Source organism: Peromyscus eremicus, chromosome 6, assembly GCF_949786415.1.
Source record: "Peromyscus eremicus chromosome 6, PerEre_H2_v1, whole genome shotgun sequence".
Classification (NCBI taxonomy): domain Eukaryota; kingdom Metazoa; phylum Chordata; class Mammalia; order Rodentia; family Cricetidae; genus Peromyscus; species Peromyscus eremicus.
In genome coordinates this window covers 67,747,135-67,818,516 of record NC_081421.1, presented here as the reverse complement: position 1 = coordinate 67,818,516, position 71,382 = coordinate 67,747,135, and the positions used below count along the sequence as shown (strand labels likewise).

Below are 71,382 nucleotides of genomic sequence, written 5' to 3'. Positions count from 1 at the left end.
GCCTCCTTCCTTAGTGCCACGCCCTGACCTATTATTTCTAGTATCCCTCTTCCTGCCTGCTCTTCTCAGCCAATTCAGCAAGTCCTTGGTCTTCCACCAGACTTTAAGCTTCAGTGTGAGCGCAGGGCCACCTTTGACCCTCTCTGTTCTTCCATCCCCCCACCTCCGCGGCCACTCCTCTGTGCTTTCACTCTACGTTAGCCACTTCTGGGCTAATACCCAGGCTCTTGCTGGTATTTCCTACAGGATGGGAGTTCTCTGAGCACCTCACACCCAACGCAGAGTGTATGCTCCACCTCTGTTCATATCTCTCTTCTCCTGTCTAGGAATGCCACCTGGGACCCCCAAGCCAGACAGCACCCCTTCACAGATGCACTCTATACAATTGGTGTACGTCCTGAACTTCTTCTACTCCCCAAAGCTCTCATATCTGTGGGTCTACCTTGTGCAGCCCCTACTGTCTTCAATTCAGAGCCTTGGAGGGGGTCTCCTACCCAATGCTCTGCCTTTGGTCTTCTCGAGACTTTCCTGCCCCCAGAGTCATCTTTATAAAAAACAGAACGTTATGCCACCCCTCCACCACCAGCCCCTTTAAGGCTCCTCTTGCCTACGAGGCAAAGTTCAGTCTCCAGGGTGAGGATTCTGAATCCTTCGTGGTCTGCACTGGCCCTACTGCAGTCTCTCAGTCTCCTGTCATTCAGTCCTTTGGGGTTCTTGAAATCCCCTGTGCTCTTTCATACACTGTGCCTCCACTCAGAGTTCCCTCTGCTTGGAAGACCTCACCTTCCCTCATACCAGTTGGTCCCACTTAACTTTTCCTTGCAGTGCTGGTCCTGGAACCCAGGTCTTATGCATGTTGGACAAGCATTGAACCACTGGGCTATGTTCCCAGCCCACCAACTGCTGGGGGATGTCTTTCTGTATGCTGTGAATATATGTTGTTCCCATTGGTTAATAAATAAGCTGCTTTGGCCTATGGCAAGGCAGCTTAGAGGCAGATGGGAAATCCAAGGAGAGAGACAGGAAAGAGAAAGGCAGAGTCTGGGGAGAGACGCCAGCCTGCTGCCCAAGGAACAACATGCCAGAAGACTGGCAAGCCACAGGACACGTGGCAAAACATAGATTAATAGAAGTGGATTAATTTAAGATATAAGAGCTAGCTAGCAAGAGGCCTGCCATCAACCATATAGTTTGTAAATAATATTAAGCCTCCGAGTGATTATTTTATAAGTGGTTGCAAGGACCTCGGGGCCAGGCAGGACTGGAGAAACCTTCTGACTACGACCAACGGTCTGTCTGTCTCTCTCTCTCTACACATGTGTGTGAGTGTGTAGGTCCAAGTGTGTATGTGTGGAGGCTGGGGTTCAACACTGGGCTGTGTGTGTCTTCTATCACTGTCTACCTTGGTTTTGAGACAGAGTCTCTGACTAAATCTGGAGCTCGCTATTTAGGCTAGACTGGCTGGCCCACAAGCCCCAGGAGATGCCCATCTCCACCCTCCTCCTGGCTGGGGTGGAGGTCCTTGTTGCTGCTCTCATTTCCCCCATGGGTTCTGAGGATCTAAACCCAGGTATGCATACAAGCACCTTACCACTGAGCCACCTCCCCAGCCCTGGACCTCACTACACAGCATAAGATGGCCCAGAGCTCAGGATTCCCCCCCACCACCATTTCACCCTTCCTCGTGCAGGAGTTATAGCCATGTGTCACCACACTACTTAACTTCTGAGTTTCATTCAGCTTAGGCAAAGCTTCTTCTAGATTTTCTTTTTGAGTTCATAGAGTTAAATGGACTTGGCTCTTTTTTCAGCACACTCAGCTCCTCTGACGGGAACCAGGGAAGGGTGGGATAATCTTGATATGGTGATATGTGCTACATCTCCAGGCCGGTGACCCTGACTTGCGTTACAGTGGACCAGACACCTCCTTTAGTGCCTGGCACTTGGCAGCAGCTCTGTGTCCCCTGTTGGTGCTGGTGGGAAGTGGGCACTGGAAGATTAAAAAAAAAAAACTTAACTAAAAAACTTTTAAAAATTAATTTATTTTATGTGTATGGGTGCTTGGTCTGCATGTAAGGTACCATATGCATGACTGGTACTTCATGGAGGCCAGACAATCCCCTGGGACAGGAGTTACAGATGCTTGTGATTATGTTGGTGCTGGGAATCAAAGAACAGCCAATGTTCTTAACTGCTGAGCCATCTCTGACCAGTGGACAATTTTGATTCCAATTACAGAAGGTTTTTGGGCTTATGATGGGGTGGTAAAAGTGCCTTCTCCCTCATCTGCCACCTGAGTCCTGGGGACCCTTATCTGTTAGGTGGTAGTCCCAGGTAGATTGAGTCATTACTGTCAACTCTGCTGAAGGCATAGTCATTTTTGCTGGGATGGCTCTTCTTCCAGCTGCAGCTGAAGGAAAACACCTGCAAGAAAAAAGTGATCTGAGTGCTGAGAGTCAGGACCAGGAGAGCGGGAGCATGGTGAGGCCATGGACCATTTGTTTCTGACTTCCCATCACCTGAAACTGTCCTGTGGTGCAGTTTTCATAATCCTCACTTAGGAAAACATTTTAATTTTGTTCTCAAAAGTTCTCTTCATCCATGTCTCTAGCAGGGACCCCATCCCACTCCTAAAAGGGCTAGACCCCAGCTTGGGACTAGATCATTAGCTGCTCTTCCCTCTCCTTTGATGTGGGTTGGGTTGTGGCAGGCCCAGCCTGAGGATGAGGATGTCTTTACCAGAGGACTTGGCATAGACAGTCTGCTTGTCTCTGCTCTGGGCGATGCAGGACATGTATAGCTTCTGGTCCTCAATCTTCTCTACTTGAATGTCCAGGACAGCCAGAGAGCCCACGGGGATCAGGCTGGAAGAGGAGGAAATTGGGTTCATTTCCTCACCGGCTCCCCACTCTCTCCTTTTCTCACCTCACCCAGCCTCCAGGACTCACAAGCAGCCCTAGGTTCAGGGACTGTTTGTTGGTTCCTGGTGTTGAATGGCAGAGGTTGATTTCTGACCCAGGACTAGAGAAATGCTTGGCTAGGAAAGGAGCCTCGCAGAGCTTACACAACCCCACGATAAAAAAGAATCCTGCCATCAGCCACCGCCCGCCCGAGGAGACACACTCACTTTTTAAACCTGATGTTGAGACTTAGTGTGAATAGTCCTTCTCCAGCCAGATAGGCAGTTTTAGAAAATGTTTCATCCATCATGGCTGCCAGTGACCCTCCGTGGGCAAACCTGGAGATCAGGATGGGAAGCAAGACTAGGGCTAGGGCTGCTAGACAGACCCCCTCCCTGGGCTGCTTCTCAGTACCCTGGGAGGTACCAAACCTCCCAAGCTTTTCTCTTTCTTCTGAGTCCCCCAAACGTGGATCCTCCATCTCAGGCAGCCAAACAGGAAAGGCACACGGAGATACGTCCTGTGGGCTTCATTACATCAAAAGTAACTGAGCTTCCCTCTGCTTTGCTTCAGCAAAATGTGTTAACCACTGATACAACTATTTTATTGTACCAAGGGAATTTTTTTTCTCACAAAATTAAGAGACCATTTTCTGACTCATCACCTAATTGCTGGCTGCAGTTGCCACATTTTAGAAGGCTGCATACATTCAAAGGAGTGGAAAAAAACCCTGAGCTTTTGGACTTAGTCTCTTGCGGTTTTGCTTTTTGAGACATGATCTTACTCTGAAGCCCAGGCTAGACTTGAACTCATGTATATCCTGCCTCAGCCTCCTGAGTTCTGAGATTGTAGGTGTGAACTACCACGTTTAGCTTGGTTTAGTCTTTGAAGCACATAAGCTTGGGCCATTTCTCACCCTACCATTCCCTCAGCCATTGCTGGACCCACAGTTTCAAGGCAGGTTAATTAACTTATGACTTATTAAAGGGCCAGCAAGGTAGGCTTCTGAGCAGCACCCTTTGGAAAACATCAGAGCCCACTTCCGTGTGGTAGCGCAGACATTTGGTTATGTCAAGTATGTCAAACCTCATTGTCATTTATGCAAACCGTACTTCACGACAAGGCTTTGTCACCTTGTTGGTTAAGCTAGGGGAGAATATGCAAACGACATAAAACAGATCTGGGCTCTGCACTGGAGAGGACCAGTGCACTTCCTCGTGGACCCAGGCCAGCTGTTCTTGCTGCTTCGCCAAGGCTGCAGTGGGATGCTCAGGCCCTCCCTCCCCTCCTGCTCTAGTGGCATCATACCAGCTGGCTGGACTCCTGGTTCTGCCACTCACTACCTATGTGTTCTTGAACAGCTTGCTGAACCATTCTGAGCCTTCACCCCCCCACCCCCAGGTATTGTGAATAAAAAGAACTACTATCTCATTGATTAAGTTCCCCAATCTCATGCACACTTCTGGGCACTTGCCTCCATTGCTGTGAAGAGAAAACGAGTTGGTGCCTAGACCTGCCCTTGCCTCTCTGTGTTCCTTGGCCCGACAAAAAATTCATTGGTAAAATGCTGATTCTGCAGAGCAGTTCTTAGCCAATGGCAATTCCTTCCCACTTGCATTGCCTGGGACTCAGTGATACTGTCTCTTCTCTGTACTCTCAGTCCACTGACTGGCCTCAGTGTTGGGTCCTCTGCTCTGCCTTGTTTTATAGCTTCCACACACCCCTGAATGAAATGCAGCTGCACTTCTCTCCACACTGTCTCCTTGGGGATTTCTTTTTCAGAAGGGAAGGAATCCTTGACCTCTTGGGCCTTTTATTTATGGAACATTCTGAGGCTTCAATAAGGGGGTTCTTCATATATGCACAGTGGAGCCTGGAGAAGACGCTAACTCAGATTGTTCTCACAGGCCTGGCACTGAGAAGATGAAACCTAGTTCCTTGCACCCCATTTTAGGTCTTTAGAGACTCCAGGCCTAGTGGGTGCTGGACCCACCCTGCTGAGCCAAGCCTGTGAGGAATCTACCCCGGCCTGTCTGAGGCCTTACCCTGGTGCTCCCTCCAGGTAGGGGCCTGGCTGGAAAAGACAGACTGACTTCTTCTCAGATGGGTGGAAAAAGATGACATATTCATAGCCTTGTCCTTCCAGTTGGATGCATCTGGTAAAGATGCGCCAGTCCTGTTTGTCTGGGGAGAGAGGACAGTTTTGAAGCAGAGATACCACAGGGTATGGGGACTTGTCAGGACACAGCATCATGAGCTTAACAGGGGGAGGAGGGAGGACCAGGCACCCCAGCTCTGTTGTTGGGGAGCCTTTTTACAGGGGAGGAGGGAACAAAACATGCTCCTTGTCCCTTGTCTTCTGAGAGCCTGTGCCCCGGGGAACAAATACTCATAAAGTGCATGACTAGGCAAGCATTCTACCAACTGAGCTGTCTCCTCAGTCTGGAAATAACGCAAAATGTTTTTTCTCAAGACACATTTTCTCTGTGTAGCTCTAGACTTGGAACTCACCCTGTACACCAGGCTGGCTTCGAACTTACACGATCCACCTGCCTCTGCTGGGACTAAGGGTATGCACCACTGTGCCTGGCTTGGTGCCTCTGCTTGGCCTGTACCATGAGTTCAAAGGTCACCTACTAGTTATGTTGTCCATTCCTTACTGAGGAGCAACCACATGTATGAATAAAAAAAAAAAAAAGAAAGCACAGATGGACAGACAGACACACAGAGACAGAGACAAAGAGTGGGGCAGGGTCAAGGGGGCAGCTCTGTCAATCAAATCTGCTGTGTGTCTCCGAGTGCCATCTCACCTAGCCAAGCAGAGGTGTCGCACTGAGGCCTGCGGGAGGTAAGGGATGCCCAAAGGTTGTCACAAGGCTGGGAAGGCAGGGCTGGGACAAAGCTCAGCAGAGGGAAGAGCCATTGGTGAGAAACCAGGAAGAGCAGGGTCCTGTACTGGCAGCCCTCCAGCTGGGCTGCAGCTGGGAGCAAAGGTACCACTTGGGTGTGCTCCCCTTCAGAGAGAAGTAAAGGAGCCAGGCTGACAAACCTGTCTGTGTAGACATGCTTCCCATCCACAGCTGGTCTGCAGGAGAGGGAAGGGGAGACAGCAGCGAGAGCCTCCAGTGTGTGGGGCTCCTGAATTTCCTTCCTGAATGTCTCAACGTTTTTTATTGTACCAATTCTTGGGGAATTTCATACAATTTATTTTGATAATGTTTACCCTCTTCCCTTTGGAGAAAAGTTCTTCCTATGTAGTCCTGGGTGGCTTTGCAGACCAGGCTGGCTTCGAATTCACCTCACATTCACCTGCCTCTGCCTTCTGAGTGCTGGAATTTGTGTGCCATGACTAGCCTTCCTGAATGTTTTCAAACCAGAGAAAGGCGGCAGGCTGAACTGACCGAGTGTTTCAGGCAGGGTCCCCCACTGTGGGTAGAGGAGTGTGTGTGTGTGTGTGTGTGTGTGTGTGTGTGTGTGTGTGTAGGTGTGTGTATATGTGCAGAGGAAGTGTGTGTATGGAGGGGTATGTGTGTGTGGAGGTGTGCATGTATGGGTGGAGTTGTGTGTATAGGTGTGTATGTGTGGGTGGGAGTGTGTGTGTGTGTGTGTGTGTGTGTGTGTGTGTGTGTGTGTGTGTGATGGGCAGAGGTGTGTGTGGGGTAATGATGGAGGTGTGTGGGCAGGTGAAGGTGTGTGTGTGTGTGTGTGTGTGTGTATGTGTGTAGGTGTGTGTATGTGTGCAGAGGAGTGTGTGTATGGAGGGGTTTGTGTGTGTGGAGGTGTGTACGTATGGGTGGAGTTGTGTGTATAGGTGAGTGTGTGTGGGTGGGAGTGTGTGTGTGTGTGTGTGGAATGGGCAGAGGTGTGTGGGGTAATGATGGAGATGTGTGGGCAGGTGAAGGTGTGTGTGTGTGTGTTCTGGACACTTTCAGACCTGGTCTTACCTGAGGCAGCTACCAGCCCGAATGGGAGCTTAAGCCCCCGGATATGTTCTCTGTTGGACTTGAAGGAGGGTAGTTTAATCCACCTGTCTGACTTGGTTTTCTCCAGAAATTCTTGGTACAGGCTCAGCATATCTGGATTCCAGCTGGCATTGGGAAGGGCATAATCCTTTAAATCTGTGTTCTCTGGACAGAATCTTGCAACCTAAGCAAGAAAAATCAGGATGGCATGATGACATCTTAGAAGGTGGGGATTGTTCTTGGGCTGTGGGACCATCATTTAGTCTGTTTCTGGGTTTGGGTCTTTTCAGTCCTGTCTGCTGGAGTGTTACCCAAAGAAAGAGCCCATCTTCCTCGTAAGGGGTTTGGAGACACCTGAGTATGAGTGGCCTAGGGGTGTTAAACAGCATAGAAGTGGGGATGTCGGGGATGGGATGGGGTGGGGACTAGCCATTCCAGCCTCATTGTGCAGAGGTGCAACGCTGTTATTGTGAGTAGTTCCTTGAAATGGAGGACTGCTACTATTAATCCCTTTGAACAGGTGGGGAAACTGGGGAATTATGATTAAGTTTATTACACTTGGGAGAGAGACAGACAGACAATGTTTCACTGAGGGGTAAGCCTGCAATTGGTGAGAGATGTTTATTAACCCCTCACTACAGGAGCTAGTGGCTTATGGGCCTGTCTGGTAGCTCCTTTGAAATGCTTTCAGGCCCCAAAGAAGTGTAATATCATGGTCAGGGGCAGGGGCAACATGGTCATCTGCCACATGTCAGTCATTAGTCACTTCTGTGGGTAATAAGCATCTGATTGCCAAACCCACGGAGGGGCTTTTGTCTGGGGATACCTTACTTAGCTGTTGCAGTGTGAACCCTGTAAGAGATTTGCCGGTGGCCACACAGGATTTGGACCAGGATTTGTCCTACTAGATTTAGTTTGGGATGTGGCTTAATAAGTACCCCAAAGCATTTTCCCTTTGCCAAACCAAACAGCTCTGTATCAGCCCAGAAATAAGGCAGGAAAACAGGATTTAGGGTGCTCGAGCCCCAGACCCTTAGAGAGGAAGGGAGCTCATCTGACTCTTTGGGAACTTACCAGGGAGTCTGTGGAGGATCCGAATGCTGAGGCCTGGTTGAGTCCGGGCAAGAGATGGGGGGTTCTCGGGAGAGCTTTGTGATGGGAAAGTCTTGCCACCCTCTGGAAGCCTGTCCTCATCATGGCTGCGTGCTGGGATCCTGGCTTTGCTTGGATAGATAGATACAGGCTGACTCCAGAGGACAAATGAGGATCAGACAGCCTTGCTGGGATGATGGTGAAACTACTTCCCTCCAGGTTCTCCTGACTCAGGCAGGCTTTCTTCTAGTAGGGACCTCCCACTGAAGAGAGGGTGACTGTGCAAGAGTAGGCTGGGCTGGTACCACACCCATAGGCTTGGGGCCTTGAGCTGGTCCCAGAGCCCTGCCCAGTGCTGGGGAGGGGTACTTGCTGCTTGAGCATGAACGGGCAGAGGACTGGCCTGTGCACAAATAAGTAGTGTGGGATACACAGGGACTTAGAGAGCGGCCCTAGGTTTCTGGGGGCAGAAGTCAAGAAAATTTCCAGAAAGATCAGTTTGTTGTGTTAGAATCCAGATTGGACCGCAGCATAAGCCGCAATACCTGCAGCAGCCCGTCCCCACCTACAGATACTGACAGGTACCCTATGGAGAGCACTGTCGGTGACTCTCTAGATGACAGACTCCCAGGCGCCCAGATTTCTCACCTGGGGGAACTCTGTAGGTTCCAGCACATCCAAAGGCTACTGACTGCAGCAAACCCTGCTCCCCATTCTCCTCCCGTGATGCCTGTTGGGAAATCAGAGAACCTGGGTACCGTCTCATGCTGTGAATGCCTCTTCTTCCTCAGAGACCTGAGGAAGGGACCCCACTTCTGCCTCCTGGGCCCGATTCTACTTCCAAGAAGAAGATATTTGCCACACTGTCTGCCCCTGAACTCTCCTCAGATCCCTACCATTCTGTTTCTGTCAGTCTGTCCATGGCAAATGATGCTTCTAACAAACTCCATACTCCTAACAGTCTGTCTCACTGTTCCTCTTGAATCCCACTTCTGAGACCTTTCACACCTGTCCCTCAGTGGGAGAGTGTTGATGGAGCATTTGTAGCATGTGCTCTGTGGCATGATTTTGAAAGCTCTGATATGGTCTGGGGACTCAAAAAACAAAGAAACAAACAAAAACACAACAACCAGCAAAGTCAGCTCACAGCCTTACACACCTTCCTCTGTGTCCCAGGCAAGAGTTAGCACGGGGGGGGGGGGGGCTCTACTTGCTGGTTCTTGGCAAGTGATAGGAGTTGGTGGGGGACTAGTGAGTGGTACAGGAGATCGCTGAGGGGAAGCTGCTTGACAAGGGACCTTGTGTGCCCTGGAACTCCAGGGAAGGGGTAAAGGTAGCAGACAGCACTGGGAATGAGGTGGGGTAGGCAGTGAGGTATTACCAGCTTCAGGTGCTGCAGGGAGCCCACCAGAGATGACCACTCAAACACAGTTTATAGCCAATTGAAAGTCTTTATTCCAGCTGTCCGGGACTACACAGGTATTTGGGGACCCAAGTGTGGCTTCCAGCATTTATACCAAGGGGCATTTAAAGGTAAAAACCACATCCTGGTATCTTGCTGAGCAGCTGCAGGGGGAGGTTTGCACAAGCAAGCAACTCAACAGAAGATAAGTTATCTGGGACATCTTGGTCTTGGGTCCCAGAATGGAGTTGGGTCATTTTCCCTGGGGATTCTCCATCAAGGAGATCAAATTCTTGTTCAACCTGAAATAACTTCAGCAAAAGTACAAGCTGGAGGAGGCTCTGCACTGTCTTGCCATCACACAAGCTAGCCCAGAAGCTTTGGTGGTTTATGTGAGTATGAAGAGACTAGGAGTTAGAGGGACTCCTTGTAGGCAGACACCTAAGGAGAGAGCCCGTGGCTAGCTTATAAAGGGGTAAATTTCCAAGATGGTTGGTTTCTTCCTCATCTTCTTGACTTGGGACAAAAGCCTGGCAGCTTAAACGAAAGGCCTTCTAGGCCTCTGTTTCCCACCAATCCCTGCTGATGAACTGGCTCAGCAAGTTCAAGGCTGGGTCAGGACATGCTGCAGTTGCAGCCAAGCAACCATCCTACCTGTCTTCAAACTAACCAGCCTTAAATCAAAGGAGTAAAATTCTTCAGAGGCTTTTCAACACCCCCCCCCCCCAGCCTGTAGTTGGAAGTTTTTCTATGTCCTGCCCAGTCCTGCAACCGCTCAGACCCAAATAAACATATAGAGGCTTATATTATTTTCAAACTCTGGCCGTGGCAGGCTTCTTGCTAGCTAGCTCTTATGTTTTAAATTAACCCATTTCTATAAATCTATACCTTGCCGTGTGGCTTGTGGCTTACTGGTACTTTACATCTTGCTTCTCCTGGCAGCAGCTGGCATCTTTTTCCTCTCTGCCTTTCTTCTTCCTGTCTCTCTCTTCAACTTCCCACCTAGCTATAACCTGACTTGCCATAGGCCAAATGGCTTTATTTATCAACCAATCAGAGCAACGCATATTCATAGCGTACAGAAAGACATCCCACAGCACCAGCCCATAAGAGACTTCTGCTTTCTTTCTACTCCTGTTTTTCCTTTTTGGGATGAGAATGTCTACCATGTGCCTGTCCCATCACTGTATATTGGAAGTATATTGCTTGGATTTTGAATTTTACAGGGGCTCACAGTTCTTGATCTGCTTTGCAGAGGCTCTTTTTTTTTCTGTATGTCTGCTGTGTGTTCATGTTTATTCACTCCCAATAGACACTTCTTTTCTACTGCTGATTTTGTCTGCTGCTGTCCAAGGTATTTAAAAGTTTTCTGCAGCCACATGCTGTTCCCCGTCCAAATTTTTCCTGACTTAAATCTTTAACTGGCAGAGAAAATGAACCCTATCAAGAAATATTCAATCAATGCCTGCAAAGTTGTGATTTTTTTGTGGCATTGTGTTTTCTATGATTTAAAACCCCTTTCTTCTCTTCTCCCTCCCTTCCTCTCCCCTTTCCTTCCTCCCCCTCTTTCTTTTATTCTTGAGACAAGGTCTTGCTATATACCCTAGGTTGGCTTTGAACTCATGATCCTCTTGCTACAGCTTTGAACTCATGATCCTCTTGCTTCCTGAGAGCTAGGATAATGGGTATGTACGAACAGACCCAGCAAAACTTCCTGCTTTCAACAGAAACGTCTGGTTTTAAACTTCTGAAAATAAAGCATATTCTAAAAAACGAAACTGTTCAAAGATAGGGTAATGGTGATGCTATTTTGGCAGGTCCTGAAAGATCAAAGTTATTTAGTATGGATGGTAAAGGTTTGTCTCATTACCAAACAGTGCCATTTTATCAGCCACACAAAATACCAACCATGGAGATAATGGATTCAAGAAAGAGTTCACTTGGATGTATCCAACAGGATTTAATGTCTGCTCTGTTGGATTTGTCTTCTTTTAGTCCTATCTCTTTTGCTATTCCTATTTTTCCTTTGGAATGAGAATGTTCACTATGTGCCTACCTCACCACTGTATGTTGGAGGTATATAGGGTATATATTTGTTGTTGTTGTTGTTGTTGTTGTTGTTGTTGTTTTGTCCTGAATCTCAGAAAAGATGTTGGACTTGAACTTTGAGCAATATTGGGATTATTAAGACTTTGGGGATTCTTAGAAGTCTTTGAACAAATTTTGCATTGTCAAATGGCCTTGAACCTTTGGGATCCAGTAATGAAATGTCATAGTTTGAGTGGAATATTCATGCATTGAAGGCTTAGTCCCATCGCAGCAACATTTAATGGTGGTGCCTTTGGGAAAGGGATTGGATCTGTGCATTAACTGACAGGTGGATTCATAACTTGAGAAGGATTGGAAGGACATGGCATTTGGGAGGTGGGACCTAATTGTAGGAAGTGGGTCCTTGTTGCTACATTCTGAGGACCATGTCTTGTTCCTGGCCTCTTAAGTTCTCTTTTTCTGTTCCAAGCTGCATGAGGTGAGCAGGCTGGCTCCATCACACCTTTGCCTTTCCACAGATCTATAAACAATGGAATTAGCTGACACAGCATAAAACTTCTGAAACCATGAACCAGAATAGATCTTCCCTCCTTTAAGTTGATTTTTCATTGGTGGTTTGTCAGTGATGAAAGTCTAGTTAAATATAATCTCAGGTATTTGCATAATTATGCTTATGTAATTTTGTTCTCTGCCTTGCCACATACCTGGTGCTATTCCCTTTCTTGTGTAACTTCTGTTTTACTTGAGTTGATAATTACTAAGGTTTGGCAGGCCATGTGGTACAGGGGAATATAGGGGACCAGAGGAGCCAAGTAGTTGAGGTGACCAATCTTCATTTCCTAGCTGGGAAGGAAGAATATTCAGGATGGAGAAAATAGATCCTCTGGTGACATCTGTGATATTTGAAGAACAGATTTAGTGAGATCTGGACATGCACAATGGAGATAACTCAAAAGGCATCTATCTAGAGAGAGGAGGCTCTGAGTTAGAAGGCTGGAGAAGAGAAAAGCCATGGAAAGTTATCTCAGAGGAGGGAGACTAGGCCCATAGGAAGCCACCTGTCCACTTTGTGCCTCTTTGTTTCTATCTACAGCTACACACATCTGAGTGCATTCTGTAAACTGGGGCACTTCATAGGGCTCTGCGGGCACCTGTCCAGGGAGGCAGAGAGGTGGTTGGCTAATGAATGCCTCGGATGGTTCAGACCCTTCTCCAACTATAAGAATTTTGTTTCATGAAAAACAAAGAAAACCCAGGTCAGAGTAAAGAAAGCCTGCGCCTTGACCTCTTTGGGAAAGCAAGTAGAAAAGGTGAACTCCGTGATGGGTTGACACAACTTCAAACTTCCATCAAATTCTGATTCAGTTTGTTACCATGCCTGGTTTGTTCCCAGTTGGGGGCTCAAAGGTGACTTGAGTTGTGTGACTTTTTTTACAAGCACATCCTGGGCCTGGTAGTTCCACGATGACCCGGCAGTGGTACACTGAGGCTTGTTTAATGATCTGCTCTGGAGTTAGGGATACGCGGGTAGTGACGGTGAAGTCTGATTTGTAGATTTGCCATTTTCTGTGGTGCAAAAATTCCCTCTGTGGCTGATTCTAAGTCAGTGTCCCAGCTGTGCATCCGGTCAGCAGTGTGCACCGTCAGCTCTGGTGAGTGGCAGGAACTTGCTGTTGGCAGGTCATGGTGTGAGCCATGGAAATGAAGCAACTGCATTCATCAAGGTCTTATCAGGTTCAGTAGATTAACCTTTGCCCCAGATGTCACTTCCACTACAGTATGCTTCGGATTCTTGTCTCTCCAGGGATGACTGCATTCATTTTGTTGCCCCTCAAACAAATGTACAGGACATTTAATCAGCAAGAATAAACAGAAAAAATTATCAACATTTCTAGGAATCTTGCCAAGTCTACTTCATCTTGGGTGGCTGGGGAAGCCCCTCTCAGGTGAATCCAAACATGTGACAGTGTTCCTCTGATGGGGGCTGGCTCTATTCTGTGAGGTGGAATTCCAAGCACTTTGGAGAGATTTTGTCTGGGATGATTCCCTAGCTAGCCTTTGAGGATGAGGAATGAACTTCCCAGACGCCGTTCCTAGGTAAGCATCCTACCCCCTGAGCTACACTCCCAGCCCAGAAACCAGTCCTGAGTTCAAAACCCCACTGAATGTGTGTTCCTGAAGTTTTATCATGAGGCATCTTGTCTGGGATGGCTCATTTTCCTCTTAGCCTATAGCTGGTTCCCATGCTCATGCCAAGACTAGCCCACTCTTACCTGGTCTTACAATTTCTTCTGAGCTATGGATCTGAGGCCAGCTGGGCCAGAGTAGTTGTGCGTTATAAAATTGGTGGGCTCCCACAAATGCCACCACAGTGGCCTAGTTCCCTTCAGGAGACATAACGGCGGACTACAGACCCAGGTATCAATTCTGTGAATGTTTAAAGGACACTTTCAGCTCTGGGTGCTTGCTCGGGTCAAGATAAAATGTGAAAAATGGGTGCCGATATCGCTCCTGCCAACATGGTGAACATTCCTAAGACCCGCCGGACGTTCTGCAAGAAATGTGGCAAGCACCAACCCCACAAAGTGACCCAGTACAAGAAGGGCAAGGATTCTTTGTATGCCCAGGGAAAGCGGCTGTGGTGGGCAGACTAAGCCTATTTTCCGCAAAAAGGCTAAAACTACAAAGAGGACTGTGCTGAGACTTGAGTGTGTTGAGCCCAACTGCAGATCGAAGAGGATGCTGGCTATTACGAGATGCCAGCACTTTGAACTGGGAGTCGATAAGAAGAGAAAGGGCCAGGTGATCCAGTTCTAAGCTGATCTTGTTATGAAGACAATAAAATCATGAGCTTGTACTCTCTCTCTCTCTCTCTCTCTCTCTCTCTCTCTCTCTCTCTCTCTCTCTCTCTCTCACACACACACACACACACACACACACAAACACTGAAAAAAAAAATGTGAAAAATGGACTCCTTTATGGTTTTGACCCAAACTGAAGAGACATCCATTTTCAATGTTCAGTCTTCCCCATGGTACTCCCAGAACTCATAGAAGGGATAGACCTGTGCTTAGGAAACACCCTCTGTAGACTGAGCTGTGTCTCAGTGAGTTGAGCTGAGAGATAAGTTGCAGTTCAACCTTGTGTTTTTGTTTGCTTTCCTAGTTGCATCCTTCTGGCACCAGAGGTTCGGTGGTATCTTTTCCAATTCTGTGAAACGCTCAGAGGTTGGCACGATGCCATCTAAGTCACAAAATGTTTTGATGATGGGTAAGCTCTCTGAAGACCCACCACTTACCCTTCTAAGAACATGCCAATGGGAATTCAGCAGCTATGGGATACGAAAACAAAACAAAACAAAGCATCAACATGAAGGAATACAGCAGGAAAAGATCCCTTTGTTTGAGTGGATCATTCCTTCTAAGGAGCAGTGTTGGGCTTGACAGTGTGAGTAGGAGGTACAACCTTATTTAGCTCTCTGTCCTCTACAGTCATCCTCCATGAGACCTCACCCTCCTCATTCTGCAGCAGTTCTGTGGAGCTGCTCTGCATCCTTCTGACTCAAGATCTTGAAGGTCTTGGCAGCTTGCACTGCTTATCTAAGCCTGAGGTTAAGAAGGAGGGGCTAAGGAGGAGGGAAGCCTGTCCTACCTGCTCCTACTGGACACACCCACTGTACTCACCACACCCGTGCCAGCTCCTACTCCCTCATAAAACCACCAGACACTTTAGTTGCAGGAGATTTTTTTTTTCCAAGAAAGGAATTCTCTATGTAGCCGTGGCTGTCCTGGAACTGGCCTAGGTTCCAACTGTAGACCAGGTTGGCCTAGATCTGTGTGCTTCTGCCTCCCGAGTTCTGGGATTTAAGGCGTGAGTCACCACCACCCAGTGGAGATTCTTATAATACTAGAAATAAGTAAATTCATTTTTTAAACTTAATTTTAAACTCTACTTAATTTTTAAGCCTTGTAAATTGCATCCTTTGAGTAATGAGGAGCATGTATATAGCCACTGCAAAGAAACTCAAGAGTGTCTCTCTTTCCAGTGGTGCTGTGGTTTGAATGAGAATGGCCTCCATAGGCTCATATGTTTGCAGTCCCCAGTTAGTGGAATTGCTTGGGAAGTATTAGGAGGTGTGTCACTGGGGATGGGCTTTGAGGTTTCAAAAGCCTAGGTCAGTGTCTGTCTGTCTGTCTGTCTGTCTCTGCCTGCTCCCTGCAGATCAGGATGCAAAACTCTCAGCTACCACTCTAGGGCTATGCTTATCTGCTTTCCACCACGATGACCGTGGACTAACTCTCTAAAAGTGTAAGAAAGCCTCCAATCAAATGCTTTCTTTTGTAAGAGTTGCCTTGGTCATGGCGTCTCTTCACAGCAATAGAATAGTAACTAAGATAAATGCTCACACTGCAGTGTAAAGTCTAAATGTATACTCTTTCTTATCTTTTGAATTTAAAGATTATAAATTCATATATGTTATGGTTGTTAACTTGTGTTTTTGTGGGACTCCCAACAGTGGTAGTGGGTGTGTCTTTGACTCTTTCGCCTTCTCTTGGGACCCTTTTCCCTCCTACTGGGCTACTTCATTCTGCCTTGATGTAAGGGTTTGTGCCTAGTTTTATTGTAACTTGTTATGCTTTATTGGGTTGATATCCCTGGGAAGTCTGCTTTTTTCTGAAGGGAAACAGAGGAGGAGTGTATCTGGGGGAGAGTGGAGATGGAGGTGGTGCTGGGAGGAGTGGAAGGAGAGGAAACTGTGGTTGGCGTGTATTGTATGAGAGAATTAATAATAATAATAATAATAATAATAATAATAATAATAATACATTGAGGTGTGATTACAATTCATTGGGAGGAAGGGTGCCTAGGTCTCATGCAGTCAGTACAAAGGATTTGATAAGGTCAAAGCCAGGGCCTGCTAGACACTGAGGCATAGCCAGGCCCATGGTTCCGAGGGAAAAGGAAGACAACATAATCTTGGTGGGTTAACTCAAGTGGCTGAACTTCTAGGAACAATTCCTTTAATGACAGCAAGATGTGAGATAAGTTTTCATTGAAGAGAAAGAAGTTTATAAAGCTTTTCTATGAAGGTTTCTCTTTTAGTTAGGATTACTATTGCTAGGATGAAACAACATAAACAAGTTGGGGAGGAAGGGGGAGCTTACAATTCTTCATCACTATTCACTATTGAAGGACGTCAGGACAGGATCTCTAACAGGGCAGTGCTGTGGGATGTTCTGTATGTCAAGTGTGTTGCTGATTGGTCAATAAATAAATCACTGATTGGCCAGTGGCCAGGCAGGAAGTATAGGCGGGACAAGGAGGAGAATAAAGCTGGGAAGTGGAAGGCTGAGTCAGAGAGACACTGCCAGCTGCCACCATGACAAACAGCATGTGAAGATGCCGGTAAGCCACGAGCCACGTGGCAAGGTATAGATTAATGGAAATGGATTAATTTAAGCCGTAAGAACAGTTAGCAAGAAGCCTGCCATGGCCATACAGTTTGTAACCAATATAAGTCTCTGTGTTTACTTGGTTGGGTCTGAGTGGCTGTGGGACTGGCAGGTGACAGAGATTTGTCCTGACCGTGGGCCAGGCAGGAAAACTCTAGCTACAGGGCAGGAACGTGGAGGCAGGAGTTGATGCAGGGACCATGGAGGGGTGCTGCTTACTGGCTTGCTCTCCATTGTTGAGTACTTGTACTCACAGAGAAGCACTAAGGATACCAGGAACGTTAATCATACAAGGATGTCTCCTCAATGGAGGAGATAACTGTTGGTTTTAAATGCAGTGCTTTTACTCTGAGAGGAAAGGTCATGAGGCATGACAAAATCCAGTATCAGAGCCTTACTAGGAGGAGGTGGGGGGCAGAAGAGAGTGACCAGGCCTGTGAAAGACATGTGCAAGGAGAGAGAGAGTGGGGGAGGAGGAGAGAGCAGAAGAGAGGGGAGGAGTCTGTGATCAGCTTTTTAAGGATTTCCCTGCACATGCACATGTGGGTTTATGGTAAAGGTTATGTACTTAATTACATCACCAGCCTAAAAAGCGGGCGTGCCCTCTCTGTGTTCTCTTTTCCGCACTCTCTCCTTCCGTACCCCCCCTGCACAGTCCGTTCTCTCTCTCTCTCTCTCTCTCTCTCTCTCTCTCCCTCTCTTCCTCTCTCTCCCAATAAAGCTCTAGAAAGGTAACCATGGCTCGTGATTTTTCTGCCAACCAGCACTCTCCTCCGTTGGCATAGCCACGAGTGCTGCCGCTTAACCAACAGCTACTCCACACATTCACAGATTGAGTGACCATGCTGCATGACCACAGGCCCCTTACTTGGCTACTGAACTGTGCATGTGTAGTCATATAACTGGAAAGGTGGCCGGAATCCTAACAATAACAATGAAGTACCTGCATTCTATCCAGAAAGCTGAGAGTGGATTTTAATGACTTGATGACCATTTTGCTATTTGTGGAGGCAGACCTCAGCTACCTTTTGCTATAGAGTCAGGCCTCACACAAATTCCCCAGAATGATTATCCCAGACTCTTCCCTCCCCAGACCGTTACCCATCCTTAGGGGAGATGTTACATGCACTTTATGACCTGCTGACCTCTATGCTATCAGAGACTACATTAGATTCCAAGCCTTTTAGCTTGTAGAAGTCACCCCCATGGTCTTGTGTACTTTGTAATGTTGTGCCCAGATCGTGACCCCCAGAGAGACCACCAAAGAGAGCATGCCGGAATGCAAAAGCATGATTTAATTCTGGATATCCAAAAGCAATACAAGCCTAGTCAGGGACTTCGTCCAATACATCCAATGCAGTGGAGGCTGGAGGAAGCGCCCACCTATCTGCAAGCTCAGCTTTTAAAGGGAAAAGTCACAAGGTTACATTGTTTAGGGGTGCTAGTACGGGTACAATTCTGATTGGCTCGCTTCTAGAAATTACTTCTAAGGGAGTGGTTGCCCGCCACCATTTCTCATTGGCTGCCCTCAGGTGGGGCATTTTTATGGTCAGTTACCCTGGAAACCAGGGAGAGGACATTCCATAGTCTGGCAGGCATTACCTCGTGACTATCTTGTGACTCTGTACTTTTACACTTCCTGGTTTCTGGAATCTGAACTAACTGGTTTCAGTAACTAATGGCCTATTCCCAAAAGGAAAAATCTTAGGCCTTAATTTTAGGGTGAAAGCATTTTGGTCTTATTTCTAAGATGGCTCATTTTGGTCTCACAGTAAAGAGTTTCTAGGTAGAGATACCTTAAGCTTTATTGTACACCTGGAATTCGACAGATTAGACTGATTGTTGCCTGGAAACCTTTTCCCAAATTGTACTGTGTTTTAAATATGCTGACAGTGAATTGCCTGGTGTTAGACTCCCTGAGGTCTGATCCAGGTTGAAAAAGTCAGTCTTCACCGTATATTCATTCTCATCTCTTCATGCTGTTTGCTTCCCTGTATGACACCTGCAGGGAGCCCCCACCCTCCATGGCTTGCTCAGCCTGCTTTCTTGTAGAACCCATGTGTTAGGATCCTGCCCTCCCTCTTCCGGGTTCTGGCGTCTTACATCATCAGTGGGCGCAGCCACTGTGTACCCGCCGAGTGGTCACACAATCCCTGCCTTAAAAAGCTGGACTGGGGCGGCCCACTCTCTTCTCTGTGTTTCCTCTCTCTCTCTCTCTGTTCCTGCCATATTCCTTTCTCTCCAGGCCTGGCTTCTTTCTAATAAAGCTCTTTCTAACTCTGGTAGTCGTGGCCTTGGCCCATGACTTTTCCACTGGTAACTAGTGCCGTGTTCACCATGAACACCAGCCCACGGGTGGCACCACTGACAATGGACTGGGATTTCTCCCAACCACCACTAATTAAGAAAATGCCCTACATACAGGCTTGTCTCCAGCCTGACTTTATGGAGACATTCTCTCAGTTGAGGCTCCCTCCTCTCCAGTACTCTAGCTTGTGTCAGGTTGACATAAAATTAGCCAGTGTGGGGGGCCCAAAACAGCTTGACCACACAGCTGCCATGACATACTTAGAGGCAACACCCAGACCCAGGAAAAGCCATAAGCTGACCCCACCCAGGGAGGGCCTACATCTAAGGGGAAGTACCTGACATCCCAAACATTCCAACCATTAGTTAAGGTTAGATAAGATGGCTAGATGTCCCTGAGTCTAGCACACACCTATTTTCTGTTTTACAGATACCTCTAGACAAATGTCAGCCACTCAGGTTACTGAACCCTGGAAATCCTCTCACCCCAGCCTTTGCTATGATAAAAACTCTACCCCGCCTAGGCTCAGGGCTCTCTGCTCTCACCAGTTGCGTTCAGACAGACAGAGAGACCAAGCTCAGAGCTTGAAAATAAAGGCTCTTTGCTTTTACATATGGGATTCAGTCTCCCTAGTGGTCTTTTGGGATTCCCTGCGATCTGGGCATAACACCAGCACAGTCCTACTAACTCTTCACAGCCCATGCCCACCTTCCTACCTGTAAGGATTCGGTCCTTAATTGCGTCATCAGCCTGTGACGGCATCCCAGCCTAAAAAGCGGGTGGGCCTTCTGTGCGTCCCTCTCTTTTCTTTCTGCTCCTTCCTTCTGTCTGTCCTCTCTCTCCCTCTCTCTCTTTCCCCCCCTCCCAATAAAACTCTAAAAAGAAAACCATGGCTCGTGACTCTCCTCCAGCACTCTCCTCTGTTGGCATGGCTGCCGCAGGCGGCGGCCAGCCAGAGGAGCAGCACCAATTTAACCAACACTACCCTCCCCCTACACTGAAACTAGTCTGCTCATACAGAAAATGCAATCTTTTACTTTGTAGCTCCCTAGCAAATTATAGGCACTCTTAAGTAGCCCCATTGTCTGCACACTCACCACATATTGTTGTCTATTATACATCAATTTGAGTAGACTTTCATGACTGTTCTAAAGTCAATGCATCCCCCAAGTGACCATTTTCCCAGACTTCATTCAAGGGTGAATCTTCAGCTAGTTTCTTAAAAAAAAAAAACCAAACCAAACCAAACCAAACAAACCCTTAGTTAGAGTCCATGGCTATGGACGACTGACCTATGAATCATTCTATATATTATACTGATTGCATTTTTTAGCACTGAAAGTACAGAATAAAACTTTGCTACTTCTGCTTTCATATGACACACTATGTCAAATACTTAGGTTTCTAATTGAAAAGAAAAAAATCTCGTTCTAAACTGAGGCTTTTCATGGTAATTTTGCCATAAAAAGAGATTTCTGTCTGTTATAAACCCTTGAAAATCAGAAATTCTTCTAGAAGCATTCAAAGATCCTTAGTGTTTAGAATGCTTACTGTTTAGAATGGCACTCCCAGGTCATGGATGAGAAGTGATTCGATTAGTAAATGTTTATGGATGCTGGGCTGGGGTGTAGCACGCTGTGAGGTCATGGGTTGGAGTGATTAGTAGAGTAAAGGTACATGGATGTTGGGGTTGTGTGTAGAATGCTGTGAGGTCATGGGTTGGAGTGATTAGTAAAGTAAAGGTACATGGATGTTGGGGTTGTGTGTAGAACGCTGTGAGGTCATGGGTTGGGTAGTAAGAGATAAGACTAGTAAATGTATAATGGTAGTTGAATTTAGCAAAGAAATAGAGACGGGCATGGTTATATCTTTATTTTTGCAAGAAGATATATTACTGGAATATGTGTCTACAGGAGTAATAATGGTTACCAAAAAGTTTTTTTTTTTTTTTGGTTTTGTTTTGTTTTTTTGAGGCAGGATTTCTCTGTGTTGCCCTGACTGTCTTGAAACTCACTCTGTAGATCAGCCTGGCCCCAAACTTAGATATCTGCCTGCCTCTGCCTCCCAAGTGCTGGGATAAAAGGTGTGAGGCACTATACCTGGTCAAAGAAGATTTTTTAAAGGGACAAAATAAGCTTGAATTAACTCTTCAATGTAAGCTATGCCTAATAGTTGGTCATGAACTACAGTGGCATCAGCTGGCACCTCTCCCTTAAAACTCACCAACTTTGTTTCAGGCTTTAAAGCTGTCTAGGGGCTTGTAATCCCTGCCATTAGCTTTCTGTCAAGTTTTTCACTTCCAACTCTACCTCAACACAAATCCTGCTGTGTTCTGTATCTGTGTTCAAGTGACTGAGACAGACTCCCTTGTCTGTTTTTTCTTTCTTTCCCTCTTTTTTTTTAAATCCCCTTCCAATGGTGATGGTTTTAGCCCTTTATAAGACTTACATGTCAAGTCTAAAGCATTCCTATCTGTCAGAATCTCTCTTGCTTCATAAAGATCATGACTCACAACAGGACCCAGCAAAACCATTAAAGTTCTTGTACCAGTCCTGAGGATCCTGCTGAATTAACTTCTTTTAAAAATTATTTTATTTTTAAAGATTTATTTTTTATTTTATATTATATGTATGGGTATTTTGCCTGCATGTATGTCTCTGCACCACATGCATGGGGTGCCAGCAGAGGTCAGAAGAGGGCGTTGGATCCCCTGAAACTGGAGTTATAGACAGTTGGGTAGAGCTGCTGTGTGAGTTTGCTGGGAATCAAACCTGGGTTCTATGCAAGAACAGTCATGCTTTTAACTACTAAGTTCCCCCTCCAGCCCCAACTTCTTTCTTAATTCTTCTGTGAGCACAGTCCCATCCATCCTGGAGAACTACACACCATCCCTCACCGGCCAGTTCCATAAGTAAAGCCAGTCTTTTCTTTATTGTCTTCTAGTTATTGATAATGATAGGAGTCTGTGTCTCCAGTTGTGTGTGTGTGTGTGTGTGTGTGTGTGTGTGTGTGTGTGTGTGTGTGTGTGTGTGTGTGTTGGAGGGTGTCCATCTGTGGGAGGCAAGAAGAAAACTCAATTCAACACGACTCAATAGCCATGAGAGTTGGACCCCAGGGAGTTTATTTCAGGAATATTTAAGTATAGCACAATTTGGAAAAAAGTTTCCTAGTGATGAGTAATTCAATCCTGTGTGCATAACAAAGCTTAAGACATGACATCAAAACTCTTCCTAGGTACAAGCGACGTCTTCCATAAAGGTAGGTTCTATAGATTAAATAAGGAAACAGGCTCATGGAAAAGAAGCTCCTGATAGGGCTGGGGGAGGGTATCACTATAGACTGAGATAAACAATTTCAAGATAAGGGGCTGGTGGAGCCAGTGTGGCCTGGCCATACACATAGGGCAAAGGTCACCAGGTTATCAATCATGTCCCAGTCTTCTGGGCAGAAACAGGTTATACATCTATCTCTCCATTTGAAGAGACAGCCCTGTGTGTTTAACATTCCTGGTTTCCCCAGCGGTTATCTGTGAGCACGAGTATATCTACACGCCTCCTACATCCAATAACCATATGTTCCTAATGGCCATATAAACCAGTCTATTATGGAATTATTTTTCTCACATTGTCTCAGATTATATATTGTCTCAAAGTTTCTATTGCTGTGATTAGACACCATGACCATGGCAACTCTTATGAAGGAAAACATTTAATTGGGACTAACTTACAGTTCAGAGGTTTAGTCTATAATCATCATGATGGGAAGTATGGTAGCATGCAGGCAGATATAGTGCTGGAGAGGTAGCTTGAGAGTTCTATATGTAGATCAGCAATTAGCAGGAAGAGAGACCCACACTGGGCCTGGCTTGGGCATTTGAAACCCCAAAGCCCACCCCCGTGATACACTTCCTCCAACAAGACTGCACCTACTCAAACAAGGCCACATCTCCTAATGCCACTCCCTAATTCAAATACATGAGTCTGAGGAAGCCATTCTTATTTAAACCACCACATAAACACTACTCAAGGATGCATGACTAGTTACATTGCTGAGTTTCCCCTATTCCATGGCACTCTGTTATCATGCCCCACAGCCATATGAGCCATACTGTCAGAGGCTCCCTCATTTCTTGTTTAAAGTTCTCCCAATTCAAGCATTTCAGATGGTTAATCATCACAGGCTCCTGACTGGGTCCATGTCTATTCTGAATCATGTTTTTCCCCATTTTCTCTGGATTAAAGTTTGGACCTCAGAGGTATTGTCTGCCATTTCTATCTCTCCTACTCCTCAATGACCCATTTTCTGTTGCAGGATATTTGATCGTACTGTGACACTCTGAGACTGTTAATAAAGTTAATATTGGGTCAGGGGTGGAGTCAGTGACTAACTGACCAGAATTAGCCATAGAAATTTTGGAGGACCCAGGATACGATAGAGAGGACAGGAAGGAGTAGGGAGGGGCTTAATAAGATTCTTGACCTTTATGATCTAGGAAGCCTGAAGAGAGATCAGTTGGTCATTCCTCCTCTGCTTTCTTGATCTATCAGGTTTTTACCCTGTAACTGACTTCTAAGTTTTTATTAATAACAGAACAATTTAGATAAACACTTCATCTGGCGTCCAATGTGTGGCATGAGCTCACACTAGCCCACAGCAGCTTCTGCTGCCACTATGGGACATACTGTTCCTACATGCTTCCGCAGCCTCCAAAGCCACAGCAGCAGCTGGCCGTAACACACCCTGGCCCCAAACACCTCCTGCCACCCACCTTGGCCCCAAAATGACGAATTCAGGTGGCCTCATGCCCTTGCATACCATGCCCTAGCCTTCCTCTTATGGACTTCTCCTTACTGTCCCCCTATGTCCACTTCTCAGGCTCCATGGGGTCGCGGGCTTTCCAAGAGTCTGCTCCTTGCTTTGCTGCCAGGCCACCTCAGCTGCCTCCACACCCGCATGCATTGCTTGGGCTTCTGCTGCGGCAGCTACACACCCACCGCCTGTGCCCTCAGCTCTGCCCATGCATCAGAGTGGCAGCCTGCCTCACTGCGCTAGCCCTGCTGCCTGGGCGCCCCAGCCAAGTGCTGATGCTGTTGCAGCTGGCCATACTCCCCCTCTCCCCCCAGCTCTGCTGTGGCTGCTGTGGCCAAACTGAAAAGTCAGCCGATCTGGTGAGATACTTGGAAATTCTTAGGGAGGGAGTTACTTTTTATTAAAAAAAAAATCTTTCCCACTTTAAGAATGGGGAATATTATTACACTGCAGTGTTGTGGAATAATCTTTTTGTAACTGTGAAGATGTATCTTTGCCAAGGTACCTACTGATTGGTTTAATAAAGTGCTGAATGGCTAATAGTTAGGACTCTGGGCAGAGAGAGAAAGGAAGAGCTGATGAGTCTTGGTGCACGGGAGATGCCAGAGGAGATGGAGAAGCAGGACATGCAGGAGGAGAGGTAAAAGCCACAGGCCACGTGGAAGCATGTAGATGAATAGAAATGAGTTACTTTAAGTTATAAGAGCTGGTTAGAAACAAGCCTAAGCTACGGCTGAGCTTTCATAATTAGTAATAAGCCTCCATGTCATTTTTTGTGAGCTGATGGCCCAAAGAAAAATCCGTCTACACTGCAGGGAGTTAGGACTCTGTATAGTTCTACAATGGATGGCTTGGAAATGGAAAAAATAAATGAAGGGATAAACAACTTAGCTGGGATTGACATAACGTTGATTATAATTATCTGTTTGATAATTCATATTTTATCCTTAAAAAAGTGGTTTAATAACTGTGCCAAATATGAAAAATTGACTGATAAGATACAAGCCTTAGAAAGACCTACTATGAAAATGAGAAAAAGTTTCTTAGTCACACACAGACAGAGAAATTTAGAGCAGAACCTACTGTACCATTGCATGATGAAAATGAAGAACAGTGGCCCAAGGTTATCAGAAAACTAACCTTAATTTACCCAGTTACTATACAAGAATGACCACCAGATGATAGGCACCCCCAAGGTTATGCAGAAGTTAACTGGAATCCTATAGAAATGTTAGATTTGAGGAGATTTAAGGAAGCAGTCATTTCATATGGTATACATTCACCCTATGTGAAGCAGATATTAAATTCATGGGCAACTCAGAACAGAATTGACCCCCAAGACTGGAAAGATTTAGCTACAATTTTGGAAGCTGGGTCTCAGTTACAATGGTGAACATGGTAGAAAGAGGAAGCTAGGGCCATAGAACAACAAAATAGGGCTAGAGGTATTGATACTTCCCAAGGCCAGTTTCTCGGTGCAAGTCAGTATGTTGATTTGTAAAGACAGTTTGAATTTGATGATCACACCTTGGCTCTATGTCATATAGCATCTTTGAGACAAGACTGAAGAATCAGGAAAGAAGACTGAGTCATTTGCTAAAATTATACAAGGCCCAAAAGAAGCCTTCACTCATTTTTTTTTTTTTTGCAAAGATTGACTTTAGCTGCAAATAGAAAAATATCAGATCCAGAAGTTAGACAAATATTAATTGAATCTTTGGCTTTGGAAAATGCTAATTCAGAATGCAAAAGGGTGATTAGGCCTTTTTTGTTTTGTTTTGTTTTTGAGACAGGGTTTCTTGGTGTAACAGCCTTGGCTGTCCTGGAACTAGCTCTGTAGACAGAGCTGGCCTCAAACTCATAGAGTTCTGACTGCCTATGCCTCCTGAGTGCTGGGATTAAAGGTGTGCACCACCACCACCTGCTGAAATTAGGCATTTAAAGTCAAGATCAGCACCTATAGATAAATAGATCCAAAATACAGCTGATATTGGATCTCCCACTTATGTTGCTACTTTGATAGAAGTGATTTCCAAAAATTTTAAGAAAAATCAAAATGTCATGTTTTAATTGTGGTAAACAAGGTAATCTGAAAGGGGATTGTAGCCAAGGCATTCCTAGATACAATGTTTTTTTTTTTCTTTCTAGAGATAATCCAAACAGAAAGTCTTAGTTTTTCTGAAGTATGCAGAAGGTATGGCAAAGGCTGTGATTGGACAATTGAATACAGATCAACAAAGGACAGGAATCGTAATCCTCTGCTGATGTTTTTCTGTTGGCTTAGTGGTTGCACATGAATCTACTGATACTTTAATTATTGTCTGTGGTCCCATGGCTCCACAGTCAGTGCCCTGCTGATCACTCAGGCCATGGCCTGGCGGGGCTTCTAGTTCCATGGTCCCAGCTCTGCTGTGGTGGCAATATATAGGTTTAAATTAAGTCTCTACCATTCTATTTATCAATAAGACTCAGGTATCAAATGCTGGGGTGAAAACCTGCTAACTCAGAGAGATTGAATAGCAACTAGATGACTTTGTTTTTTGGTTGGAGACACCACAAGAGACTTGTTTCTTCCCTCATCCTGGAACCAAAAGGAAGCTCAAACTCTAGTCCCCACCCTTTCCTTCCTGTGCATCTTCTCTATCCAAATTGCTGACTTCTCTATTCCTAATTCCAATCAGCTAGTCACTGGCTCTGTCTCTTGATTCAAGGTTGATTTTATTTAATTAATGCAAATGCAAATTCAGGGTTCACATTGTGATCAAAACCCCACAACACTTTGCTATAGGGGGCCTTTTGAGGGTCCTAATATCAAATTTGGTTTAGTCATTCCCTATCAGTATTGGAAAAACTCATGCACAGAGCAGTTAAAAGACTTAATGCCTGTTGTTAAAAACCATACTGCTCTAGATGACAGAACAGCTTCAGTAGATAAAAAAATTTTCAGAAGAGAACATAAAACAAGTATTTTGGCAAACTTCTATAAATGACCAAAGACCAAAGCTAAAAATATGAAAAAATGGCATTGTAATTGAAAGTTTGGTTGACACAAGTGTAACAATAATTTCACCAAAATCGTGGCATCCAGATTGGCCTCTTCAGGAGGTAAATATTCAGCTTCTAGGGATTGGAACTTTATCTTGGGTAAAACAAAGTATAAGGTGGGTCAAGTGTGTAGGGCCAGAAGGCCAGATAGGAAAGTTAAAAATCATATGTGACTAACATGGCAGTGAATTTATTGGGACGTGATTTGTTACAGCAATGGAAAACACAGATTAACATTCCTCCAATCTCAGAAACAAATCATAAAATAATGTTTCTGAGAGGAATATTCAAAGAAATTATCAGGAACAGTCATGGACCATTCAGGTTGTATATAAACGGGGCACAACAGCTGTTGAGCTTTCAAAGGTACCAATTACCTTTAAAATGGTTGACTGACAGACCTGTGACATCAAACAATGGCCTTTGATATCAGAAAAATTACAGGCACTAGGACAGCTGTTACAGGAGCAGCTAAATGCCCAACATATCGAAGAATTAACCAGTCCATGGAATTCCCCTGTATTTGTCATTAAAAAGAAATTTGGGGGCTGCTGAGATGGTTCAATGGTTAAGAATGATGGATACTCTTCCAGAGGACCTAAGTTTAATTCCTAGCACCCATATAACATCGTGCAACTGTTTATAACTCCAGTTCCGGTTGATCTGACACCCTCATAACAATGCACATAAAGCAAAAATTAAATAAATCATTAAAAAAGAAATTTGGAAAATGGAGAATGGTAACAGAGTTGAGAGCTCTTATTAAGCCAATGGACTCTTTACAGCCTGAAATTCCCTTGCCTTCCTTATTACCTAGGAATGGTCCATTATAGTGATTGATTTAAAACACTGCTTTTTTACTATATCTTTCCAAGGACAGGATAGAGAAAAAATTGCCTTCACAGTGCCTATTTATAATAATTCCAAGCCTGTTAAAAGGTACCAGTGAACGATTATTCCACAAGTGATGTTAAATAGCCCCAGCTTGTGTCAATATTTTGTACAACAGCCATTGGAAATTATTTGTAATCAATTTCCTCAATTTATAATTTACTGTTATATGGGTGATTTCTTACTAGCTGATTCAGATGCAGATAACACATAAAAAATGTTCAATGAAGTAAAGAGAACTTTGCCTTGTTGGAGGTTACAGATTGCTCCTGAAAAAATACGAAGAGGAGATTCTTTTAATTACTTAGGATATAAGATAGGTTTACAGAAATTTTAACCACAGAAAGTAGAAATCCGGAGAGATCAATTGCAAACTCTTAGTGTTTTTCAAAAATTGCTGGGAGATATTTACTGACTATGGCCCACAATTGGATTAACAACTCAAAAATTAAGCAATTTATTTCAAACCTTATAAGATTATAAGGACTTAAATAGTCCAAGAAAATTATCAGCTGGGGCTGAAAAAGAATTGGTTTTGATAGAAAAGAAATTACAGGACGCACATGTGGATCACTTGGATCCAGAGCTTGATTGTATCCTGATTATTTTACACATTCTCCCACAGGAATTCTTATGCAGGGAGAAGATAATATTTTAGAATGGATATTTTTGCCACATAAGTAGAATAAAAAAAATAAAAGACCTGTGTAGAAAAGGTTTTTTGAATTGATTCTGAAAAGAAAATTGAGATTTCATCAATTAGCAGGAATAGACCCCCAAAAATTGTGGTACCTTTTACTAATGCTGAGATTACCTCGTTGTGGGCAGAAAATGAACACTGGCAAACAGCTTGCAGTAATTTTTGGGGAGAGATTAATAAATATCCCAAAAGCAAGAGACTTCAGTTTATAAAAAAAAACAAAACAAAACAGAAACTAATTGGATCCTTCTTTACATGTTATGAGGAATACTAATTTCTGGAGTCCCTACATTCTATACTGATGGAAATAAATCAGGAAAGAAAGGTTATAAGTCAGGAAAAAATAAGTAAAGTGGCTCAAAGCCCTTATGATTCTGTTCAAAATTCAGAATTATATGCTATTCTCATGGTATCATTACATTTTCCAGAACCTCTCAATATAGTTACTGACTCTCAATACACAGAAAGAGTTGTTTTACACATTGAAACTTCTGAATTTATTCCAGATGATTCAGAATTAACTTTGTTATTTATACAACTACAGCAAGTAATCAGAAATAGAAATCATCCATTGTCTATAACACATATCAGATCCCATACAGGTCTACGAGGCCCTTTAGCAGAAGGTAATGATTAAATTGATCAGCTACTGGTAGGAATTGTGCTAGAAGTTCCAGAATTTCATAAGAAACAGCACGTTAATAGCAAAGGTTTGAAGAAAGATGTTCTATCACTTGGCAACAAGCCAAGGAAATTATAAGGAAATGTCCTACTTGTTCTTTGTATAACCAAACTCCATTACCTGTAGGAAGTATCCTAAAGGGTTTGGGCACTTAGTTAGATGTGGTGTTCTGGTCTCTCAGGTAGGTCTGGTGCTAATGGTATACAGAGGTGTGACTCCTTTAAGGAGGCCCAGTTGTGCAGCCCAGCACTTGAGCAGCCTGCATGCTACTCAGCACTTGGTAGAAGTGCCTGCTGCAGTCTGGGCCCACCAAATTCCCAGAGTTGGGTGGGTAAACATGGCTCCCAGCCAGTGTTGCAGGCATGAGGTTAGATTCTTATGGAAAGACAAACAATGGCTGCAGCCCAGAACCAGTGGGGTAGCCTGCTGGACTAACCTGAGGGAGATAGAGAAAGCCACCATAGCCATGTATTAAGTGGAGTCATATTGGTGAAATTATTAAGGCCACTCCATGTAGTTAAAAGGAGATTTATTTAATGGCGTAACTTACAAATTAAGGGATAGGTAGGTCGCGGGGTCTGGGGAAGGTGTATCGCAGTCCAGCGGTGTTCTCTGGAGCTCTGTTTGGCCCACCTCCACCATCCAGGGTCCCGGACCAGAGAGCTGCTCGCCTATCCAGATCTCGGGTCTCCAGGCGCCTCCCTTGGCCCCGCCTTGTAGGCGTGACAGTTGCTGAAGTCTCAATGGGGGTTGGAACTTCCAGATCAAAACTAGAATGGCTACTCACTACATCGTCATGTGACAGATTGCCTGGATGTTTTAGGCTTGGCTCTTGTGGTCAGAGAAGGTTGCAGACACACAGAAAACCAAGTCCAGTCTTTGAGTAATTATAGTTTGCCTGAAAATGTGCTTAGATAGTAAAGAAAGAAAATAAACTGGGTATAGATAGTCATAGACAAAAATAGTTTACAAATAACTTAAAAAAATCTCTAAAGAAAGAGTAAAATAATATAAAAAGAATTATCCACACAAGGATGGAAAATATAATACAAGGAGTCTGGATCCTATATAGTGCTTTATTAATTTAAACATTTTTAAATGATAATGAGCAAAAACCAACAATTGCTCAGAGACATTGGATTATAGAAAAAACTGCTAAATTAAACATGCTTATATATTTTAAGGATATCTTAACTTCAGAATGGAAGTCAGAAAATGTGTTGCATCGGGAGAGAGGCTATGCCTTGTTTTCCACAGGAAACAAAAAGCTATGGATTCCTTCAAAATTAATAAAAATCAGATTTGACCATGGGAGACCTCCTAAAAATCTTGGCTATAGACATGAAGAAAGAAACCAAGAAAAACTACAAGATATGTGACATATATGCTGATTCCTCTACATGGCAACATCTCTGAGACTGGATGAGACATGATAAATATTGCTGGCTATAGAGTCCTTATGACTTATTATTATATGTCATCCTTTCATATGGAATGGATGGAGACTGCTATTATAGTTTGTAATATTATATTACAGTCTAACTGGACTTATAAAATTGATAGATCCTTTTATTTGCTCAAACAGAGAGCAGAGAATCTTTAGCAGATTTGTGCATACTACACATTCTATACTTGTGTTAATGCAGATATGTATGCTACCTTTAAAAGTTTCTATGTTTTTAGAACAAAAGGACTAGACATCAATGAAGATGAGACAAGTAGTCCAGGTGATCGAGCCTCTCAGAATGCCTCTGTTGCAGTTTCCTAAAAAATCTGTAACCAGAACAACTTCCAAGCAGCTGGCTAAGATGGTTCAGCCTCACAGACTACTCCAGCCAGGACTTCAGATAAGCCCTGCACTTTCCTATCACACAGAGACTAGACAACAAATGATACAGTTAGCTCTCCCAGGCCTTGACCACTACCCCAATTTTTTCAGGGTCCTCTAAAGATCCTGTTACCCCAGACCACAGGAAGTAATTTTAAGAACATGACACCCACATTCCCAAGAGGTGGGGTGGGTGGTTTTTGGATGTTTGTTGGGTTGTGGATGTTTATCGTTGTTTAAAGGGGTTAGTTGCAAGTTGTCATTGGTCAGGAAAAAAACTAAACAAATGAGGTTGGATTGAGGAATTTCTTTCTTTCTTTCTTTCTTTCTTTCTTTCTTTCTTTCTTTCTTTTTCTTTCCTCTATCCTTCCTTCTCTCCTTCTAGTGGAAAAAAGGGGGTATAGGAGTGATAGAATAAAAGGGTAGATTATTGAATCTATTTTTAAAATAAGAAGCAACTAGTCTCAAATATTTTACATTGGTATGAATTTCTGTATATTGATACAAATTTAAGTTTTTTTGTTATAACAGACTGTATATATGTTTATACTCTTGTTTAAGGTATTGCACGTATGTAGCTCATTAAAATGTAATGTAAAGTTCTAGTCCTTGAAAGCTGTTATTATAAACTATTTAGGATAATTAAGAAATGTAGGTTAGTAGTTAGTCTTCTATAACAATCAAACTTGTAGTCATGTTAGGTGTGTTTTCAGGGTCAAACAGAGATATATTTTAGAAAGTTAGATGGTTTTCAAACACTTCAGAGATCTACAGAGTATGGCATTTAAGATGTTTTAATAACATAAGGCTTTTCATGACAGCAAGATACATCTGCTCCTGTCAGCACTAATCTACTTCAGAGAAGATGATGGGCATTGAAGAACCTCCATATGGAGCTTACTTTCTTTGTGGCAAAGTTAGCCACTGGGCAATAAACTGCCCTTGCCTTGATTGGTCACAATATGCTGTCCAAATTGGACAAGCAGGACACAAAGGAAGTCAATTCCCAAACTTTTCCAAGATAAGATAGACTAGTCTTTCAGAATTCCTGCTTCACAGAAAAGTCTGTCAGATATTCTAGGCCTATAGGCTGAAGACGGATGCCCCAACATTGCAAAGGAACCTTGAGTGACTGCCCAGGCAGCCAGATGTCTCTGTCATTTCTATAGTTTTGGAAGTTGTTTGCTCTGCACTTCTTATTTACTCAGGTAATATTTTATCCTTCTCAGGTTTCTGATGGGGGTTGAATACTGTTTTCTTGGTTGCCAAATTAGAAAAAAAACTCACAAAAGAGATGTAGAGTTTATAAAGGTTGAGGGGTATAAAAGGTTAAGTTATTTATTTAAAAATGTTTTAAGGTCTAAAAAGATATTTGTAGGTTGCATTTATCATACAAGTTGTGATAGAAAGTAATTTAGGTACAAAACTTTGGACTCACCAAGATAGGATAGATAATCAAATACTTTCTCCAAAGTTGTTAAATACAGATGGACTGGACATTGTGAATGTAATTCTTACCTGATAATTGTTCTTATTGTATATAGTTTACTGTGTTAAAACATTTTCTTTTTATTTAGACAAAAGGGGGAAATGTTGTGGGATAATCTTTTTGTATACTGTGAAGATGTGTCTCTGCTAAGGTACCTTGTGATTGGTTTAGTAAAGAGCTGAGCAGTCAATAGCTAGGCAGGAGAGGATAGGCAGGACTTCCAGGGAGAGAGAGGAACTTATAGGAAGAATCTGGCTCAAGGAATTTGCCAACAAGATATGAAGGAAGTCAGATGTACAATACTGAGGAGAGGTAATGAGCCATGTGGCAGAATGTAGATTAATATAAATGGGTTAATTAAGTTATAAGAGCTAGCTGGGAACAAGCCTAGGCTAAGACCAAGCTTTCATAATTAATAAAAAGTCTCTGTGTCATTATTTGGGATCTGGTAGTCCAAAGAAAGTTTGACTATAGGGAGGAAAGACTTTATTTGGCTTATGCTTCCAAGCCACAGTCCATCATTGTGGGAAGTCAAGATAAGAACTCAGAGACAGGAACCATGTAGGAGTACTGCTGCTCATTGCCCTGCTTTCTGGCTCACTCACAGGCTCATATTGGCTAGATTTCTTATAAAGTCCAGGACCACTTGCCTAGGGATGATACAGCTTGCAGTGGGCTGAGTCCTTCTGCATAAATTACTAATCAAGACAATACCTTATAGATATGCCCACAGACCAACCTGATAAAGACAGTTACATAATTGAGACTCTTTTCAGGTGATTCTAGGCTGTTAAGTTGATAGTTAATGCTAACAGGGACTTCCCACCCCTTGTCATCTTGACAAACACATCACTTTAAGCCATAACTTTTCATTTTGGTTTCCAAGATCAGATGTTAATATTATAAGATAAAATATATTCCAACTTTTAAAAGTCACACAGTCTTTACCAATTTTGACACTTTAGGGGCTGGAGAGATGGCTCTGTAGTTAAGAGCATTTGTTCTTTCAGAGACCCAGGTAAGATTCCCAGCACCCACATGGTGGTTCACAACCACTTGTAACTCCACTTCCAGGGGATCCAATGCCCTCTTCTGTCTTCTGTGGGCACTAGGCACATACTAGGGGCAACTTGCAGAGGAAAGGCTTTATTTGGTTTATACTTCCAAGTCACAACCCATCACTGAGGCAAGTGGAAATAGGAACCTAAGTAGGAACTTTGAAGCAGAAACTGCTTGCTGGTTTAATTCTCATGGTTATGGCTTCTTATACAACCAAGAACCAACTGCCCAGGGAATCAACACTGCCCAGTGGGCTGAGCTCTCCTACATTAACTAACCATCAAAACAATCCTTCACAGACATGCCCACAGACCAATTTGTTCTAGGAAGTCCCTTAATTAAGGCTCCCTTCTCAAGGTGACTCGAGTCTGTGTCAAGTTGATAGTTAAAGCTACCTAGGACACAGCTACACCACCAAAGAAGAGTATTTCTTCCAGCAATTGCTAACTTTTATGTCCTTGGGGAGGAAAGGGGTTTTGTGCATCTTATGTTCTGTTTAGGTGCCACTTGTGAGCTCCTGTGCATCTTTAAAAACAAACTTTTATGTATATGGGTGTTTTTTCCTGCATGTACTCTACCTTAAGACTGAGGTGAAATATTATTTTAAGATGTGTTACATTTGTTTATGCTGTGGACTATTTGTTTAATGATGCAAAGATGTGTTGCATTCTTTTCTGTTGCATTTGTTTAACTCTGCGAAGCTGTGTTACTTTGCCTGCCTAAAACACCTGATGGTCTAATAAAGAGCTGAATAGCCAATAGCAAGGCAGGAGAAAGGATAGGCAGGGCTGCCAGGCAGAGAGAATAAAAAGGGGAAGGACTGAGAAAAGGAGGAGAGAGGACACCAGGGGTCAGCCACCCAGCTACCCAGCAAGCCACCGACCAAGAAGTAAAGAAAGATATAGAGAAAGATAAAAGCCCAGAGACAAAAGGTAGATGGGATAATTTAAGTTAAGAAAAGCTGGGCATTCATAAGTAAGAATAAGTCTCAGTGTATTTATTTAGGACCTGGGTGATGGGCCTCCAAAGAGAAAAGAGCAAAAAACCAACCAACTACTTAAGACTGAGATGTAAAAACAGTAGGGAAAATGTAACCATCCCGACAGGAATGAAGACATTCTAAAAAGACACTGACTGAGGAGCTGGAGAGTTTGTTCAAAAGTTAAGAGTGCCAGAAAGACAAACATGGTATGTACTCACTCATAACAGGATACTAGATGTGGAACAAGGATGACTGGACTGCTACTCACATCACCAGGCAGGCTACCTGGAAAACAGGACCCCAAGAAAGACACAGGGATCGCCCAATGACAGAGAAATGGAATGAGATCTACATGAACAGCCTGGACATGAGTGGGGGTAGTGAAGGGCGAGGGTCGAGGGAAAGAGAGCTTGGGTGAGTGGGAGATCCCAGCTGGATCAACAACAGAGAGGGAGAACAAGGAATAGGAGACCATGGTAAATGAAGACCACATGAGAATAGGAAGAAACAAAGTACTAGAGAGGCCCACAGAAATCCACAAAGATACCCCCACAACAGACTGCTGGCAATGGTCGAGAGACAGTCCGAATTGACCTACTCTGGTGATGGGATGGCCAACCACCCTAATTGTCGTGCTAGAAACCTCATCCAACTACTGAGGGATCTGGATGCAGAGATCCATGACTAGGCCCCAGGTGGATCTCTGGGAGTCCAATTAGCGAGAATGAGGAGGGTTTATATGAGAGAGAATTGTTGAGACCAAGGTCGGATAAAGCACAGAGACAAATAGCCAAACAAACGGAAACACATGAAATATGAACCAATGGCTGAGAGGTCACCAACTGGATCAGGCCCTCTGAGTGGGTGAGACAGTTGATTGGCCTGATCTGTTTGGGAGGCATCCAGGCAGTGGCACCGGGTCCTGTGCTCATTGCATGAGTCGGCTGTTTGAAACCTGGGGCCTATGCAGGGTCCCTTGGCTTGGCCTGGGAGGAGGGGACTGGACCTACCTGGACTGAGTCCACCAGGTTGATCTCAGTCTGTGAGGAAGGCTTTGCCCTGGAGGAGATTGGAATGGGGGGTGGGCTGGGGGAAAGATGAGGGGGGCGGGAGGGGGGAGAACAAGGGAATCTGTGCCTGTATGTAGAACTTAATTGCATTGCAAAATAAAAATTAAAAAAAAAAAAGTTAAGAGTGCACACTGCTCCTCCAGAGGACCCCAGTTCAGTTCCCAGTACCCATACTGAGCAATTCATAACTGCTTCAGGGGATAGAATGCCTCTGGCCTCAGAGGCACCTCATGGGCACTCATGTATGCATATCCCCCCCATACATCAAAAGTAAAATCTTGAGAGAAAGAGAGAGGCTGAGTATCTAAAGACACTAAAAATGAGGTCAGGCGAGATGGCACACACATTTAATGCCAGCACTCAGGAGGCAGAGGCAGTCCTATCTCTGTGAGTTCAAGGCCAGCCTCAACTACATAGCGAGTCTTAAGATAGCCAGAGCTACATAGTAAGACCCTGTCTCAAAACAAAGCAAAACAAAACAAAAACAATAAGACACTCAAAATGAGCCACCATCCCTGACTGCATATTGGTTTCTTATTGCATCCTCTGGTACCAGGGCCTGTTTTTCTGGAGGTGCTGTCTCTTCTCTCATATTTTCTGTAGTGAGCTGAGCTAAAAGCCCCCTCTGCAATGGTTGGTGGTGGTGAGACACAGCTGCATGCTGGCGCCACAGCAGCCTGAAGAGTTCCCTCCACTCAGATCCAACAGATCCTTGCTTTCTATAGAAAGAGGAATTTCAGTATGAGCTAGCAGGAGAACTCAAAGGAATTGGTTCTCTCCATCTACTATGTGGGTCCCGGGGATCTAAATCTTTAGGGTTGGCAGCAACAGTCTTTAGTTGCTGAGCCATCTTTCAGGCACCAAAGCAACTTTTTAACACAGCTGTAAGTGTGATTTAAATAGAAAGAGAGGCACTCAGAGAAATAGGAGGTACACACCTGGGGGTGTGGCCATGGGCTTCTCAAAGGAGAGTTGCCTTTCATTGGCTTTCTATAGCCTTATGTAGGATTATATTGGGTTTTGAAATTATTCTCTTTGAAGAGCTGCTATGAAACTTAAATGAGATCACAGGATAGTTACTGTGTAAAATCTTAGCTCATGAGAGTGTCACCGGAAGATGTTTTCATGCTAAACAAAAGTTGATAGTCTTGTTCCTGATATTTCCAGAAAGTATCTAGGGAAGGAGATCATACTCAACCGTCATATAGACCTCAGCGTTAATGATGGTTCATTGCCTATTTTAACATCCTTATTTTCAAATATCTCTACATGAAAGTGATATTGTCTGGCTGTCAGCAACGTTCAGAGTTAATTGTTCTGGGATTCTTGATTTTTAGCCGGCAAAAGGCTTCCCTTAGGCTCCAGGGAGAGGCTTCTATTGTTTCCCATGTCCCCATAATTTTCTGTGTTCCAGTCCCTCCTCATGACAACTCCTGATTGCAGGATGCCTGTTAAAAAAAGACAATGCCAATCCAGACTTTTATGTGAAACCTGTAACCTTTTTTTTTTTTTTTTTGGTTTTTCGAGACAGGGTTTCTCTGTGTAGCTTTGCGCCTTTCCTGGAACTCACTTGGTAGCCCAGGCTGGCCTCGAACTCACAGAGATCCACCTGGCTCTGCCTCCCGAGTGCTGGGGTTAAAGGCGTGCGCCACCACCGCCCGGCGAAACCTGTAACCTTTTGATGTTGCAACTAATTTGTAAAAATACTGCAAATCAAGGCATGTGACAGCTCTTGTCCTGGTGGCCGTGTCACCGGCTTCTACTTGATGCTAGTTAGCCTAGGGCTTTTCTCTCTGCCTTGGATAGCTCTCTTGTCCTGGTTTAAATCTCATATGCTCACAGTAGGCCCTGTAGAAAGAAAAGTTATTTTTCCATCTTGAACCTATGAGCCAGTTTGGCTCTCTGCTGCCTCTGAGTTTTAACACCATTCAGTTTCTTAGGTCTTTGGCATTTGCTGTGAGTGTGGGGAATATTAATGGGCCTCTGGGGGAAGGCTAGATCCAGTCTCAGACAGTCCAGGGTTGTCTGATCCCTGACCACTAGCCAAGTTCAGGGAAAACACTGTCTTGACAAAACACAGGGCATAGGATGGGTGCTAGAAGTAGTTAAGAGGTCTCTGCCTCAGTGGCGTGGCAGAGGTTGGGCAGGGTGAAGAGGAGTCACTAGTTAGCTGAGAAGGATGTTCTTGCCCTAGGTAGCAATTGCCCATGTGGTAACAGGGCAGATGAGGTGGGGGAGGGGAGTGGAAGTCTGCAGACAACAGAGGTCAGGGAATGATGGGAACCTAAGGCCAGCCTCCAAGTCTCAGTGTCTGGATCCCTGCTCAATTGGCAATGAGTTCTTATCTGTGAAATGCTGTGAGGCAGGCAAGTAGGACCCTAAGCTCAGAATGCTGCATTGACAATTTGTTAGAAGTGTGCATGCATGCAGTATGTGTATGTGTGTTGTGTGTGTTTTTGACAGACAGACAGCATGTCAGGGGAAAGTTCGGGCCCATGAGGCACAGTGGAGTTCCCTATTTGTAAGTCTCAGAAGAAAGGGGAGGCTTCATGTAGAGATCAGGCAGTCTCTAATTCTCTGGTGGGTGGCAGCAAGAGGAGAGGAACTCTTGTATGAGCAGGCAGGACTCCAAGGAGACTCTAAGGAGTGAGGGAAGTAGGAAGGAGTGACAGGCCCCCATTACATGGGTGGGCTGCTGAAGTACTAGAGACTGGCAATCTGAGGGCTATAAACTTCCTTAGGAAGGTGAGAATGGTGTCTGCTCTTCTTCTGGAATAGGGGCACCGGGGGCACCTATTAGGAGGTTAGAGATTCACAGTAGGAGGGCTGCCATACCCTCTGTGGTGGCAATAAGAGGCTGCTACAGGTGCACATGGCACAGTTAGCCTGCAGTCCCAAACTTAGCAAAAATAAATTGTCCTTTGAATTATTTCTTTTAACCATGATGAAAAATTAATGCAGTGGCCGAACATATATGTCCAATTCAACCCGAAGGCGAGGCTGCCAAGGCTTTGGGACACCTGCGAAGTCTGCTCTCAAGTAAGGGAACATCTTCCCCTGGGCTGAGCTTGTTTATACGCTGCAATGCATTTTGCACATGATCAAACCAGACTGAGAATGGAAGCTGGAGAGGTGGGCTAGAGGAGAGGAAAAAGTAGATCCACATAAGGGTGTGAATGTTGCAGGGAGAAGGAAAATGTTCCTTGGCAATCTTTCAGTTGGGAGCGGTGGTGTTTGCTAGCAGTTGTACAAGGCTGTCCAATGAAGCCAAGTGACAGGTATGGGGAATCTGCACGGTCTCAACGTCCATCTGTAACTAGATAACAGACAGCAATGGTACATTGTTCCTTCAGCTTCACATTTAATATGCCAATTTCTAAGAAATGCAAATTGTCGTGATGACCCACTCTTCCAGAAGCTTCAGAATGAGTTGAAAGGGTGAATGGAAATAAAGGGTAGCCGTTGCTCAAAAATATGTGGCTTGCAAAGCTGTGAGCCCGGCAACTTCCCAGGCATTTCCTCAAACTCTACTGGAGTTTCCATGGAGAAGCAGCTGCCAGTTTCACCTGTATTGGGCCCCCAGCCCCATCTGTTGAGCCTTCCCTGTTGTTCCAGGGTACCCGAAATTCTCCCAGGACCTGGGTCCTCCTGTGGCTTGGCCATCCCAGGTTCGCCTGGCTCTGGCTCTAGAGTATCCAGCTGATCTTATGGCTGTGGAAGAATGATTGGTAGGATACCACACGGCTACCTGACCTGGGGGGATGATGACCGAGATGCTGTGGGATGGTCTGTATGTCAAGTGTGTTGCTGATTGGTCAATAAATCACTGATTGGCCAGTGGCCAGGCAGGAAGTATAGGCGGGACAAGGAGGAGAATAAAGCTGGGAAGTGGAAGGCTGAGTCAGAGAGACACTGTCAGCCGCCATGATGACAAACAGCATGTGAAGATGCCGGTAAGCCATGAGCCACGTGGCAAGGTATAGATTTATGGAAATGGATTAATTTAAGCTGTAAGAACAGTTAGCAAGAAGCCTGCCATGGCCATACAGTTTGTAACCAATATAAGTCTTTGTGTTTACTTGGTTGGGTCTGAGCGGCTGTAGGACTGGCAGGTGAGAGAGATTTGTCCTGACTGTGGGCCAGGCAGGAAAACTCTAGCTACACCGAGGGATGAGAAGATACAGAAGACAGTAAAGTTTGGGATCAGGAGGTCCTGCACAAGCTGATGGCTCATGTGCAAGCAGGTTTATTAAGTAAAGAATCTTATATACAGTTTGTGGGGAAAAAAGGAGACAGAGTCAACATGAAGCCATCATACAATAGGATAAAGCCAGCAGGAAGCTAATCAAGAAATGTTACACAAAGGGAATATAGGGTATCTCAAGAGCAGCACAGATCAAGCACACAACAGCCTTGGGACTGATAATCCTAGCCCCTTAAGGTGGGAAGAGTTGGGTTCTCAGGACTCAAAGCTGCAGTTCCCCTGAGGCCCTGGTCCCAGGCCGTTATTGGCTCTGCCAAGCATATTATTAGTTTCAGAGCAGGAACTATGTTCCTTCTCCACACGTCAGGGCCTCAGGGAAAGCTCCCAAGGTTAACTGGCTCTGCCAAGCATGTTCCTGGTTTAGAGAAGGAGCTATGGTCTTTCACATAATAGGGCTTAAAGAAAGCCTCAGGTCAGTACTCAACAGCTATCTCTAGATTATTAGAGCAAGACACTAGAAGTTGTTGATACTTGACCATTCTGACCTCCCCCAAATGGCAGTTTCTCATGGTTTAGTCTAAACTTTCAGTAAAGGGAGAGAAAGGTAGGAAATAGAAGTCCCCAAAGTTGCCTGCACCAAGAACAAAATGTGACCCCGTGAGCTACAATAACTGATGTGGAAAGGTATGTCTGTGGACGCAATAGTGGTATGAATGTTATGGGTTAACCAACTGCTTATGGATTGGATTCAAGGCCTGCTCCACAGGAGGAAACATATGCCTGGCACTGTAAAGCTGGGGAGCTTGCAGGCCCCCAGGAGTCTACTATTATTTCGCTGAAAGTATCTCTACACTCACAGATCAGTGCAGCTCTCAGACTCCATCAAATAAGTTTCTTTGTGCAGTGGATGGTAGTTAACAAAGAAACTCACAAGTGTTTGAAGTACAGAGCCTAAGTGTTTGTGGAGGCTTGGCCACAAATGGGTCTCCTATAGCACATCCATTCCCCACGAGGCTCAGGGACCATTGTGAAGGGGGGGGGTGGAAAAACGGGTGAAGCCGGAGGGCAGGGAGGACTGGAACAAAGCAGTGTCTTCTGGACACAACAGGCCCACTGAACCCATGAGCTCACAGTAGCTCTTGTTCCCTTCATAAGACCTGTACAAGATCAAACCAGTCCGTATCCCAGAATGGCTCACAAGTCCCCAGCCCTAGTTGAGGAACCATTGACAGGTGGCTCTGGGGAAGGGAGAGTGTGGCTTTTGGTAGGTTGATCGTACTCCAGTGGGTGGCCTCACACCCACGAGGATGTGGGTAACAAAAATTAGACTCAGTGGGTTATTGTTTTTGAAAGACAGAGTACACAAAGTTGGGAGGCAAAAGGTGGATCTGGGAGGAGTCTGAGGGAGGAATAGGGGAGAAAAATGACCAACATATATTGTATACATGTATAAAAATTATTAAATAATTAATAAAAATATATTAAAAAAAGCAAAATATAGGAGGCTGGAAAGATGTGTGGCAATGAAGAGCAAGTGTGGCTCTTCTGAAGGACCCGAGCTTGAGTCCCAGTTCCAGAGGATCTGCTACCTTCTTCTGGCCTCTTCAGGCCATCGCATGCATGATATACACTCACACATTCAGACACATTTACACATGAATAAAAATAAATAAATCTTTTAAAGATAGGGTCTCACTCTATAGACCACACTGGCATGGAGCTTACTGAGATCCATCTGTTTTTTTGCTGTGGGATAATGCTCTTGTACACTGTAAAGATTTGTCACTTGAACTGGTTTAATAGAACACTGATTGGCCGGTAGCTGGGCAGGAAGTTAGGCAGGAAAGCCAAACTGAGAATGCTGGGAAGGAGGAGGGTGGAGTCGCCAGCCAGATGCAGAGGAAGCAAGATGAGAATGTTGTACTAAGAAAAGGTACTAAGACATGTGGCTAAAACAGATAAGAATTATGGGTTAATGTAAGAATAAGAGCTAGTTAGTAATAAGCTTGAGTTACTGGCTGAGCATTATAAGTAATATTAAGCCTTGGAGTCATTATTTAAGAAGTGGCTGCTGGGTAATTGGGAACAGGCAGGCTGGAGAGTAACTTCCATTTACAGTCTCTGACTCCTGACTGCTAGGACTAAAGGTGTGCATCACCTCACCTGGTCAAAAATACATCTTTTTTTTTTTGTTGTTTTTTTGTTTTTGAGACAGGGTTTCTCTGTGTAGCTTTGCGCCTTTCCTGGAATTCACTTGGTAGACCAGGCTGGCCTCGAACTCACTGAGATTTGCCTGCCTCTGCCTCCCGAGTGCTGGGATTAAAGGCGTGCGCCACCACTGCCCGGCAACATCTTTAAAGCAAACAAACAAAGCAGCAGCAAAATACAGTGGCTAAGCCCACTGTGGTGACAAGCACCCTTAGCCCCGACATTTGGAGGCAGAGGCAAAGGCAAGTGGATCTCTGTGAGTTCTAGGCCAACCTGGTCTACTTAGAAAGATCCAGGTCCCATCTCAAACAAAACAAAACAAAACAAAACAACAACAAAAACCCAAACAAAAAATGATGACTAGAGAGATAGGCCAGCAGAAAAAGGTGCTTGCCACTAACTTTGATGACCTGAGTTCAATCCTTGGGACCCACATATTGGAAGGAGAGAACCAACTCCCTCAAGCTGTCCTCTGACCTCTACACATACATGGCACATACATGTCTCTCCCCCCCATATACAAATAAACGTAAAAACAAGAAGCAAATATGTTTTCTAGCACATTACTCCCTCAATTTATTTGAGCACCTGAACACACACACACACACACACACACACACACACACACACACACACACACACAAAAACAGAGAGGGGAGGGGGAGGGAGGGAGGGAAGGAGGGAGGGAAATAAACCTTTTCAAATGGAAATTTGGATACAGGAACAACAGAAGATGGGAAATCATGCTGTGTCTGAAAACCAAGGAATGATGGAGGCTTCCTTCCAGGAGAGAGATGTGAAACAGTTTCCACCCAGAACCTTCAGAAGGAGCAAGGTCTTCTTAATACTTTAACTACACTTCTGGCCTCTGGGCCAGTGAACTATGACAGTGAAGTTTTTGTTGGTTTAAACCACCTAGCTTGTAGTTCTGTATTATAGGCCCTGAAAGTTAACAGAGCCTTCTTCCAGTGATGACAAACCACAGTGCTGTAAGATACAATAGTACAGGCCAAGGTAAAAATGAACAACGGTTTAATCTCTAGGATCCCAGACAACAGATGTGTGGGATCCATTCCCATAGCAATGAGCTGTGTTCCCTATTATGGCCAGAAAGATGTCTGTTCACATACAACAAACCCGCTTGATAACACACAGTACACACACAGTACGTGCTTATGCACATGTGCACTCCACACACACCACTCCACTTCCATGTTTACAGTGAAAGTTTCAATACAGTCTTTTTTCTGCAGTCTGCTGTGGAGCAGGTGCTGTGCTTGTTAGCTCTGAAGTCTGTTCACATTTCAGGACCACATATTTGTCCTAGGGATACAGATGACCGCTGAGACTCTCTCAGGGAGTGCTTCTTATGAAAAAGTCTGGAAGGTGGACAATTCCTGCAGCCCTGTGTTTCAGAGGCTGTCCTGAAGGGTCTGTGAGCCAGGCTTTCTCCTGGGGATTCAGCAGCTGGGACAGGAGTGGAGGGAGATAGGTGCCGCTTCTGGAGGAGGACCTCATGCAGAACAGTGTGGACTTCACCAGAAGTTCTTTTATGTCAAACGTTTGTCAGGATCCAGCTTTATAAATAAAGCTAAACCAACAAAACAACAGATAATTGTAAGTCAACTGTTTTCCATTTGATGAGACCAAGCAGAAAGATACTAGAAAGGGATTTCTTGTATCTCTATCTTTCTATTCTCATTTCTCAGAAAACTTAAGAACCAACTTTTGGCTGGGGGTGGTAGTGCAAACATTTAATACCAGCACATGGAAGGCAGAGGCAGGTGGATCTCTGAGTTCAAAGCCAGCCTGGTCTACGGAGTGAGTTCCATGCCAGCTAGACCCTGCTGCTGTGGGATGTTCTGTATGGCAAATGTGTTCCTGATTAGTCAATAAATAAAACACTGATTGGCCATTGGCTAGGCAGGAAGTGTAGGCGGGACAAGGAGGAGAATAAAGCTGGGAAGTGGAAGGCTGAGTCAGAGAGACACTGCCAGCCGCCATGATGACAAACAGCATATGAAGATGCCGGTAAGCCACGAGCCATGTGGCAAGGTATAGATTAATGGAAATGGATTAATTTAAGCTGTAAGAACAGTTAGCAAGAAGCCTGCCACGGCCATACAGTTTGTAAGCAATATAAGTCTCTGTGTTTACTTGGTTGTGTGGCTGTGGGACTGTCGGGTGAGAGAGATTTGTCCTGACTGTGGGCCAGGCAGGAAAACTCTAGCTACACCCTGCCTCAAAAATAAATCAATCAACTTTTGATTGTCAAAGTCATTACCTTCCCTCACCTCTTCCAGGTCCTCTACTACTTCATGATTCATAAATACTTCTATCAAGAGGAAGCCAGGAAATGAGAAGTAAGTTTACAACTTAGTCAACTGATATGGAAGGTTTAGTGAGTGTGCTAATAAGCTTTAACTGTCAACCTGACAGTCTTGGTACCCGAGAAGGGTGTCTCAATTGAGGGATTGCTCCTATCAGATTGGTCTATGGAAGCAAGTAGCTCTGGGCTGTCTAAGGCTAGGCGTGAGCCTGCTTACTGTCCCTCTATGGTTTCTGTCCTGAGTTCCTGCCCTGACTTCCCTCATTGGTGGACTGTGAACTGAAGTGTAAGCTGAAATAAACCTTTTCTTTCTCTACACTGCATTTGGTCAGAGCGTTTTACCACAGCAACAGAAGCAATCTAGACTAGAAAGACTTGGAATGGAGCTGCAAACTGACTGTGGATTTAGACCACTAATGCCACTTTCCTGCTCCCTTACCCATCATTCTTGTGAAAAGCTCATTTTTTTTTTTCTCCCGAGGCAGGGTATCTCTGTGTAGTTTTGGTGCCTGTCCTGGATCTCTCTCTGTAGACCAGGCTGGCCTCGAACTCACAGAGATCTGCCTGGCTCTGCCTCCCGAGTGTTGGGATTAAAGGCATGTGCCACCACCGCCCAGTGAAAGTGGATTTCTTAAACAGGGTTTGAAAAGGGAAAAAAATACTAAATGTGACTACACTGGCATTAAAAAGAGATGCTTTAAAGCAAATAAAACCATCTTCCACACTGAAAGATGTATGTAGTTTCTACCTAGCCAACACAGGCTTAACCTAAACTAACTAAAGAATTTCTGCAAATTTGTAAAAACAAGAAAAAATGAAAGACGAACCAATGGGAATTTCACAGAATGGGAAACAAATATGGTCAGTGAACATATGAAAAACTCTATAGGTTACCTGGGAAATGAAAATCTAAATGACATTAAGATCCCATTTTAGTCAGGCATGGTGATGCAGACCTTTAATCCTAGCATTTGGGAGGCAGAGGCAGGTGGAGCTCTGTGAGTTTGAGGCCATCCTGGGCTACATAATGAGATCTTGTCTCAAAAGGGGAAAAAAAATTCCATTTAAAAACCTTTTATTAGTAAAAAATTGAGAAAGCTGACTGTCAACTGCTAGAGAAGACAGGGTTGGGGGCAGCTTTTGGGGACGAGGTGGGCTCCTGTGCACAGCTGAGCACTGACATACCCAACAGCCAGAAACTCTGCTGCTGAGCAGAGGCCAAACTCCTGCCTTGTGGAGGTCACCGGCAAGAACACACACAGCAGGAGCAGAGCCCATTATCAGACAAGCAACATCAACGCAGTGTGTGGCTCATGGAGTATTACTCGGAAGCAGAAATAAGAGAACAATACAGCCCAGAACTTGGATGAATCTCAGCAACATACAATTCAGTGAAAACCAAAGCCCCCAAAAGTCACCGGCCACAATCTCTTTTCTACAAAGTTAAAAATGAACAACTAAAGAATACTTCCCTTAGATGTATGCTATTCTTTTCTTTTTTTGAGGGAGAGTCTTACTATATAGCTCATGCCGGCCTCAAACTCACAATCCCCCTGCCTCAGACTCCCTAATGCAGGGATTATGGGTATGAACCATTTCACTCAACTTTTTTTTTTTTTTTTGAGACAGGGTTTCTCTGTGTAGCCCTGGCTGTCTTGGAACTCACTCTGTAGACCAGGCTGGCCTCAAACTCACAGAGATCCACCTGCCTCTGATTGCTGGGGCTAAAGGTGTGTGCCCCCACACCATGCATGCTCAACCATCCTTAAGGAAATTTAAAAAATAAAAGCTAGAAGCTACAAAATAGTGCAAGCTATTAAATTCAAGAGTTATCATTAAGCAGGAAGAAAAGATGAGGACAGCAGTTATGAAGAGATAAAATATGATAAGAGTCTGGTTCCTGTTTGGTGGTAGGCCCTAGGGTATTATTTATTATTAAGTTTAGTAGATGAATAAATAAAAGATGAATAGTTATATACCAGTGAGGATCATGTCATAACTCAAGTTAGTATAAACATGTACATCTGAGGTGCACTGAATAAAAACTGAAAATGTAACTAGTGCTGTGTAAGCTGTGTGCATCTGAAGCTGAGGCTTCCAGGGCCCTGCAAAGTCCCCGTTGGATGCATTGCTCAAAGCACAAACAGGAGACATTTCTAGGTGAGATTTCTGGCAAGCTGCCTATAGAGATCTCAGCAGGAAGGAACCTGCATCTCTAAGTCAGCAGAAATAAGTTGTGGCTTCTTTTCACATCCTAACTAAGTTTTCATGTTTATGTTGAATTCTCTCTCTCTCTCTCTCTCTCTCTCTCTCTCTCTCTCTCTCTCTCTCTCTCTCTCTTTGTTAAATTGGGCTTCTTTTAAGTTTTGGGACCCATAAAATTCAGTTCCATTCCTGGTAATCATTTCCTGTGTCTTTACTCTTAGGACGTACAAAGCGCCTACAGTGAACTGCCCACCCAGTCCCCTTTCCAGAACAGTCACCCATGCACCTTTCAAGAGCTGGTCTATGCACATGCAAATAATCTGTAGACATTTGCCTTTCCTTCCATTTCATATTTTTTTTACTCTGAAACAATTTCAAGCTTATAGAAAAATTGTGAGGTTGGCACAAAGGTATCTCTCTCTCTAAACTATTAGAGAATATCTTAGCAAAGTATGCATACAATGATTTTTCAAAAGGTATTATACTATTTGAAAGAACAACAGATGGGAAAACACACATGTCCAGTGAGTGTCTCCCGTGCAACCACAGGATTTAACTGTTACTTTCCCCATACCTATGACTGTGTGTCAGAGTGAGCCTGCTCCCACCACCGCTGCCATGCTCCAGGGACACCTTCCTTGGGCTCTGGCATCCTGTGGTGGGCTACTCCCTCGTGCATATACCCTCCTTATCCTGTCCAGACTCTGACGCTGCTGGCCACTGTTGCTGCTCTTCCTGGTGTGTGTGTGTCTCCATGTCCCTGGGCTTACCACATCAAGTCTACATAATGGCTCTTAGAATAAATACAGGGAGGGAGGAGAGGAAGGAGGCAAGTGTAAGGGAAGGGGAGGGGAGGGAAGAAATGGAAGGACTTCTGCCCTGACCCCTGTGGTTCTCACCCAGTGTATGTTAATGAGCTTGCTTCACCTCAGACTTTTCTCACTTTTGCTTATGGTACTAAACCAGTCTACAGTATTTTTATGGCATACATTAGGGAAGAACTGTAGTTCTTTAACCAGTTTTCCACTGAAGTGAGTCAAAGCTTTGCTCATTCTTTTGCAGTTGAAGTGAGGGATGCACCAATACTTTAACCATAGCACCCCCTATGTTACCTATGAGATACAGTTCTGAATTAGATCAAATGTTATCTCACCTCCAATTGGAATGGATATTGGCAAATAGGTCCTTCACTAGCAGTATGTAAGAATGTCTTTAGCCATGGGGCTGGGTCCGTAGCTCAGTGACAGGGTGCTTGCCTTGTACAAAGCCTTGGGGTTTGATCCAGCACTGACACCCCTAACCCCCCGATCTCCCCCCACAAAAAACCCAATACCCAACCAACCTAAGCCAGGTGTGGCAGGATGATTCAAGCTTGTCATTCTAGTACCCAGGAAGTAGAGGCAGGAGGATCAGCTCAGGGTCATCCTTTGTTGCATAGCAATTCTAAGGCCATCCCAGGCTATATGAAAGCTTGTCTCAAACAAACACTCAAACCAAACCCAACTCCAAACCTTAACCCAGGCCAACCTCCCGGAGACAGTGCAGCTTCTCACTTGTTGCCGATGTGTATAAAGTCTTCTCATCAATACTCTGGATATCACAGGAAATAAAAAGTTTTCTTCCTTCAGTCTTACTAAGTTGGCCGTTTACCACCACAACAGAACAAAGGGGGATAGGTCTGCAGAAGGGAGAAAAAAGGCCATCAGGTGCACGGCAGGGTGGATACATAGCCTATGCTAGTGAGTGCTGACCACTTAGCTGGACCTTTCCTTAAGGGCTTGGACACCAACAGTGTCTCCTCTCCCCCCGGCTTCCTTCCCCCGACACTCCTGCCTGCTGGGCCTTCTTGGGCATATGGTCCCAGACTGCCCTTCTGGGCTTCAGTTCAGAGATCACTAGGGATTCCAGCTGTTTGGCAGACTTTCCCATTTGGACATCCAGAGCCTAGTCTGATGCTAGTAGCAGAAAGAAGTGAAAACAGGGCCATGGAATAGTCCTTGTCAGTGTCTCTGCTATTTTCAAAATTTCTTGGGCCAGTTAGATGGCTCAGTAGGTAAAGACTCTTGCAGCCAAGCCTGATGGCCTGAGTTCAATCCCTGGGACCTGCATGGTGGAGGGAGACCCTACCAGTTGGCCTCTGACCTCCACATGCATGCTATGGTACACTTGTATCCCGCTCTAGACATAATGAATACATACATATAATTAACGGTTTTCTTATCTACTTCTTTTTAGAGTACTTGTCTGGTGACAGCCTTATTATTCTAAGCCAGTGCTATGATGATATAAAGGTCCTAGAGCTGAGCTGTCCAATGTGGTAGTTACATGTGCCTACTGATCACCTGAAATGTGGCTAGTATAAATGAGAAACTGAATCTTACAATTTATTTCATTTTAATTAACTTATACTTAGATTTAAATAGCTACATGTGACTAGTGGCTAGTCATTTGGGGAATCCTGGAGCTAGAGTACCACAATGAAAAAAAAACTTTCTTTGAAGGTCAGAGTTCTGTTGGTTGATGCAAAAGGTAGAACATGGAAATGTCCTCTGTTCCTACAGCACCACCATGTGGATGAAGTGACTCTAAGACATAAGGAAGTTGTCACTGTGATTGCCCCCTGGCCCAGTCTTCCCTCCCATTACCTTTAACATTCCAGTCCATTAGCTTTTCCTGACCCCGTTGATATAGATATCAGGCTTTGCTCTTCTATTGGCGTCTATCCAAATTTGTCAAGGTCCTGGGGATATCTGGTTCTTACCTGTTCAGCATCTCTTTTTCTTTTTTTAAAGTTTCTTTTTAATATCTTAAAATTATGTTTGTTTATCTGTGTGATAGTTTGTGCAGGTGAGTGCAGTTCCCCAGAGAGGCCAGAAAAGGACACTAGATCCCCTGGGCCTGGAGCTACAGATAGTGACTACCTAATGTGAGTGCTGGGAACTGAACTCGGATCCTCTGCAAGTAAGTGCTCTTAACCTCTGACCATCTACCCAGCCTCCCCAACTTCTTTATTTGTTTATCTACTTATTTTGTATGTGTTAAATGTGTAAGGGCAGACATGTATGTTTCACCAGGAATGCTGGCAAGGGAGGTCAGAGGACAACTTTGGGAGTTCTCTCCTGCCTTGCTAAGGTAGGAGCTGTTCCTGCCATGCCCAGACTGATTCCTTATTTTGAAGCTGTTTTCTCTGTACCTACTACTACGTATTTTAGGTACAAATTCATTTTTGCTGACCTCGGTTTTCTTCTGGTTGGCTTTTGTCTCACGTATTTTCCTTTCTTTAAAACTTTTCTGTATCAGGCTAGGTACAGTTGTACAAACTTTGATCCCAGGAGGCAGAGGCTGGAAGATCTTTGTGAGTTCAAGGCCAGCCTGGCTTATATATGGTATCCTAGACCAGCCAGGGCTATATAGAGAGACCTTGTTTTAAAAGCAAAAACAAACAAAAAACTTACAACCCTTTTTTTTTCTGTATCATTTTTAAATGTCTCACATACTTCTCAGCTTTTTACATTTGACTCAGTTTTATGACCTGTCTTGGCTGACAGTCTGGTCAGTCAGTATACTGACTGTCTGCTGCTGCACTATCTTACTTTGCTTCCTATTTGATTCACATTTCTGAACTTTCTCCCCCTTGTTTTAAACACTGACTTTTTCCTCTTTGTCCTTTTCTACTGCTTTCTCTATTAATGATCACTCATTTTAATCTCCTCCCTACTGAAAAACACAAGGGATTCTGTTCGCCTTCTCCCCAACTCTGTCATTGCTTCAGCTTCCTGCTGTTCTCCGGGATGCAGACATCTGTCTTGCTGCTGAGACCCATGCTCTGCACACGCACCATTTATCTGCTCACCCCTTTGCTGTCACTCTGCCTCTGGTCACTCTGTCCCTGCGTTCCTTCCTTCTGTGGCAGTCTTCGATATGTTCCATGGGCATTGTCCTATTTTTCCATAACCTTTCTCAAGTTTTGGTTCAATGAAAACTTGACTTTGCCCTCTGAACTTCAGCATGCTGGGAGCATGGTTCTAGACTGGCCTAGTTCACTGCTGAGTCTCTTCTGCTGCTGTGGGAGGTTTATTGCTAGGATGATGGCGCCCTCTTGCTTCCAAAACAGCTCTCTTAGGGATGCTCTTTTGTCTCTGATGCTTTTAAGAGCTCTATAACTTCTCTAGGCCAGCTGTACAGACTTACTGTTATTTATCCTGATGGACAGTTACTGTATTTTCTGTGGATTTGTGTTGTTCTTTCATTCTAGACCAGAATATACTCACTCAGCATTTTTTAAGCCAATTTTTTCCCACTGTTCTGGGGTTCTTATTAGAGCTTTCATTCCTTTTTGATCCCTTCTTGTTCCCTTTATATCTCAACTCCTTTCCTCTCTATATTGGATTCAAAGCATCTCTTTCTCTCTTCCTTCTTAAAGTGATTCCAAGCCACTATTCAACATATTAAACTGTCATCTCTGAAAACTTCAGTAGTTCTAACACCCTTCTAGAAAAAGTGCTCTCATCTCTTATTGGATGAACCATCTGAGGGTCAGAGAGTAGCCAATGCTATACCAAACTGAATCTACGTCAGTCTGACTGGAACTCTGCTTCTCCTTTTGCCATTTGAGCTTGGTATATCTGCCACTGGTTTGACTGCTCTGGGAATGTTAATAAAATTGTGGGATATACTTGAATAACTCATTGAAATAATGGAGTCGGGGAGTAATGCTGACCACCACCATGGAGCATACAGGCCTGTTGAATGGAATCTGGAATAAATCTTAACCAAGAAGGAACTATCTTGTAGTGAAAAGTGATTATAAAAACCACGAGATTAAAAAGGATGTAAGTTAATTTTCATTGAAAACACAGGGCAGGATTTAATTGTACATTTTAGAGAAGCAAGCTTCCTGAGTGTGAAACCAACTGCTACACATCGATCTGAACTTCTGAAGGGTAGAGAAGGAACAAAATGTAAACCATTAGGGTGACAAAAGCCATAGGGATGCCTCCACCCATTCTTCTTTTTCTTTAAAGAGGAGGAGCAAAGCTCTGCTTTAAATAACTGTAGTGGATTCGCTTTCAGAACCTTCCTGTGGCAGTGATATACAGACACGCCACAAGGTGAGGCAGTTACAACAGGAAAATGAAAAGAAAGCTTGGGCTGTGGTTTTGAGTCTTCCTTCCTTTTTTTTTTTTTTTTTTTTTTTTGAGACAGGGTTTCTCTGTGTAGCCCTGGCTGTCCTGGAACTCACTCTGTATACCAGGCTGGCCTTGAACTTAGAGATCTTTGCCTTCCGAGTACTGGAACTAAAGCTGTGCATCACCATTACCTGGCTTGAATTTCTAAATAGATTCAAAGAAAAGGTTTTGAACTTCATGGGCATTGTGTCTATATGGTAATTTCTTTAGCTCTACATTTCTGGTCACTTTCAGTTGCACTTAAATAGCCTCTTTGTTTTTTTTTAAATAATTACACCTTTACATAAGAATTCTATTAAATTCCACAGTAAATCTAATTAATAATCTTTAGTTTCTTTTTATTTTCTCTTTTTTGTGATTTTTTTTCTTTTAATTTATTTAAGCATCTTACACGGTAGTATGCATTTGATTATCCCATAAAGATATCTAAAGTCGTTGAGGATCTAAATTTGTTATTTATTGTTTTTGCTGATACTTTTTAAAGCTTTTTAAAAATTTACTTTTATCTTGTATTTCTGTGTATATGTCTATATAAGTGTATGTGTATGCTATGTATGTAAAGGTGCCTATGGAGGCCCAAAGAGGATGTCAGAGCCCCTAGTGGTTGTGAGCTACCCAGCACGGGTGTAACTGCTGAACTGTCTCTCTAGCCTGATACTCACACTTATGCATGTACGTATGCATGTATGCATGCATGCATTTGATGCAGAATATGCTCAGGTTGAAGGAAGAATGTCTTTGAGTATCTCTCTTTTGCCACATAAAATCAGGAAGTCCAATGGAGAGCTTCTGGCCTGCTATGTCATGAGGTGGCTGTTGGCTCAGACACGGCCCCTTTCAGCTCCACCAGTTCTGAGCTGTTTCGTCCATCTCAATGTACTTAGAGACCAGGGAATAGTTCAAATAGATTGGCTGGCTGGAAATTGAGATGGCTAAGGTGAGGTTTTGCTTTTTACAAGTAAAAGGGCTGCAACCCTCATAAAATTCCAGGGGCATTTTTTGTTTGTTTGTTTTTGTTTTGTAGAATTAAAAAGGCAATTCTGTGACTTGTGTGGGAACAAAACCAATCCCATCAGAGCAATCTTGAGAAAGAAGAAAGCTGGAGTATAGTATTTCTTGATCTCAGAATACATTACAAGACCAGAGTAATAAAACACAGTATTGGCATAAAGATAGATATATAAATCAATGGAACAGAACAAAGGGTTCAGAAGTGAACCCATTCATATACAGTCTACTGTTCCTGTTGTGGTGTACATATTTGAGTGTGAGTGACTGCATGGAGAAAACAGAGGTCACTGTCTGGTGTCTTTCTCAGCCACTCTCTATTTCATATTTTGAGCCAGGGTCTTACTGAACCTAGAGTTCACTGCCTTGCTAGACTGTCTGGTCAGCAAGCCCCAGGAATCTTCCTACCTTCTCCTCCCCAGCACTGTAACTGCAGTCATGTGATGCTCTGTCTAACTTTTAAAAAGTGGGTGCTGGGGTTCTGAGCTCAGACCCTCATGCATGCACAGCAATAACTTTACCATCTGAGTAATCTCCCCAATTTCATAGTCAGTTGATCCTTGACAAGGGTGTCAAGAATACACAATGGACAAAATACAGTCTCTTTAACAAATGAAAAAATTGGATATTTACATGCAAAAGAATGGATGTAGACTCACATCTGTGGGAGCCTGAGGGGCTTAGGACACCCTTTCCTGACTGTTCTTAGATGATAAATTTCAATTTTGTATAATTTTAATTTGAAGTTACCATTATTGGCCACTAGAGAGGAGAAGTTAAAATAGTAAGTCTCTGTTTTTTTGTTTTTTTTTTTTTTCTTTTTGGTTTTTCGAGACAGGGTTTTTCCGTTTAGTTTTGGTGCTTGTCCTGGATCTCCACTCTGTAGCCCAGGCTAGCCTCAAACTCACAGAGCTCCACCTGGCTCTGTCTCCCGAGTGCTGGGATTAAAGGTGTGTGCCACCACTGCTGGGTGCAAATCTCTGTTTTTTGTTTGAGGGAAGTAAGGGACAGAGGGAACTACAAAAGAAGACAAGTAGCTCTGTCTCTTTTCTAACTGGACCTTTGGGTAAACAGTCCAGGGTTTGGCAAACTACAGCCCACTGGCTACTGCTTTTTATAGATGAAGTTTTATTGGAACACAGCTATCATTATTCACTATCTACAGCTGCTTCTGTGCTTCCACAGCTAGGTTGAAAAGCTGTGTCACAGAGTACAAATATAAAATATTAACAGAAAATGTTTGCTGACCTCTGAAATAAACTTTTCTATAGGATAACCTTAGTACAAAACACCTAAGTATTATATAGACAAGAAACTATAATCTTTGAAGCATGGCTTCCAAAAACTAATGCTCAAGTAACATGGCTTTTGTAAAATGTAAAGAGATGTTTAGTAACTCACATATTCTATTAAAACCTCCCTTGGAGACTTCCTATTTTGAAGCCTTTGTCCTAACACTCTTTTTTCTGTCCTACAGTTCATTCTTCATTCCTTGCTGGAAGCTATTCTGTTGTTTGGTGTAGGACTGTAGCTGGATGGTGAAGATCATGCTGAATGAATTTTGCTTTTGATGCATATCAAACTCATCTTATTTCCATTCTATTTCTCTGTGTTATGAGAAATATGTTATGAGAAATTCTTTTCTTTTTTTTTAACATGTAGGGAATATTTGGGCTCCATCTAGATCTTATTGAATATTTTTTATAACTTAAAAAAAGTATTTCCACAGGCCCATGAGATGCTCAGCTAATTGGGGCACTTGCTGCTGAGCCTGAGGGCTTGTGTTTACTCTGTGGGATCTACATGTTAGAAGGAAGACAGCTGACTCCTACAGGTTGTCCTCCGACTCTCTATACAACATGGCATGTACCTTCTCTCACATATATACAAGTCAATAAGAAATAAAGATAAATTATTTCCCTAGATGATGCTTTACTCAAACACAGAGAGCCAGTTCAGTCCCCATGTATAACTCGCATAGATTCCAGCTTCCTTGCTGATGGAAAGGATGATTTTGAAGCATGAATTTCTCTTCCCTAATTTCTTTGTGCAGTCTGGCTGATGCTGCTCTTTACAGAACTTTGAGAGCTCAGGCTTGGTGGCTCCTTCACTCCCATGCTTCTCCATCTCCCTTGCTAGTCCTTTGGGAGCACTTCCTTGATAGTAACGGACATAGACCTTGACTCAGGATCTGCTGCTGGAGAATCTGACTTGAGAACATAAGGGGAATTATTTCAGACTTACTTTTTATAGTCGATGTTGAGGTTGGCAGTCATGGCAACTCCCTGGGCAAGTGCACACATGCCAGTAGTGATATCGATGATGGTTGCAATGGCACCTCCATGAAGGAATCTAGTCACAGTGGCAGCAGAAGAGAACGTTTCAGAAGTTCAGGAAGTAGCCTCTCAAGATATCAATTATTCAAGTGTCTTATAACATTTACCTCATGTTCAGTGTATTTAATGTTAAATAATAGCCATCTCCTTTGTTCATAGCAGAAAGGATACTTGTAATAAAACTGGAGCTTAGTAGAAAATCATATTACAGCATGAAAAAGCTAAAATTTAATTAAAAGAAACATTATGCTTGTATATATACATATTCCTTGTTTAAAAGTTTACAAAGTGGGGCTGGAGCCATGGCTTAGCAGTTAAGAGCACCCACATTCAGTTCCTGGTACCCATGTTGGGTGGCTCACAACCACCTGCAACTCTAGCTCCAGGGGGATCTGACACCTCCACACTCCTTGGGCACCTGCACTCATATGTGCATACACACACACACACACACACACACACACACACACACACACACAGAGTTTAAAGTAACAATAAAAGGAATCTTTAAAGTTTAGTAAGTGAAGATAAATAGAAGGAAGAAACCTTAAGGCCCTTAGTACTACCATCAAGTCATGGCCAAACCACTGTAAATGTGTTCATTATACTCTGTTGCTCTACGTCCTATAATAATATATTATATACATCATTTAATATTATGTTAAAAATTTAAAATTTAACCAATATAGATAATATTCAATAGTACGTTATAAACATCTTTTTATATGAATAAATATGTATCTGTATTGCCATTTTAATGTTGTCTTTGTAGTCCCTGGATATATGAGAATAAAATTCTTTCAGCTCCATGCTGCTAGGACAGTACGGACCCAGGTACCCCTTGCAGGTGAAGACCTCCTTGGAACAAGCAAACCATCCTCTTCTCTTCTTTATTATAGAACATCACATACTCAAAGCCCAGGCCTTCCTCTAAGCTTCTGCTGAACTGTTGGGCGTTTGATATTTGTTGTTCTCTCGTAATAGACCTGGGGTCTGTAAAGAAATAGGGGTATGGAGACAGGAGGGTGAAAAACAGATATAAGAAAAACGCCATGACAGAACTAATCCCCGTACCCTGATAAAATCATATGTGGATGGATAACTGATCAAAATGCCCAAGACATGAATGGAAAGGTCACCAGAAACAGTACAGTGACTAAGGATGTAGTTTAATTAGCAGAGTGCTTGCCCAGCGGGCACAAAGGCCTGGGTTCCCAAGCCCCAGCACCACATAAGACAGGGTGTGGTAGTGCATGACTGTAATGTTGACATTTGGGAGGTGGAAGCAGAAAGATTAGAAGTTCAAGGCTACTTGGTGGTTTGAGGCCAGTCTGGACTTCATGAAACCCTGTCTCAAAACAAACTAAAACAAAACCAAGAAAAACCTGAACAGAATATAACAGAACATAAACTCTCTAGAACAGCAAACACATACATGTAAACATATATGGACAGAGTAAAAAAACGAAGTACCAACACACACGGGAATTAGTGAATAAAGCATATAAATGCTGGGAAACTGAGTGAAAAAGTGAGGTGCAGACAGAAATTCTTCTGGGCATAAATCTGGTTTAAATGGACTTTAACGAAAATGAATAATGTAAGGAAATAGTTTTCCTGGCAGATGTGAATTTACCCCATTATCCTGAATTAGAAACAACTAGTTAATCCCAATAAATCACCACCTTTGAGTTAGAACCATTGTGACTCCTGAAATCAGCTTAAGAGTTCAACATTTCTGGTTAAGATTATCAAATTGTGAGGTATCTCACAAAAAAAAAAGAGAAAAATAAGCAAAACAAATTTGTAATAGAATTTGAGCTTCTACCCCCGTTGACAAGATTCCCAGGGTTTCATATTTGGGTTAAAGCCCGAGACTGGATAGCGCGGAAGGCTGTAAAGGAACAACAGGAGACTGGCATTCTTGGTGGGAGGAGGGCTTTGACGGAGACACAAGAGGTGAGAGGACCGACTTTATACTATAAAAGGGACAATGGCCACCCAAATTGGCATGTAGATTGGTAATAATTTCCATGCATAGATCATCTCAGCAAAGCTGAGCAGGCAGGAGCCAGGTTGTATCAGGTTATGGGCACTCAATGAACTGTGTGATGTTAGAATAATTTTAATAAAAACAACAACACTATTTTTATAGTGCTAGGGATTAGACCCAGGGCTCTGTGCACACTAGTCAAGTTCTCTAAAAAAGTTAGTCCTGTGGACTGGGGTGGGGATTGGTTTCAGTTAGAACAGGGTCTCACTGTGTAGTCCAGGATGGCCTCAAATGCTCATCCTCCTGAGTCACCTGAGTATTGAAACTATAGACATCCTCTACCATACCCAGCATTAAAATTTACTTTCAAGTAATTTAATAGTTAAAATTTAATAATGTGACTTGCCTGAAAGTTAATTTTTTCCTTTATTGATAAGATAGGATAATTCTTGGCTTTAAACTGAAGAATCTAAATAGAAACCTGAAAATGACTAACTATTGTTGGTTAAAGCAATTTGACTTCTGTTTCATTTAGTCCTTCAGCTATGAGAACACAGGCAAAGGTAAAGCACTTTGCCAAGCTTACAGTTTTCTATGCTGTGTAGAACCAGAATTTCAATCTAAACATGTATGAAGGTAAGTGTGGTAGTTAGTACTTCTGTCAATTTGACACAAGCTAAAGTCATCCGGGAAGAGGGACCCTTAACTGAGGGACAGCCTCCATCATACTGCTAATAGTTAAGCTTGAAGGACATCTTCCTGATAAGTGATTGGTTTGGGAGAGCCCAGCCCACTGTGGGCGGCGGCACTCCTAGGTCCTGGGTGATATAACAAAACAGGCTGAGAAAGCCATCCAGAGTAAGTCAGAAAGCAGCCTTCCTCTGTTCCTGCTTCCCTTCACAACTGGTTGTAAGCAGCAAACATAAAATAAATCCTTTCCTCCTCAAGTAGCTTTAAGTCATGGTGTTTACAGCAACAGAAAACAAGCCAGGACACTAAGTTCGAATGATTAAATTGAGAAATGATCAGCTTCTGAATGGCTCCTAAGGCCATGAGATCGAATGGGATTACAATGATAAAGAGTATTATGTACTGAGAAATGGGTACACTCTATGAGAGTCTGATGGTGGTATGTTGGAGTGTTCCTGAGAGATGAGGATGACTAATGCAGTTGTGGCAGGTCTGTCTGCTGCTGAGAAAGATGTGGCAGGGAGCAACGTCACGAGCAGGCCAAGGGAAGTGAAGAAAGTGCACAAAGACCCTTATTTATGGTCAGTTCATTCATGCAGCATAGAAGCAGACCAAGCTCAGGTATAGAGAGGAGGGGACAAGAGGTGGTGAGAGCTTGGAAAGGCTCTTCTGCTGGCTTTTGTTAGTGAAACAGGGAGCAAGACCTGCTGAGAGTGAGATGGGAAAGAATTAGAGGTGTGAGTAGAAAGAGAGTCAGGAGCAGGCATCCAGAAGAGCCAGAGAGTCAATAGACTAGGAAAACAGGAGACAGGCTGTCAAGAAACATTAAGGGTTAATTAGAAGTCATCAAATATTGTATAAAACTCTCAAAGAATTAACTAAAATAGTTATTTAATACAAAGCATGTTAAAAAATAAAACAAACAAAAAAACCCCCAGAGTGACGGGAAGTGTAATTTGTGAGTGTTGGGTATGAGGTAGGTTGTCTTTGGGCTTAAAGTCTGAGAGACTAGAGGGTGTGCTGGCTAGTTTATGTCAACTTGACGCAAGCTATTATGTCAACTTGTCATAAGCTAGAGTCATCAGAGAGGAGGGAGCATTTCGGAAATGCCTCTATAAGATCTGGCTGTAAGGCATTTTCTTAATTAGTGAATGATGGGGGAAGGCCCAGCCCATCATGGATGATGCCACCTCTAGGCTGGTGGTTCTATAGGAAAACGGACTGGCAAGCCATAGGGAGCAAGCCAATAGGCAGCACCCCTCCATGGCCTCTGCTCCTGCCTCCAAGTTCCAGGCCCACTTGAGCTCCTGTCCTGACTTCCTTCAGTGGTGGACTACAATGTGGAAGTGTAAGCCAGATAAACCCTTTTCTCCCCAACTTGCTTTTTGGTCATGGTGTTTCATCACAGCAATAGTAACCCTCATTATGACAGAGGGTAATTCAAGTGTTCTGATCTTCTCAAAGAGAAGGAGCCAGATTTGAGATAAAGAGAAAGATTGTTGATATTATTTGAACATCAATGTAAAGTGTAACAAACTGAAGCACTAATTACTACTTAAAGCGAAGGAAGAGCCAGACATGGTAATTCTTCCATGTCTAGAATTCCTCTCAGTAGGCTTTTTTATTATCAAGATGCCAGGTTAGGATTATCTTATTTTTGATAATATGTTTTATGTTCTCCCACAATCCACAAAATATAGTGAGATTTCTTGCCTATAAAACTAGGGACGGCTGGGTGGTGGTGGCGCATGCCTTTAATCCCAGCACTCGGGAGGCAGAGGCAGGTGGATTTCTGTGAGTTCAAGGCCAGCCTGGTCTACAGAGTGAGTTCCAGGAAGGTGCAAAGCTACACAGAGAAACCTTGTCTCGGAAAAAAACAAAACAAAACAAACAAACAAACAAAAACTAGGGACGATAGAACCCCCAGTACTATTTTTTTTCTCTTTCCCCTCTCCCTTCTTTCCTTTCTCTCCCCTTCAGTCCCTCCTTGCTTCCCATCCCCCCTTTTCCTTCCTCACCACCCTGAAAAGGGGTCTTACTGTGTGGCCCAAGATGGTCATGAACTTGCTCTGTGACCCCAGCTGGCTTTGAGCTCATGATCTTCCTGCCTCAGCCTACTGAGAGGAATTCTAGACGTGGAAGAATTTCCATGTCTGGCTCTTCCTTCGCTTTAAGTAGTAATTAGTGCTTCAGTTTGTTACACTTTACATTGATGTTCAAATATTATTTACGGGACAGTGGCTGTTCTTACCAACAAAACGGGTTTGAAATTCTTTAAAGATCTGAACAGGATTTTGTCTGTATGAAGGCAAACGTTCCCAGGAACCATCTTCACATTTCTTCATGAACTGGTCAAAGAGTCGTCTTAGGTCCTTGCTCCAGCTGGGGTTCGGGAGACCATAGTCCTTGTGAATGACTTTCTCAGAAGAAAATAACCTCTAAAAGGCAGAGACAAGAAAGAACAGGAGGTATATACTATTTTCTATTTTCTACAACTTCCTAAGGCTACCATGCCGTTCTTTTTTTTTTTTTTTACTGCTAGAAGATGATCACTTCAACATGGCTGGGAACGTCTGAGCTCATTTGTCCTACACCCCTTCATGGAAATGAGAGAATGACAAAGGGGCAGTGATTTGCCCAACTTCTCCCAGCTAGTTACTGGCAGAGATAGCATTAAGCCCAGGTGAGCCAGTCACCAGAGACAGAGAAATGGACGGGTGAGAGACACACGGTATGGTAGTTTGAATGCAATTGGCCTCCATAATCTCATAGGGAGTGGCACTAATAGGATGTGTGGCTTTGTTGGAATGGGTATGGCCTTATTGGAGGAAGTGTGTCACTGTGGGGGCGGGCTTTGAGGTTTCCTACGCTCAGGATACCACCTAGTGTCTCAGACCATTTCCTATTGCCGGCAAGATGTAGGACTCTCAGCGACTTTGCCAGCACCATGTCTGCCTATACATCTCCATGTTCTCCACCATGATGAAAATGAACTGAACCTTTGAACAGTAAGTGAGCCACCCCAATGAAATGTTTTTCTTTATAAGAGTTGCTATGGTCATGGTGTCTCTTCACAGCAGTAGAGACCCTAACTGTGACACACGGGAAGGTGGAACACAAGGGAATGGTAGAATTTGGTTCAGTATTTGGCTCTTTGACATGAATATTGATAAGTAGAAACTAACCATCTGGAAAGAGTAGTGTATGTAAAAACAAGAATGAACAAACAAGCAGCAACGGCAAAACAAAATGTGTGCAAACGTAAAAGAGGCACGAAACAGTTTTAAAGGGTTTTATTATACTCTATGCAATAGGAACTATTATCCCCATTTTAAAGATGATGAAATTAAGGTCTGAAAGAAGCTAGGCAATGTCACAGTGTAAGAGAAGGAACAGAAGGATATAGAGGTACAGGCAAAGCCTCAATGTTAAGCTAACTGGTTTGAATTATTCTGCAGCACTCTCAGATGTAGCTAGAGTTTTCCTGCCTGGCCCACAGTCAGGACAAATCTCTCTCACCCGCCAGTCCCACAGCCACTCAGACCTGACCAAGTAAACACAGAGACTTATATTGGTTACAAACTGTATGGCCGTGGCAGGCTTCTTGCTAACTGTTCTTACAGCTTAAATTAATCCATTTCTATAAATCTATACCTTGCCACATGGCTCGTGGCTTACCAGCATCTTCACATGCTGCTGTCATGGTGGCGGCTGGCAGTGTCTCTCTCACCCAGCTTCCTGTTCTCTCAATTCTCCTCTCTGTTAGTCCCGCCTATACTTCCTGCCTGGCCACTGGCCAATCAGTGATTTATTTATTGACCAATCAGCAACACATTTGACATACAGACCATCCCACAGCACTCAGATTATTTAAGCAGGGAGTGACATGCTCAGATTTAGTCATAATAGGAAAGAGAATGGTAATGTCCATGATTGCAAATGGAGGGTTTGGGGTATTAGGGTAACTCAGTGAAAATTAAGGGATCATAAAGCAGAACTCAGAGACTACTTCCATAAAGCAAATGAAGGAAGAGGATAAACACTACAGTCAATCCCTGGTGTACAAATGGTACCATGGAGTCAATGACAGTTAATTACAAGAAAGAATACAAGAGGGACAGGAGGAGGCTGCGAGGAGAGAGGCTGGTGTCATGGTAACTATGACTTCCACTCATGATGCTTCTCTGGAACACTGAGCATTGCCACCATTCCAGTCAACAACCGAAATGTGGGGGGACTAGGAAGACAGAGTGTGATCTATGAAGGGGCATAAAACAGATGCTCACAGACAGCAGACAGGAAAGGACAGTAGAAATCGCAGGCAGTTTAGGTTACAGAAGGGTTCAACTATGTGGTCTTCTATTTCTAGTCACCATTATCAATCCATTCTGATTAATGTATGTATCACTTGGACTGCACCCCTGACATCAAAATACCACTCGGCACTCACTGATGGAAGAATCAGCTTCTGCTGGTCCTGGGTTGGCTCCAATCCTGGTTCAATAGGAAGACCAGAGGAACCTGTCTCTAGCACTATATGAAATTAAAAACTGGATTGGTGAGATGACTCAGTAAGTAAAGGTGCCTGCACCAAGCCTGATGACCTAAACTGGCTCCCTGGCACCTATACGGTGGGGGGAGAGAACTAACAAAAGTGTCCACAAAGTTGCCCCCCAACTTCCACTCACAAACAAACAAACAACCAACTAAATAAATAATAACCACCACAACAAAAAACCTTCCATGGAGATAAATGGGAAGTCCTGACTTTATGGTACTAGAGACATGAGGAAACAAACAAATCACATTTTGCCTGTAGCTCAGGATAAGTAACTTCATTTTCTATGCCTCTTTGATCAGCTCATCCCTTCAGAACCCAGTTTAGATAATCTGGGAAAGACAGAAAAACTCTACCCATTATTTCTCCCTCTAAATAAAACTGTGGTAAAACATCAATGTATTTCTTCCAAGTTCTTTGATTCACGTACTGCACCCTGATTTACACTGCTAAGGTAGTTGATTTTACATATTTCTGGCAAGCCTCTGGCAGCAAAAAACGTTGCATAGTTCCAAAATTTTAAACTTCATTCATTAGGTTTTTTTTTTCTCTTTTTATACTGCTCATTCCCATTGAAGTTGCCATCTACTTTTTAATTTTTCAATGAAAAAAGTTTTAAAGGGGTGGAATGATTGTAAAAGCCAGAGGATCAAGGTCTTTGCCATGAGGTTGTGTTTCCTAGTAGATATCAGTAAAGTCTCAGCACATGACTGCCCAAATGTGAGCTGAACAAGGATGACAGCAACGGACATGCTAAACCACACAGTGAGCAGCAGCCCAAGAGGCTTCAACCCTACACTAAGAACTACAGGCAACTGAGTAAAGCTGGCAATGGGAGGGAGAGGTGGTTCTTCCCAGGGAAGAGCACACCAGTAGGTAGTTCAGTCCAAAACAGTCAGTGCTGAAAACATACATACAAGCACCATTAATATGGACTCAACAGTTATATCTGAGATTATATATGTATATATAAATACATATAAGGATGCAAAAACAACCGAAGATAAAAGAGGTTTTGAATTTAAAGGCGAGTGAGGAGGGGTATATGAGAGGACTTAGAGGGTAAAAGGGAAGGGAGAAATGTTGTAATTAAAATACAATCTCAAAAACGAAGAAAGGTTTTACCTTATTTTGTTTTTGAAACAGGGTGTTTAGCCCAAGCTGGTCTAAAGTTTGTGATCTTCCTGCCTCCCAAATGTGGGATTACAGGCATGTACAATCTTGCCTAGCATGAAAATCTTATTATTTCTTTATTTATGAGACCAGGTCTCACAACAAAGCCCCAGATGGCCTGGAATTCATTATGTAGACCCTGCTGGCCTTGAACTTGCAGAGATCTGCCTGCCTCTGCCTCCCTAGTGCTAGGATTAAAGGTGTGTGCCACACCCTGCCAGCTCTTTGCAGGAATCAGTTCTTTTCTTCCATCATGGGAGTCCCAGGGATCAAATTCATGTCTTGAGGATTGATAGCAGGTACCTTTACCCAGCTTGCACATTTTGCAAGCACAGCACCTCCTTCCTGTCTCTCTTATTTATTTATTTTGGGATAGGGTCTCACTATATGTAACCTTGCCTGACCAGGCTGGCTTTGAACTCAGAGATCCACCTACCTCTGTCTCCCAAGTGCTGGCATTAAAGGTGCATACCATCACTTCTGGCACATTTTCACCTCTTTAAACATTTAACATTTCTTGGTGCTATAACTTTCAAATGTCTTTCTTTTAGTCCTTTACAAACTACAGAATAGGGGCTTAGGGAGATGGCTTGGAGATGGTTCTGTGGGTAAGAGGGGTTTGTCTGTAAGCATTAGGACCTGAGTTTTTATCCCTAGCACCCATAGAAGCTGGCCATGGCTGAACGTGTCTATGACTCAGCACTGAGCTTGTGGAGACAGGTAGATCCCCAAGAGCTTGTTAGCCAGCCAGCCTAGTCAAAACATCCAGTTTCTAGCTCAATCAAAGACTCTGTCTTAAGGCAAAAGTAAGATGCAGAGTGATGGGCTGGAGAGATGGCTCAGAGGTTAAGAACACTGGCTGTTCTTCAGGAGGTCCTGAGTTCAATTCCCAGCAGCTACATGATGGCTTACAGCCATCTATGATGAGATCTGGTGCTCTCTCCTGGTGTGCAGCCATTCATGGAGGCAGAATGTTGTATACATAATAAATAAATCTTAAAAAAAAAGATGCAGAGTGATAAAGGAGGGTATCTGCCAGCCTGCCCTGGCCTCTGGCCTCTGTATGCATGTGATGGATGCACCACACACAGACACACAAGTATATAATAGGGCTAGGGCTTGGGGATACAACTCAGTGGTAGGACACCAATTTGACCCTGTTAAAAAAAAGAACACACCTATATATAATAAATTGCTACAAACTATAACCATCCATCTGTGCTGTAGTGTTTACACCCCTATGTGCCTGTATTTTGCTATTGGTTATTCAGCCTCTCTATTCCCTCTCCCCTTTCTAGTCTCTAGCAACCAGTACTCTCTGCTTCTATGAAATTAGCTTTTTTAGTTTTCATGTATGAGTGAGAGCTCTTGGTATTGCCCTTTGGTGCCTCCCCTCCCCCAAGCTCTTCAAATACAATTTTCCTTAATATACTCATAATCTGGGGAATAATTTTTTTCTGTGCTGCCATTTAAAATTATTTAGTATTCACTTTCTTGTTTTTTTTTTTTTTTTTTTTTTTTTTTTTTTTTTTTTTTTTTGAGACAGGGTTTCTCTGTGTAGCTTTAGAGTCTGTCCTGGGACTTGCTCTGTAGACCAGGCTGTCCTTGAACTCACAGAGATCCGCCTGCCTCTGCCTCCTGAGTGCAGGGAGTAAAGGCGTGCGCCACCATCTTTCTCATGTTCTTAGTCTTAGTGTCACCAAATGTGTGTGTATGTGCACATGTGTGCTTGGCATACATGTGGAGGATGTCCTACATCCTGCTCTCTTACTCTACACTTTATACCTTTGAGATAGGATCTTTCATGGAAACTGGAACTAGGTTGGTGGCCAGAACGCTCTGGGTATCTACCTATCTCTACCTGCCACAGTGTTACCCACTCAAATGGCTATGCTCAGCTTGTTACATGGGTACTGGGATCCAAACTCAAGTCCTCATGCTCATGTGGCAAGCATTCTTAGCTGCTGAGCCATTTCTCCAGTTACCACCATTTAAAAAAATATATAATTCTTATTTCTATGTATGTGTCTGTGTGAGTGTAGGCAATGTATGTGTGGATGCCAGAAGACAGCATTAGATCACTTGGAGTTAGAGTTGCAGGCAGTTGTGAGCCATCCCATGAGGTGCTGGGAACAGAACTTGGGTCCTCTGGAAGAGCAGAATTGTTGTTTGAATGAGAACGGACCTTACAGGCTCATATATTTTAATGTTTGGTTCCCAGTTGGTGGAGCTATTTGGGAAAGATTAGGAGGTGTGGCCTTACTGGAGGAGGTGTGTCACTGAGGGAGGGCTTTGAGACTTTTAAAGCTCATGCTATTCCCAGTCAACTCTCTTTGCCTCCTACTTGCAGGTCAGAATGTAAGGTCTTAGCTACTGCTGCAGCGCCATGCCTACCTACCTGCCTGCCTGCCTGCCTGCCTGCGGCCATGCTCCCTACCATGATGGTCATGAACTCACTCTCTGAAGCTGTAAGCCCCCAATATACACCTTCTTCTATAAGTTGCCTTGGTCATCGTGTCTTCACAGTGTCTTGTCCCCTCTCAGATTTCTTAAGTAGGAAACCTGAGTTGATCAATTCTAACATCCTTTTATGGGCTAATGAAATACAGTTAATTGAAGACTTTTAGTAATCAGATTGACTCCCTGGGCTCTCCTACCTAATTTAAACCTTTTTTTTTTCCTTTGAGACAGTATCTCATGGAGTTCCACCTACTTCTTCCTGAGTGCTGGAGTTAAAGTGTGTTCCACCATGCCCAGTCTGATTTTAACCTTTAAATAAAATCTAATAAATTTTCTTGAGTTCTATTAGGTGCCCTGTTTTTATACCAGGGACAGGAAAGACAAAAAGACAAGACCTAGGTCCTGCCTTTAAGTGTTAACAGCCTCAGATAGGGGAAATATTACTACACACATAAGATAGATGCACGTGCTTTTGGGGAACACTTAAAACAAACAAACCACACACATCAAAAAAGGGATTTCTTGCAGCTAAAGTTCATGAAAATGTGTAGGAGACCTGCTCCCACTTTTACTCCAGGGTACTCTTGAGGAGGGAGAAGTGAGAATATTGAGATAGAAGGATAGAGGGGAGAGAGACAGATAGAAACACAGGTGTAGCACGAATCCTAAAAGGTCTTATTAATAAAATCATACCTGAAGTCAGGTATTGGGGTGAATGCTGGAAGATCACAGAAGCAGAACAAGCCACAGCTTCCTCACCTCTTCAATTCCTCAGCTGATCCTGTTTCCTCAGACTGGAAGCCTATGAGTCCTCATCCAAATGCATCTCAGCTGAACTGCTGCTCAAAAGCCTAAAAGCTTAACCAGCTCTAGTTCCTGGTTTTCACGCCTTATATACCTTTCTACTTCCTGACATCATTTCCTGGGATTAGGCGTGAGTCATCATGCCTGGCTGTTTCCAGTGTGGCTTTGAACTCACAGAGATCTGAATGGATCTCTGCCTCCCAAGTGATAGGATTAAAGGTGTAAGTCCCACCATTTTCTGGCCTCTATGTCTGTCTAGTGGCTGTTCTGCTCTCTGACCCCAGATAAATTTATTAGGGTGCACGATATATTGGGGAACACAATACCACCACACACAGGATACTCAGGAGGGCCTGGATCCTTATCCACTGGCCCCTTCTGTCTCTTCTAAAGGGCTTTTTAAAGGAATGCCAAGGGGCAGGGCAAAACACCTCCCCTTTGCTAGATCAAAGCACACCGCAAATCCAAGTCCAGGCCCTTCCAAACACCTGGTAACCACGTACATGGTCAAGCCATCCTCTAATGCAGCTCTGCTGGGTAAAGCAAGCTCAGATCTCACTAGGAAATCTTTGTGGGCCTCCACAAAAGTGAGAACTAGGGTTACGCTAAGCGAAGACACAGCGGATAAAATGACTACATGACACACTGGAGAACTGCTAGGATCTCAACCTTCATGGGCAGAAAGTGCAGAGGAGAGAGGCACAGCAAGATATGGTTGACAAAATAGAAGATGGATCACACCACAGGTCTTAAATCTAACCTTCTAGGTCAATCAATGGTTTAAAAAATTAGTGTGAAAGGTGATTTTAGGTAGCACAAGGACAAAGACAGATGTATGTTTAAATATTATAAATAACATAATATATAATTAGAGTAATAATAAAATCCTTTACACTATATATATTTATATAACACAGAAGGACATCAGTAGCACATCAGGCTTATTATGTCACACATGTTTTTACTTAGGATGAAGCTACTTAAAGAGGCCATCATGGGGCTGGAGAGATGCTCAGTGGTTAAAAGCACTGGCTGCTCTTCCAAAGGACCCAGGTTCAATTCCCAGCACCCACATGGCCTCACAGCTGTCTGTAACTCCAGTACCAGAGGACCCAACACCCTCTTCTGGCCTCTGTAGGCATTGCCACACATGAGACATACATGAGGCAACACACAGAAATTTAAAAACTATTTTTCTTCTTTTTTAAATAAAAGGCAATCATGTAAAAAATCATGAAGGTGATACTTGAGTTTTGAAATGTCTTTTTCCATAATGAGCCTTTAGCAAAGTAACAACATTGGTTTTTAGAAAGTTTTATCAAGTGAAAAGGAGAAGTTAAAATGTAAGAAAAAAAGGGAAAGTGGCCAAAGACTTGTTATAAAGGTCTAGGTAGGTTATGGTCCAAAGTTGAACTAGGTACAGAGGAATAAGAAGAAAAGGTTCAAATTGATGAAGATCAAGATTGCCCAAAGAGGGTGGTGGTGGTGCACGTCTTTAGTCCCAGCACTCGGGAGGCAGAGCCAGACAGATCTCTGTGAGTTCGAGGCCAGCCTGTTCTACAGAGCGAGATCCAGGATAGGAACAAAAAAAAAAAAAAAAACCTACACAGAGAAACTCTGTCTCAAAAGACGAAAAAAAAAAAAAATTGCCCAAAGAACCTCAATGCCCTGATAGAGCAAGAAGTAGTCTAATGATAACATCGCCCCTTTTCCTGTGACCTGATTGTTTATTAATAATAAACAAAAAAAAAAGGGGAATATAAGCCCCTCGAGCCACTGAAGGTGCCAGCCCCGCCCCCCCCCCCAACTGCCAGGTTCCACCCACAGTAAACTCTAACTGCCCTAACTGCTGGCCCCTGCCCCCATCCTGCAGAGCAAAAAGCCCAATCTCTTGACATGAAATCCCACCTATCTCCACCCTGGAAAGCTCCACCCTGGAAAGTTCCACCTCCTTCCGAAGAAGCTCTCTATAAGCCCTCTGTCCTGTTTAGTTTGCTGCTGTTTTCTGTTGGAGCAGAGGCAGCCACCCTCCTGGTTTTTTCCCCTCCCAATAAATCTCTTGTGTGAGGTTTGTTGTGCAGTGTGACTTTGTGATATTCCTTGGCTTCTGGCTGCAGGGATACCTTTCCATCCGAGCTGTAATGCTTACACAAATGACATTCAGCACTAGAACCCAGGGAAATGGGGCGTTACTAATTTCAGGGAAGAGAAGGCACATGAGTCTTGGATGATTCCAGGGCTGTGGATTTGATGGCCTGGTTAGAAGGAAAAGACATTTTTTAATGTGAAAGTGTGGATCAGAGAGAATGAGAGTGGAACTACCAATTTCAAGGCATGTTGAGTTATCTTAGATGGACAATGTGGTAGGAAACAACTCAATTTTCAGTTCAAAGAGGTGAGAACTAAGAGCTACTTGCGGTAAACACACTTGTAAATCCATAGCACAGTCATGAATGAACGATGGGCCTTAGGGATAATCATTACCCTTTGTTTTCAGTAGAGGAAAGGTCACGCTTGATCTTTAGTTATACATTTATGAAAGTTGGACTTGTAAGAAAAGTTATGACTTTTTAATGCCTCCTTAAAGACATAAAGCCTGTAAATACTAACGCTTAATTGTTTTCAGCACAGACTGCCAGGCACCAACATGTAATTAAAGAAACTAATTCATATTGTGTAAGTTTAGCACAGTGCATTTTCTTTTCTAGTGGGCACGACGGTACCTGGTTAATAATATACATTCACTATTCTTTTAAAATTGTGTGTGTGTGTGTGTGTGTGTGTGTGTGTCCATCACTGAGCTATACCTCAAACCCTCACTGTCTAGCTTTAGAGAGATGCCACAGTCACCTAATAACCAAAGTTCTCTTTTGGTTCTTGCTCATCACAGAGCTGTTCTCTGTCGTTCCTTAGTTATTTATTATAATGACACAAAGGATACAGGCATTTGAATTTGGCAAACTGACCCCATTCTCCCAAACGAGACCAGAAACTCCTTTGGAGGAACGTTTTTTTCTTTTTTACTTATCTAACTGTTGTAATATGTCTTACCATCAATGGCCAGTTATGCCTGGAATATTGTTGGAGTTCAACAAGTACTGACTACATCAATGAAACAAGGTAGGGACATAAATAAGGGCAGGGAATTAAGACTTACATTCCAGGTATGCTAAACGATCTCATTTAATCTTATAACATCCTCTAAGGCGATGAAAATGGGCTAGAGAGGGCATAATTGATTCTGACAGAAGCCTCTTCCCAAATTGGTTATAACGAATCAGAGACCATCGGGATTAGATCCTGATGATCTTATCCAGGGTTCTGTGTTGGCTGGTTCTTTCATGGTGTTTCTGGGTGACCTTGCTAACCTTCTTCCTTATTTTATCAGTTGTAGTGGCGGTCCTATCCCTGCTGACCTATTTCAACCTTGAGTTACGTTCCCTTCCGGTTCCTCCCGACTCGAATCTCAGGGCTGAAGAGCCCCTGCACCCCGTTACAGCCAAGCGCCGGTGTTAGCTTAGCCTCGGTCCTGCTGTCTCCCTGCTCGGACCGACCGCTGCGGCGGCGTCCCAGGACTTACCCACACTACTCCCGGCAGCTTCTCAGGCGGGGCCCCAAGAGTGCGCAGGCGCGTAGCGCAGCGTCTCAGCATCGCTCAGGCCAGGGCAGGACGCTGCAGCCTCCTCTCACCTAGAATGAGCGCATTACTACACAAGCCCACACGCCTGCTCCGGTCTATTTACTGTGGAGGCGGGTGGAGGGCGGAGCCTCGCGCCGCCCGGAATGCCAACGCCTCCCCGAACCCGGGCGGGCAGACTCCTCGCCGCCCGCTTTTGGTTCCGGGACACTTTGCGCCCGGCCCCGAGTCGCAGTAAGCGCTTGCACGGATCCTTGCACTCCCGCGGCGAGTCAGCTGACTCCTTTAGTTCCTCGTCACCAAGCCGTTAGCTCGCCTTGGGCGGACAGGAGGGCATAACTCGGTGGATAATGTTGATATCCCGGTCTTCTGGGTGCACGGTACTTGCACATTTAAAATTGTCAATCTTGCCGGGCGATGGTGGCACATACCTTTAATCCCAGCACTCGGGAGGCAGAGCCAGGTGGATCTCTGTGAGTTTGAGGCCAGCCTGGTCTACAGAGTGAGTTCCAGGACAGGCACCAAAACTACACGGAGAAACTCTGTCTCAAAAAACCAAACCAAACCAAACCAAACAAAACAAAAAAAAGTACTGGCTGCTCTTTCAGAGGACTCAGATTTGATCCTGAGCACTCACATGGCAGCTCACATCTGTTTGCAATTCCAGTTCCAGGGGATCTGATGCCATCTTTTGGTCTGTGTGGGCACCAGGCATGCATGTAGTGTACAGACAAAACACACATTTAAATAAAATAAAATAAAATTTTTTTTCTCTATTCTGTTTCACAGTGGGTAGTTATATGCCTTCAAATTCTCTAGTTGGAACACTTAATCTTCTGTTTATCTCATCCTTTACCTAAGACACGTG

General features: G+C 43.8%; 2 protein-coding genes and 1 pseudogene across 2 annotated transcripts; 1 reads left to right on the top strand and 2 right to left on the bottom strand.

Annotated features, from left to right (window-relative positions):
• Window positions 1-2,060: 2,060 nt before the first annotated feature.
• Them5 (thioesterase superfamily member 5) lies at window positions 2,061-8,199 on the bottom strand. The gene is made up of 6 exons (XM_059264874.1): window positions 7,936-8,199; window positions 6,844-7,045; window positions 4,945-5,083; window positions 3,127-3,237; window positions 2,739-2,863; window positions 2,061-2,423 (listed from the first exon to the last, which is right to left on the bottom strand). Exons 1-6 carry the CDS (start codon window positions 8,056-8,058, stop codon window positions 2,374-2,376), a joined length of 750 nt encoding a protein of 249 aa, XP_059120857.1. The 5' UTR covers window positions 8,059-8,199; the 3' UTR covers window positions 2,061-2,373.
• A 5,712-nt stretch (window positions 8,200-13,911) lies between these two features.
• LOC131912569 (large ribosomal subunit protein eL42-like) lies at window positions 13,912-14,221 on the top strand (annotated as a pseudogene).
• Window positions 14,222-43,147: 28,926 nt separating this feature from the next.
• On the bottom strand, window positions 43,148-70,651 carry Them4 (thioesterase superfamily member 4). Its single transcript, XM_059265790.1, has 6 exons — window positions 70,458-70,651; window positions 60,134-60,320; window positions 56,030-56,192; window positions 55,108-55,215; window positions 48,220-48,344; window positions 43,148-43,723 (listed from the first exon to the last, which is right to left on the bottom strand). The coding sequence occupies exons 1-6, from the start codon at window positions 70,527-70,529 to the stop codon at window positions 43,683-43,685; spliced, it is 696 nt and encodes a 231-aa protein (XP_059121773.1). The 5' UTR covers window positions 70,530-70,651; the 3' UTR covers window positions 43,148-43,682.
• Between the last annotated feature and the right edge of the window lie 731 nt (window positions 70,652-71,382).

Excerpts from the sequence above, each read along its gene's own strand:
- Them5 (XM_059264874.1), bottom strand. The coding sequence starts at position 8,058 with ATGATGAGGACAGGCTTCCAGAGGGTGGCAAGACTTTCCCATCACAAA. Across the intron at positions 2,864-3,126 it reads CTCAACATCAGGTTTAAAAA|CCTGATCCCCGTGGGCTCTC; the intron begins GTGAGTGTGTCT and ends CTCCTCTTCCAG. Across the intron at positions 2,424-2,738 it reads TGTCTATGCCAAGTCCTCTG|GTGTTTTCCTTCAGCTGCAG; the intron begins GTAAAGACATCC and ends TTTTTCTTGCAG.
- Them4 (XM_059265790.1), bottom strand. The coding sequence starts at position 70,529 with ATGCTGAGACGCTGCGCTACGCGCCTGCGCACTCTTGGGGCCCCGCCT. Across the intron at positions 48,345-55,107 it reads CTCAACATCGACTATAAAAA|ACCTATCCCCCTTTGTTCTG; the intron begins GTAAGTCTGAAA and ends TCCCTTCTGCAG. Across the intron at positions 43,724-48,219 it reads TTTATACACATCGGCAACAA|CTTTATTTATAAAGCTGGAT; the intron begins GTGAGAAGCTGC and ends TTGTTGGTTTAG.